A 72,089-nucleotide genomic window follows, 5' to 3' on the forward strand; every position below is an offset into this window, starting at 1 on the left:
AATATTGTGTGTGCATGCCATGACATTGTGTGTACGCAATATTAATGCAATAATACAATAATTATTACGTTTGAACGCAATACTATCGCATCCGTATGCAATACTATAACTGAATAACTGAAGAAAAAAATACCGTGTCAAAATTTTCACCCATCTACTTTGCACGGCACATATAACTTTAAAAGAAATCCATGTTCTTTTCAACCTCAATGTCATCAAGATATAGACTATAATTCACCCCTGTTTGTATCATTATCAATCAACTTACCAATTGTTTATATTGTTTAATGTACGTTTAATGCATTTATGATCCATTGACTGTAAATCAATTTCTTCCAGAATGTGTCGTCCTTGTTTTTTGTTTTTTTTTTTAATTTTCAAGGACAAATATCATACACTCGTTGTTGTAATGTTGTTTTCGTAATGACTAATGCTTGAAAATACGACAAATTACATCTAAACCACATTTTTTCTAGCGTATTTCAATAATCTAAAATGATTTGAAGCCAAACAAAACTCGTTTATAACAGAGGACAGCATGTACAGAGAACTTTAGCGAAGGAGGATATCATAAGGATATAGTATTGTATGGTTAACGTATTTGCCAACAACGTTGCTAAATCCGTTGGACTATGCACAGTCATTGAGATCAACATTATGACTTCATGATGTACCCGGGTAAGCTAATAATGACTGTACGACACATTTTTTGTTGTTCAGTTGTAGCGTCTTTGTCGAAAAATCATTAAGCAGAATGATTACCATGGGGTTATTTCCCCCATCTACCAATTCCGGTGAAATATCCAACTTATTCAACGTCATGTGATCAAGTTTAATCCAATCAGAACATTCTAAATGAAAGGTATAATAATCCATCTTATAACCTCCCTCACCTTTGTTCAACTGACAGTGTTTAACTTTGAAATCAGCGCGCGATATTGCCTTGACGTAGCTAACTCGCCCCTCCGTGTCGCGACTACTAACTAATCCCTCCGCTCTGCGTTAGACATGTAAGAAGGCAATTTAACCCTAAGTTTATTAGACCGCAACATAGTGTAGGCTTGTTTGTTTGTTTGTTTGATTGATTATTTTAACGTCCTATTAACAACCAGGGTCATGTAAGGACGGCCTCCCATGTCTGCAGTGTGTAGTGTATAAGTGCGAGGTGCGTGTTTTGGGAGACTGCCGTATGTATAGTGGAACTGTTGCCCTTTTTATAGTGCTATATCACTGAAGCATGCCGTCAAAGTGTAGGCTGATTATGTAGGTATGCGTAAACCCCGTCTTCCCGACAGAAAGACTGACGCACCTCCCACTATGCACATCATTGGCACAAAGAGCTCAACCTTCTAGACTGCGATCTCCGTCACTGGTAAAGATTAAGGTCTCCTATTAGTGCACTATCTGTGTGATTTTGAGAGGCTGCGGTATTTTCATGTTGTGACTCATTATTATAGTGCACCTCTTGTCCTTTTTATGGTGCTATATCATTCAAGTTTGCTGCCGAAGAAGTCTAGTAAACATACCCCATCGTTGATATTATACAGACAACAGGCAACCCAGTCGTCCCACACTCTTTATGGTGAGAGCTAATCAGAAGCTACCACATTTGTAGAGTGTGGTGTGTCTCAGTCAGGGGGCAGAACCCAGAGCCTTCATCACTGGTACGAATGCTTAACTCAAGGCCAAAAGCGAAGCAGTGTCAAGGGAGACGTTAATTAAAAAACAAGGACATAGTCATCCAGATCCCCCGCCAATGGAGATATCAAAGCTGAAGTAAGTTTGATTGTGGAGACTTATGTGTATGGGAAAAAAAACAGGAAAAAGGAAGTTGAGCTAAAGAAGGATGGAGTATAATTCAAGTAGAGCGGGGCTGCAATTGTTGACTCAGGTATACAGCCTTGACATTTATATTAGACTATATACACAAAGATGGGTGGAGTTTTGCAAAGTAACATTTACCATTTACCATGATATTTTCAGCAATGTTTCCATGGTAACGGAAAAAGTGCAAAAAATGAAAACCTTAAAATAGCAAAAGGCACCACTAGACCATATGAACAATGTGTCTATGAAGTTTCATGGAAATATCTCTGCTGGTTTTAGAGTTGTGCTCCGGAAACGATTCTTACACAAAAATCTGCCATTTTCAGCAATGTTTCCATGGTTACAGAAAAAAAGTACAAAAAGTGAAAACCTTAAAATAGCAAAAGGCACTATTAGACCATAAGACCAATGTGTCTATGAAGTTTCGTGGAAATATCTCTTCTGATTTTAGAGCTATGCTCCGGAAACGAACCTAATATGATATTTTCAGCAATGTTTCCATGGGTACGGAAAAATGCAAAAAATGAAAACCTAAAAATAGTAAAAGGCACTTCTAGGCCATAAGACCAATGTGTGTATGAAGTTTCGTGGAAATATCTCTACTGGTTTTAGAGTTATGCTCCGGAAACCATTCGTACGGACGGACGGACGGACGGACGGAACCCATTTGTATATCCCCCGCCAACTTCGTTGGGCGGGGGATAAAAAGTAAGTTAGGAAGAAGGAAAATATACAATCCTAATTTTAGGAGAATTTTACAAGATATCACATGACATTCAGTAAACCAGTTTTGTAAATAAGGGATTTTAATAAAACTCCAGTCTATCGCAAGATTTTAAGACCTTGCTCTACCTATGTTTCAACACAAAATAAAACATTGATGCAGAGCTATTTTGAGAGACAAAGCTTTCCCGTAAAGATGGAAATCAAGCGAATATTAACGGTTTTCTAGGCAGTAATAGTATGAAATATTACCTCGATAAGTGATCAGGGTTAGATGACCTAAACTGTGTTTTACACTGTTTTATTTAATTAAAAAAAAATTAATTATTGTTTTTAAGAAACTTGGCTTTTGTGTCGCAAAGGCCAATGCATCATAAGAAACAAACTATTTTTGAATGTTTAGAATTTTTATTATTTTTTGTTCTTTATTTTGTTTGGCAGTACATTCATACTTGTGATTCTGTTTTGATAGTCCACCACAAGACATGATGATATCAGAAATACCACCGACATATTAATCTTATTACAAAATATCTCGTATCAGTCATTACAAATCATCTTATAAAACACAATCATCTTAATTCATAACGTTAAATATAAAATGACTTCCACATTGTGTTGTAAATACACAATGGCACTTGTAATGAATGGACGGATGGAAATTAAAAAGTTCACATTTTAAATAATAGTTGCAAACGTTTATCTAAAACTGTTAATATCAACCCCTAATGCCAACTTAAGCACATGTCTCTTCGAAACCTTCAAAGATGGCAAGATTGTCCAGTCTCCTTTGCGTTATAAAGTGTTGAAGCTTTTAAAGTTCTATCTTAATATTGGAAGAAATAAGCGAGCTCCTCCTCCTCCCGGGACGCCTGGTCGTCTCGCTCATCCTCCTTCTTTTTGTGTCTGGGTGGTTCTGATCGGAACACAAGCTTCCTTCCCGTCTAAAACACAAAAACAAATGTTTTAACAAGGTGCATTTCATAGACACGTAAGTAATAACCTGCCATATTTGATATAATAAAGTAATTTCGCGTTTCAATACCAAACGGATTATTCATGGTGATTTTATTTCGCGATTTGGTTTTACTTTTACCCATGATTAGAACAAATCGCGATTTGGTTTTATTTTTACCCATGGTTAGAACAAATTCTCGATATGGTTTTACTTTTACCCATGGTTAGAACAAATTCACGATTTAGATTTATTTTTACCCATGATTAGAACAAATTCGCGATTTGGTTTTACTTTTACCCATGATTAGAACAAATTCACGATTTGGTTTTACTTTTACCCATGATTAGAACAAATTCACGATTTGGTTTTACTTTTACCCATGATTAGAACAAATTCACGATTTGGTTTTACTTTTACCCATGATTAGAACAAATTAGAACAAATTCGCGATTTGGTTTTACTTTTACCCATGATTAGAACAAATTCACGATTTGGTTTTACTTTTACCCATGATTAGAACAAATTCACGATTTGGTTTTACTTTTACCCATGATTAGAACAAATTCACGATTTGGTTTTACTTTTACCCATGATTAGAACAAATTCACGATTTGGTTTTACTTTTACTCATGATTAGAACAAATTCACGATTTGGTTTTACTTTTACCCATGATTAGAACAAATTCGCGATTTGGTTTTACTTTTACCCATGATTTGAACAACTTCGCGATTTGGTTTTATTTTTACCCATGATTAGAACAAATTCACGATTTGGTTTTACCTTTACTCATGATTAGAACAAATTCACTATTTGTTTTTACTTTTACCCATGATTTGAACAACTTCGCGATTTGGTTTTACTTTTACCCATGATTAGAACAAATTCGCGATTTGTTTTTACTTTTACCCATGATTTGAACAAATTCGCGGCTATTTGATTTCCCGTCATCGTATTGTTCGTGAACTACGCGAAATTCAAACTAAGTTGGTATTCCGTCTTTGCATATTACAGAGTTAGCTCCCTTACGGGTCGGTATCGATTGTTACGTCATTATTTTCTGAGCGCAATTCACGTCGTATTCTCCGAAATGTATGACGTTACGTTCACAAACATGTGACGTCACAATCGATACCTACCCGCAAGGGAAGATAACTCCGAAATATTCAAATACAGAATAGAGTTAAAATCTCAAGGCTACAACATAACAAGATCTTATTGTATTCGAATCCTCCTGTTAAATCTCAAGGCTACAACATAACATGATCTTATTATATTCAAAATCATCCTGTTAATCTCAAGGCTACAACACAACATGATCTTATTGTATTCAAATCCTTCTGTTTTAATCTCAAGGCTACAACATAACATGATCTTATTATATTCAAATCCTTCTGTTAAATCTCAAGGCAACAACATAATATTATTAAATGAAAATATTAATGAAAAAGAAAGAAATAACAATATTGTATTCCCTAAATTATTCGGATGGCGACATACATGTATGTAGTAATTTAAGTGTCGTTACATTTGCCACCTTTATACAATTTAAGCGTCGTTACATTTGCCACCTTTATACATAATGTATGTAGTAATTTAAGTGTCGTTACATTTGCCACCTTTATACATGATGTATGTAGTAAAGTATTGTTCATTTTAAACATCTGTAATATAACTAATGTATCATTGCCTTCACGCACCTGTTTCTTTGGTTCTGCCTTGGCCCTCTCCAGCGCCTTTCGGACTCTCTCCTCCTGATGAAGTCTCTGTTGTTCCATCTTCTCTTCTCTCAGCTTCAGTCTCCTTTCCTTCTCCTTGGCCTGTTCGGAAAACAACGTAAATTAAGAGCAAAAAAAAATTAATCAACTTTTGACAACAAAGGAATATTGTAACGCAAGAAAATGGAGCAAACAGAAGTCCGACCATCCAAAGGTATGTCAAGTATGCAGACAATTATTGGTGTTTGATCTAGACCACATTTAAGACATTGCATCTCTGATTTATACTGAACGTTTTAATAGGTAAATTAAGCAATGTCACAACGCAACCAACATCTATATGGAATTAACCTGCGTCCGAGAATTGAAAAATTGAGAATTTAAGCTTGGATTATAACAAGAGGCCCAGAGGGCCTGTATCGCTCACCTGTTTTTTTAGTAATTATCACAAAGACTCTTACAATTAGAAAAATTAGCAAAATTGACTCCAAAAGTTTAATTTTGAATCACAACCATATAATGATGCTATTTGATACCACACAAATATGCTATCCAATACAAAGGTCCAGAGAGGAAGTAATTTATATGAAAATAGTAGCCTAATCGACCATTTGGCCCCGCGTCTATTGCCGTCTAAGGCCCCGGGAGGTCAGCCCTATCATTTGTACAATTTCAAATCCCAGCCCATTGCATTGTGGGTGCTTTCCTTTGCTTAGTTTCAGAAAAGAAGACATTTATATGGAAATAGTCAAATTGACTCCTTTTGGTCCCGCGTATATTACGTCTAAGGCCCCGGGGGGTCAGCCCTATCATTTGCACAATTTCAAATCCCAACCCTATAAGGATGCTACTATTGCATTTAGTGCTATCTCATGCTTAGTTTCAGAGAAGAAGTCCTTTATATGGAAATAGCCAAATTGAGCCCTTTTTGGCCAAGCGTCTATTGCCGTCTAAGGCCCCGGGGGGCCAGCCCTATCATTTGCACAATTTCAAATCCCAACCCTATAAGGATGCTACTATTGCATTAGTGCTATCTCATGCTTAGTTTCAGAGAAGAAGTCCTTTATATGGAAATAGCCAAAATGACCTCTTTTTGGCCCCGCGTCTATTGCCGTCTAAGGCCCCGGAGGTCAGCCCTATCATTTTCACAATTTCAAATCCCAACTCTATAAGGATGCAAACAATTCATTATGTATCAGTATGTATATGGACATACGAACGGACGGATAGAAACAATCCAAAAGTCAAGAACACGCGTGTTCTACCCTTCGTCGAACAAGAGTGTCCGTCTACATAGGGAACGTATCTCAAACCTGACTTTCTAGCCAAGATACGTTACTAGCATCGTCTCTAATTTGACGGATAAAAATTTGTTTAAACACTGCGGCCATATTTCCATTAACAACATAATTTTTTGAAGGCGCGTTCAAATTGCATTAGCAATTTTGTGACCCTTTTCTAAGATATTTTTTCATATCAAAATCCCACCAACGTCTTGACGCAACATTTATTATTTTGAAAAAGCTTTGCACTATGCCAATGAAAATATAACATGCCAATAATATTACGGTGTTCGGTCCTCGGGTATGTGGTCTCGACCTCAATCATGATCACCGGCGCAATGTTCTATGGTATTAATCCCCTATCCTTTGTGTATTATTTAAATGTGAAGAGTCATAGAGATAAAAAAAACTCATTTCATAAGTTTATAATTTGAAAAGTTTTTTTGAGGTTTGTAAAATACTGTATACTCTCATGTTTTGTGGTGCTCAGTAACAAAAATGATAAAACAAAGCAAATGATAGCACACCCTTTCATCCTATTATATCTAGCGCACCTATACTTTCAATAAAATCGGAAAAAGTGTATAAAATCGTAAGATTAATCAACGCATAACAATTACAAACAATCTTATATCTTATATTATTAATGAAAAAGAAAGGAAAAATAATAACAAACATTTCCTATATAATTCTGATGGTGACATCGTGTATTCAAGCCCTACATTATTCGGATGGTGACATCGTGTATTCTAGCCCTACATTATTCGGATGGTGACATCGTGTATTCAAGCCCTACATTATTCGGATGGTGACATCGTGTATTCTAGCCCTACATTATTCGGATGGTGACATCGTGTATTCAAGCCCTACATTATTCGGATGGTGACATCGTGTATTCTAGCCCTGTATTACTCGGATGGTGACATCGTGTATTCAAGCCCTACATTATTCGGATGGTGACATCGTGTATTCAAGCCCTACATTATTCGGATGTTGACATCGTGTATTCAAGCCCTACATTATTCGGATGGTGACATCGTGTATTCTAGCCCTACATTATTCGGATGGTGACATCGTGTATTCAAGCCCTACATTATTCGTATGGTGACATTGTGTATTCAAGCCCTGTATTACTCGGATGGTGACATCGTGTATTCTAGCCCTACATTATTCGGATGGTGACATCGTGTATTCTAGCCCTGTATTACTCGGATGGTGACATCGTGTATTCTAGCCCTACATTATTCGGATGGTGACATCGTGTATTCTAGCCCTGTATTACTCGGATGGTGACATCGTGTATTCAAGCCCTACATTATTCGGATGGTGACATCGTGTATTCAAGCCCTGTATTACTCGGATGGTGACATCGTGTATTCTAGCCCTACATTATTCGGATGGTGACATCGTGTATTCAAGCCCTACATTATTCGGATGGTGACATCGTGTATTCAAGCCCTGTATTACTCGGATGGTGACATCGTGTATTCAAGCCCTACATTATTCGGATGTTGACATCGTGTATTCAAGCCCTGTATTACTCGGATGGTGACATCGTGTATTCAAGCCCTACATTATTCGGATGGTGACATCGTGTATTCAAGCCCTACATTATTCGTATGGTGACATTGTGTATTCTAGCCCTGTATTACTCGGATGGTGACATCGTGTATTTTAGCCCTACATTATTCGGATGGTGACATCGTGTATTCAAGCCCTGTATTACTCGGATGGTGACATCGTGTATTCTAGCCCTACATTATTCGGATGGTGACATCGTGTATTCTAGCCCTACATTATTCGGATGGGGACATCGTGTCTTCTAGTCCTACATGATTCGGATGTTGACATCGTGTATTTTAGCCCTACATTATTCGGATGGTGACATCGTGTATTCAAGCCCTGTATTACTCGGATGGTGACATCGTGTATTCTAGCCCTACATTATTCGGATGGTGACATCGTGTATTCTAGCCCTACATTATTCGGATGGGGACATCGTGTCTTCTAGTCCTACATGATTCGGATGTTGACATCGTGTTTTCAAGCCCTACATTATTTGGATGGTGACATCGTGTATTCTAGCCCTACATTATTCGGATGTTGACATCGTGTTTTCAAGCCCTACATTATTTGGATGTTGACATCGTGTATACAAGCCCTACCTTTTCTGCGGCTTCCACTTTGTCCTGAGGCATTGTTTCGATTTGTTCAAACAATTCCTCGAGTCGATTTTCGATGTTGGTGAGCATCTGTAATGTACTATAAAAACCCAAATCTGGGCTCATTAGTTAGGGACAATATCAAAACACACAGTACCAATACTAAAACATCACCGTTAGATAATGATTTCCGGTATGAATAAAGTGATCTTAATTGTATGAATACATCTAAACCATGTATCTACTTGTACCACATGCAAACATGATAGAATGGTCTAACTGTACATTTGGCAAAGCTTTATACGTGTATTTTGATGTCTTTATGTCATGCAAGAATTATTTGAACTATGTATATATTGCATGCATATATATATACAAAACAATAGAAAAACGAATTTGGTAACAAGAACAAAACACCGACCACCGTTTCTTACTTACCGAAACTATCTATACCATATAGTAACACCATACATCAATACGATATCTCCACACTATCCCAGGAATTATAACCCTGAATCACCTCTTTCAGCACTTTTTGGACTCAAAGTCCTTTTGATACTTTTGATTCTAGTAGCGATTTATAAGGAGAGTTTAAATATATGTTTTACAAATTCCTTCGCCTTATACAGCAAGGTTGAGCGACATTGCCGATACAAAATGCATCCTACCTCCCTCATTACAGTATGCCAAGTATATTTCTGTAAGATATCTAAACCTTGCCCATACACTCTGAGGAACAAATGCTTGAGGTAGTTGTGGAGATATACTGTATAGATTTTTAGTGAACCATACCCAATGCCCAGTCGCATTATCAGGGAAATACCTCTAGGTGAACACAACAGTCGGCTACAGCCCTTTTGTTGTGGTTTCCTTTGGACAGTTAACTACTGACGGCTAATTTGCCTGATAATACGACAGATCGAACGAGACATAACACAATAGTTCAGTGAAGATTCTGTCATGACAGTGAGATAGTTGAAAAACAGTAATGTAACAAAGTTTCGTCCAGCTATGTAAAATATCCGTATCAGCATGAAATACGATGAAACATGAAGGTTTCCTTATCAAAGAGATATTTTTCTATTATGGAGCCTGGCCAAAATAAATATTCGTGTTTCTTTTCCAATTTCTCACAATTTGGATCAATGATTAAGGGAACGAGGGAGATTTTGATTTGACTCTAACCAGCAACCAATTGCAAGGCCATTTTCGTTTCTATGTTAGTTGGACCATAATTGTTCTTTGATGGAATAATAATTGAGCTTCGACAAAGATCTTCCATGGCTGTATCAATTTTTTTTTACATCTGTAGGGATGTATGCTAGAAATACATTTTTACAAACGGCCCAACTACATACAAAAAACGAAAACGGCTCTTGCATCCATTAATCTCAATAGTCTGACAAATATTACGTTTTGTAAATATTTTTCAGTATATATACTCAAGTAAGTTTTTTGAAGTGACCGTAGACTTCATCATGTTTCATCGGGAAGCGTTTAAGCACAACAAGCAGCAAAGCAATCTTAGAAAGCATCATATAATCACTCAAACTTGTGTGTAGATACCATGTTATCGTGTGGGAAAATAAATGTTCTGCATGTACAATAATCTTATACATTGGATATAACTAATGCACTGTTCTCTGCTGGAGTTTCTTTTTCATTTTGCTGGGTAATCAAGTGATATAAATCGCATTTCTATTGTTTGCGCAAATTGAACTACTGTATATTATGTAACACATGTATAAATTTACGCGGATGGATGTCACTACAAGCATTACAACTATTTCTGGCCTTTATCGAGATAATCAAACACGATTTGGAATGTGCTTAAAACGTTTATCTCATAACTAAATGTAGCTGTAGATGAGGTGGGTATAGTCAAAATGCAAATAACGTCGACGCCATTCAGGCATATATACTTTCGTCTATAGTATCTATGAGACTTTGACACATTGACTGTCCTGTGCTTTAACTATGTTTATTTCTTATTATTCATCTCTAGGTTTATAAAGTATTGTTACTTATTTGGTTTAAGCAATTAACTAGATGGGTATATGGATGATAAAATTGAAAAAAAATCTGTAATTGATGATGGAAAGCTTCGTAATGCATTATATGTTGATGATGGAAAGTTTTGTAATAAACACTCTATTGTTTGTTTGATGATGGAAAGCTTTTTGATAAAATAAAAAGCACTATACAGTTTGATGATGGAAAGCTTAGTGATAAATGAAACACACTGCAACTACAAATCAAATATAATTTTATGTCAGATGATTGTGATGGTTTCGTCATAAAAGATGATGAGATATTAACGGCATAAAACTCGAATTGAAAATGAAATTATTTTTTTACCAAAAAGCACAACACATCGATGAAGCATGGTACCATTCCTACAGCAAACATACTAATGAAAGTTTAACAAAGTTTTAATGCACACCATGATGATTATTATCGCTCATTAATATATTTTAGTTTATATTGGGGAAGCCAAATGATATTACAGACATTAGACAATTTTGATTTACACGCGATGAAAGTACAACTGTAACGATGATGTCAGTACTTCAACATCTTATTATAATTTCGTATATGATGCTTTAAATTCTGCTTGGCTGCGTTTGCATATAAATCGCAAGAAAATAATAAGCCATTAGAACCAATCATGCAATATGGTGTTAAAGCAATTAAATAAAGGCATGCTAATTAGAATTAATAAAGCAAGCTTAATTAATCATGCAGAAAATAAAGCAACTGTAGTATTGATAATCCAATACCTGGACAAAACCTGATTATATAATCCATATATGAACTCCAAAACATCCTAAATAGCAAATTCTACCTTGGATATTATCGACGACAGTTTTAGTTTAATAGCTTTTACTTTAAACTTTTAATATCAACCAAAGTAATAATACAACGAATGAAACAGACCTTTTTTCGGACTATAAATTATACGTATGTATTTATCACAATTTCACAAAAAGTTAGCGGCACAACTGGATTATTTCAGTACAATATGCTATCTTGTTGTTGGAGTCTATATATGGAATTCTCAACTAACCAAATGTCATGAAAACATTAAATTCACTAACCTAATGTTTGCCTCATTGTCACCAATACAACTTCTGTACACTTCCTCGACTTTCTTATTAAGAGCCTGTAGCATCTTCTCCTGGTCCTCCGCCTTAAATTCGCCATACGAGAACATTCTGTGGAGTTAAAGACAAGACAACATATTAGATAGCACTAATCATATTGATGATAAGAACAATTGAAATTCAGTAAAATTGTTTGGGGTTTTTTTTAATGTAAAAATAGATAATTAAGAAAATAAAAGAATGTTATTTTTGTATACAACCATATGTAATAAAATTTTCAGATGAACAATATTTCTAATAACACTTTTTGGACTTTTAATTTTGTATAAATGACCGAAGTACAAAATTATTATATTACATACATGTATACTCATAGGGCTACCATCAGGACTAGCATGCTCTCTGATGTGTAGAAGGGAATTTAGAAAGGTATGCTTTATGTAGAGAAAATAGCCCGAATTAAAAGTGTCATAATGCCTATATATGTATATGCTAAAATGATTATCCTGTCAAATGAATATCTGAATAATTTAGTTATATCATTGACCTTAAGTTTTCATTAGGACAATCGTATTCTCTGATCAGTAGAAGTAAACTTTATACGGTTTATTTGATGGGAATAGAAACCTCAAATTCAAAACGATAATGACATAAACAAAAACTTTTTATCTCCTACATAAACTAACTTTAACATGTCGAAATTTAACTGTCAGTTCTTCTCTTCTGTAAAATTATACGTAGCTGACATAATATGTACTTTAGGGTGTCATTTCTTGAAAGGAACTCCTAAAATACATATATCCGATAATTACCTAATTATCGTTGTTATGAAATCATTACATCATTTGTTTTTTAAAAAATGAAATCAATAGTTTTAATGAATATGATTCCTAACAGAACTATTTCCATATGTAGAAAAATATTGTATCATTTCATATGGATTTCCATATAGAATAAAGAAGTAGGACTATAGAACTGTAAGAGATCAGCATGCAAATGTGTCATGTGGAGATCGAGTCACCAAAGCTATACAGAGCTAAGGACACAGTAAGTATATGTGCAAAAGTATTAAAAACAAAGATAAGATCCCAACGCCAAAAAAAACCTGAAAGAAATGAAAACTCAAGTTTGGGTAAAGATTAGGTAGAGGTACATGTTTGGGAGGGTGGGAGTAGGAGCTGGTCGGGATGGGGGAACAAGGGCGATTATACACAGGTAACACAAACTGTCTTGTTTCTCTTTTCTATCATGCTGAAAAGGGAACTTAATTTAATGGCATTTCTAATTAAACTTTCTAGTATTTTGTTGCTAATTTCTTGAAGCTGAAACCCATGAAAACTGTAACATTTAATATTAATTTATTTCCATGAATATTCACGGGATAACGCTGTCAACAATTAGTGTACCTTCTGCTACATACAGATGTACGTATCACCAAAAGTTCAGCAGTGAAATTATAATAAATTATTTCATAACATTTTACAATGTTCTGGTAGAGAAGTGTCAGCTTCAAGTTCTAAGTTCAGTAGTAAGTAAAGAGTTCACGGTACAAACCCCCAATGCTCTACTTCGTCTAACATTGAACTAAAAACAAACACATAAAATACAACATCAGTATCTAGTTGTTACACAACAGTCACACTGTTCAATTGAGGTATTATACATTTATCTGTTTTTATTTCTTCTGAATTTAAAGTATTAACATGGACGAGTGGGGGCACTTGTTCCATTTTACATCATAATCATCAAATGTTGAAATGTAGTACCAGTAGTTTAGGTACTCTACAACTCAATCGTATGATTCTACTTGAAAATTACTACCATATGAAAATCAGTTAAAATAATTCTTGACCTTGTATAATCATTCAACCATATCCAAATGTACGATATATAAGTTTAGCTTATAAGCAAACTTAATTTGGCTATGCTAGTATTAGTATCAGCTGATGGGAATAAATGAAAAAGCATCAGAAACTTCCTTAGTATAAAATACACATTGAAGGGAAGCAAAACAAGAATCAGCTCTTACAGGATGTCAAACCATGTACATAGACTTTTCTTATAATAGTAGAACTAATTTCCAAAAGCGTTTACAAGCTATAATTTTAATAAAAAATGATCACACTAGATTTTGTACAAGATAGAATTATGTTGCAAAGTTTATCAGGTTAGTATGTAAAAAGCTGTTTGTGTCTTTACAGTTTTTTAAAGTCAGGAACAAAACAGTAAATATAATAAATGTATACATTGATTTCCACACTATAGATTAAAACACACAACACCAAGCTTAAAAACAAAATAAGGTTGTTCTATCTACACAATGTTAGTCGGTAAAGATGTATGTGTAACATCAATACAAAGTGGGATTTATACAATTACAAACAAATGTTGGACTTGAAAGTGATACACTAAATAATGGACTTTAATTAGAATTCTTAAAATAATAAATTGATAATAATTTTTAATCCAGTCAAAATCATATGGAAGTGTACTCAGGTTTTATGATCATATTACAATACAGATAATGTAGTCATGTAAAATGCTATTTTAACAAAAGGTAAAAATTAAAACGTTGATGCATTCTTATTTTAGTGACACATTGCTAAAAACAACAAAATATTAAGACAAACACTTACTTGGCTTTAATCTTTAAATCCTCAGCTCGAGCTTCTTCTTTCAATATTTGTGTATTTAGTTTGTCTATTTGATCTTTCAATATCTGTGTTTCTTTCTCCCTGAAATTAATATACATGTACCAAATAAATATACCCTGTACATTTTCTTCTGTAATGCTGCCAACAGTATAGTCATTCAATTTTATGCATTATAAGAGAAAAAAAATATACATATATGTAGTAAAATCAAAAAGTATTATTGAGCAATAAACGATTCATCATTACCAACCTATTGCCTAAACTTATAACAACATTGCTAATACATAAACTTATCAGTTTTCCATGTCAATCAAAATGAACCAGACAACAGATATTATAAGTATGCGTGAACACATTATTTTAAAATATTTTTGGAATGTGTTTGTTATCTGTATGTTATTATCTAAATATCATAATGTTGTCTTATTTTCATCTAAATATCAAAACTTACCCACATTGTAACCTAAACACCATATTATACTCACATTTTTATTTTAGTTTGTTTTATAGTTTGTTTCATTTCTTCTAATGCTTCTTCTGTTTCTTGACTGTTTTGAATTAATGATAAATTTTGTTCTTCTAATTCAGCAAATATATCTAACAATTGATGGGGGTCAGTAAAGTAAAGGTCCAACTCCTGAAATATACAAAGAGCGTTTTCATTTTCAAAATTACTTTGTCTGTTGAAAGGGCCAACTAAAGAGGCAAAATCATATAAAGTTTGTGTAAACAGGACAAATATATCCTCCATTAATTCATGCATGAACTGACAAATTTTATCAATGGAGACATACTTTTTGATACTGTATAGAGCTTTCAATGATTGACAAATGCCATCCATTTCTCTCTTACCAATGAAAGCATAACTATTTTCGAATGTGAATATGAGATTATCATAGAAATCTGATTTTATAGTATGACCAATCTATTTTTATACACTGTAACTTAAATGTCCTTACTTCATCACTGTCTTCATCCGAATCAAGCATTGCTGAAATGACACTGTCTTGATCTGATCTGTAAAACAGGTGTGTGACAACAGTTAGTTTGATATTCTTCTCCATCATTCAGCTGTGCTGATGGGCTAATAACCCAAAGTTTTAATATAACATCAAAACTTAATATTTAAGGTCAATATCTTAGATGCTTCGTTATGTCCATTCATTATTTGGCTTTATGTCAAAACACTGTTTTCCAAAGAGTAAATGTACTTAATGAATATCATACTCTTTTATTCTAAACAAAATTACTACGGTAAATTTTAATTTATATATTTAGTATGAATTTTCAATAAACATTGATATAATATATTGCCGGCAAGTTTAAAAGAATTATGGTGATCGAGTTATTCATTGACTTGTATTGATGAAATATTTCACAATATATACAAAATCCCATCTCTTTCTTTTTGTTATAGCTATAATTTCACATCAAGAAGTAAACCCTTACTTTTTATTAAGCTATTTCACATCCAGAATCACAACTCTCACTTTTTACTAAATCATCTTATACCTAGAAACACAACCCTTACATTTTATTTTACTATTTTACATCCAGAAGTAAAACTCTAACATCTTATTATAATTTTACATTAAGAGGTAAAAGACTTACTTTTTAATTGCTGAGCCTGTTTTTGATGGTACTTTCTTTTTTGATTTGTCTGCTAATGCCCCTCCACTTTTCTTCAAAACTTGCATATTTTTCTCTTGTTCTCGTTGTTTTTCCTCTCTTCTCTTCTGTCTTTTGATGTCTCTTTCTTCTCTTACTTCCTATTAACATTTCATATCATGAAAGTAAATCATATTTTTATGAACTGAGCACTTTCATATGATAATAAAACATGATGTCTTTTTCAATCTCAGTACTGTAGCTCTATAAAGTCAAATCAATTAAGACTATTTTGCTTTGAATTATCATACTTTCTGATCAGTTTAGCATATTAAACAGTATTTAATATACAGGAACTACACACTATAATGATGACATAATTCATTATTTTACCAAATCAATAATAATTTCTACTACATGTATCATTTAACCCTGAACACTTCAGACGACCTACCTGAGGTGTGAGGCTGTCCAGAAACTTGCGATAAAGCTGATACTCTTTCAATGTGTCTTCATATTTTGAGATTTCAGATTTGATGGTCATCATCTGTGTGTTTATCTTTTTCACTTCTGCTACTTTTTCTAGTTTCGCTTTTGTTTCATTTTCAGCCCTGCATAATAACATACATATAATTATAAATCTGTGAAAGTCACAAAACATTCAAAACAATCTAACAATATATAGTAATAACTTGTGTGAATTTAATTTTCTTTTAAATTGCTGTTTGTGGGATAATGTGATAATATTGTTAAAATTTCTCATCTGGTCATGCTTTTAAATTCGTTTCATTTCACCAAACACATGTACCCAGTACATAATTTGAAAAAATATGAGAAAAAAATAATAAACAACCCAGTACATATTTTGAAAAATATGAGAAAAAAATAATGCACAATGTTATGTACATACAGATCAAACAGATCAATCACAGTTATTTTGAAAATTTTAGATATCAGTAATAAATTTCATTGTGGTCAAATGTACTGGGAGCTCAAAATGTTTGGTTATATATTAATTGATTTCATCAAAATGATTCTTAATTTAATTACATCTCTGTATTACATATGTTCCAGAGGTTTATTATTGAATCATACTAAATGTAATTATTTTTATCTTTATGTAAACTGAAAAGTAAATTAAAAACTTGGAAAGCAATACTGACAAAATTACAGCTATAACTATAGTATATTTTCCAGTTGTGTGACTGTTCTATATGGAGTGTAAATGGTACAGTTATTTTAGTAACTGTCACTTACTCTCTTACAGCCTCGGCAGAGTTAGCATCATTTTCTTTGAGAAATTCATCAAACATGGCAGCATCCTCCTCCAGATACTGTTCAGCTAATTCAAGTTTTTTCTCCTCCTTTTGAGCCATCTCCTCCAACTTCTTCATCTCGTCACGCTTCACGCCTAATGAGTACTGTAACATACATACAACTATATATTGTAAAGCATAGCAGATTTAAACAACCTGATGGAATAAATCACATGATGGCATGTATTTAATGTTGATTTGTTAGAAAAATAAAGAATAAATACTATGCATTACCTGTACAAGAAACATTTCCCTTTTCTTAGCAATGTATTCTGCCAGAGATTCCTTCTCCACATGTCGATCTGAAAAAAAAGAGAAATATAATTAATATATAGTGATAATCTACATTATATAAACAGTTTAATAATCCTTGTTCCTTATAAGTCAGCATCTTGTATAGCAGAATATCAGTATAACATCACTTACAAATACAGTAAACAGATTTTCTGAAATGTTCTGTTATGAGTCTCAATGAAACCTGATTTGAGAATAAAAAAATCTTGACTTGGTTTAGAGTTATACTTGTATAGTGTATTGGCTAGTTTTCTTGACTTGGTTTAGAGTTATACATGTATAGTGTATTGGCAGCATGCTAGTTTTCATTTTAAAATTGCCTTGGTGATCAACTGTTGTACCATTGGTTTATATCTGCATATACTCCTATTTAACTGGACACTTCATATAAATGCATTGTCAATAATTAATCCATTAGATAAATACCTCTTGTAACTCTGATAGTGTACTGTGGATCATCTTTCACTGACACGGTTTTGTCCCCATCTTCTCCATCTTTCTCTTCATCAGAGTCAGCGGGTCGAATCATGGAAGCTGTTCGGAAGTTTACTTTTGATGAATATGTTGTTTTCTCATGCACATGTAACCCTCTCTGGCGAAGTCTCTCCTAGGTATCAAAATAGTAATACTTTACAAACTTATCTCCCAATACATATATTATCATTTATAAAGATTAATTATCAATCATTATATTTTGCAGTGAAAATTTTAATATAAAAAAACAACAAATTACAACAAATATTGAAGTTTACAGTAAAGCATGGTTATAGTGAACCCATGGAAACCAATTAACAGAACTTCTTCATAATAAACATAGTTTGTTCTATATATATTACAAACATCTTATAAGAGGAGAATGAAAATTACTGTTATAATCATGAACTCATTGGCAACCACTGTCGTATTACCTGTTTCTTCCTTTGCCTTTCTTTGTCACGTAGCACAAAGATATCACTGTCTGGAGCCATCTTAAAAGGATTCCCCTGTGCACCAGCATCATCCGCTGAAATTATGTTAGACATTTATCTGAGTTAAAACTGGCACAAATTGTAACAATTGCATCCTTCATGGTATAATGAGTCAAATCACTAAATCAACCATTTCAGACTGGATATGATAATAAATATTTATATGCTAATTTACAAGTGCACATGTAAATTTGCATACATAGAAAAATCAAGAATCCAGTATATATATTATATGCATTTTAGAATTATTTTGTTCATCTGTTCCATAGTATGGTATATAAACTGCAAATGTAATGCCACAAATTAATGAAGATAAAGTCCTCTGATATACCTGACATGATGGAACGACTTGATCCAGATTTTGCTGAGTTAGGAAATGTTACACGACCTGACTGTCCTGAAATAGCTTGCCCTGTAATACAGAATTCAGAGTATCAGCAGAATAACAAAATCACATCTGTGTAATGTAATCAGAATATAACTTTTTTCTCTGAAAAATATTACGTGAATAACCTGAAGACGATTACAGAGGAAAAGAATTAAAATACAAAGACAAACTGAAACATGATCCAAAAATATCCGAATTCTGTTGCATACCATAGTTCTCTGACCATTCTGTATCTGCATTATTACCAGAGATTTATGATAATCTAATAATATTACACGTCAATATTGAGAAACTTCTCAATACATGATGTAATGATCCAAAGTGTCTCGTCATGCTATACCTCTAACATTGTTGGAGTACATTATTACAATGCTATGTCATAGATTTCCCTTTGGGTAATGATTGCTATTACAAATGAAATACATATGGGTTAATATTATATAATTAAGCTAGATCCATCCAACGATATTGAACCATGTCGATCAATTACATTTAGCTCAGTCGAGTGTCACTATATTATGAGGGATTTCATTAGATTGTACATGCCCTGTGAGTGTTACAATAGATTAATAGCACATGTACATTACACTTAGCAAGTGAAAATCGACTAAATGCACTCACTTGATTTTTTTCCTGACACATCTGTGTCTGGAGATCCAGGATTGGATCTATTTGGTGAGTCAGCCATGGTCAATAGGAAATTCTGGAAAAAAATGTTAACCGTAACTTAAACTGAAATCAACCCATCAACAAAATAAACTATAGGACAGGACTGACTTATTGTACATACTGCACAATGTACTGATGTACACTATATATTTTGCACGTGTTATACTTTGAGCTGCATACGATGTTTTTTTATATATTACATTCGCATTTATGTTTACAAATGTGAAATATGTCAAATAGTCCATACAATGTACAACATAATACAACAGCACTGACTTCATATACAGCATACATCGTATATAGTAGTCCGCTATAACTAACCATAAATTTCTTATCGATGTCGGCATGAATAAATTGCATGCGATGTCCATGATTTGAAACAGTACCGTTGGTTATATTAAAACTAAACACTTCGAATTAAATAATGTGTATATATTACTGAATACGGTTCTCTATGTCTAACTGACAGACAGAAAACAGGTGAACTTTACCTTGTGTCCAGCTAGCTCCGATTATGTTTACAATTTCCGTGGCAACATCGCCTGGGTCTATAAGACGCTTGAAAATACCTATGTTATTCAAACGCACTGTAGATGATGATTAGCAACGAGAAGACGGTAGATAACTCTAAATTACTTTAGGTAGCAGAAAACAGTAGATTTTTGACTATCTATCAAAATAAGGCGCATACATTAGACATATAGATATAGTCATTTCAGTTTAAAAAAATACCTGTACAAAAGTATTTATATATACATAATTCATCTGCAAAACTTTGCAATTACAATATGATATTTTAATAAAGATTTGGTCATATTCTGCGCTTATTCATGCATGTGAATACCTCGATAAAAACAAAATACCCGTAAAAAATGCAAAATATCATGAATTTTAGCCCAAAATTGCAGAAAATTACACATAATTTTCTTAAACCTGCCTTAAATTAAGCATTTCTATCACAATGGCAAAATAAGCTAATAATTTCATAGGTATGTGGATTTTTCAATAAATTTTGCCTGAACCCGCGCCATGGATTTTCCTTCAAGTAAAGCTAGCATTTCCGGTCAAGACGCACTTCCGGAGAAGCCCAAAATTTTAATCTCTAACCCATTACTGTTTAAAATGTTTGTTTTTTAGATGGAACTTAAATCAAACCATCCATATTGGATGTACCAATTTCAGAATATATTTGATTCTTATTTTTTTATGCATGGTTCAAAACAGGGGCTCCCGCTGTTCTTCTGTGGTCTGCTACCTTAGAAAATGTAAAGGGTACACACCATAGTTTGTGAATACAATTTTATGTTGTGAACTTTCCAAATGAGTCCATTTGATAAGAATGTTTCACACGAATAAAAAAAAACCCAGACTTGATCATTCATATACTTGTTTTTTTTGGGTTTTTTTTTTTTTTAAAGTTTTATGAGAAATGCATGTATATAAAGTGTACTCTTATTTGAGAAAATTTGTAAGCATACATTGATATCTTACGTAAGACATAATCACATCGAAGTTTTATGTTTGTTTGTTGGTATATATCTTACAAAGAAAACAATTGAATGACATATGTATGCATTAAAATTAATTCAGATTTGATAACATATTATTTTCTCTGCATTATTAATGTTTAAAGTCCACTTACTTTTATACATTTGTATATATATATCTGTCTAAGCCAGACATCTATCTGTCATAATGTCTAAGTCTGGTGTCAGGGCCAGAGTATCTCGGGCTAATATCAGTTGTAGTAAAAAAATATATGTATTTATGTATACGGATATGTTTCTTTTTAAAAAATATGATAACATAACGTCACTGTATACACGTATATTTTTACGTCAAATTATGGAACCAGATTATGCATTTTCCCATTAACATAGTACTACGAGTAAAAGTAGCGACAGGTCTTACGAGGACTTTATAAATATGTACTGGTATATGATCGTGGTCACATAAAGCAGACAACTAGTATTATTCTTATTTTATTCAGTATAATGTCATAGACAAAAGTGCCATGCAATGTAACCGTGTGATTCCGTTCTGTGTCCTGATCAGCTTGCTGGTGCTACCTACATGGAAGTTCACAAAGCTGGCGGAGGAATACATTACACCGTAGAACACGCCCAAAAGCTTCCGAGGATGAACTATATGACAAATTGAAACAAAGACTTAATTTATTGATGAAATCCGAGACTAGTTTAGTGGAGTGTAAAAGTGGTTATGGATTAAACAAAGACACGAAAGTAAAGAAGCTGAGAGTGATTGACAGGGCGAGGAAGGACCTTCCTATTGGAATCTCCTCAACATTCTGTGGGCCCACGCAGTACCAAAGTAAGGACAGCCTTTTGACAAGCTTATACACTGTACTTGTAAAATTACTACATTTCACTGATCATGATTTCCAACAAAATGTAAACTGATATCCCAATTTAAAAAAAGTTAGTAATGTATTATAATGTTCACTGAAATGATATGATTAGATTATGGTTTTATTTGAAATCTTCTATCGATTATATTTTATTACAATTATTTTGTTATGCGGTCTGTAAAATGTTCATACTAACATAACCGTGATGTTCACAGGGGAGGAAATTCAGAGGACGCCACAAACGACGTCATTTCTGTCCAGTTGCCATGTATCCAGAATTTGATGGACAGGAAGGAGTTAGCCGTAGATAATAAAGATGTGTTTTGTGAACAGGGTGTCTTTGATATCGCTCCAATCTTGTCGTTTTCTCACTGCTGGCAGACATCGGTTTACAGAAACATACATGTACTACTTTTAATTCAACATAAAACTGACTGCCCTTATCTTAACTAGAACTCATGTCGCGCACGGTATACTGCTTCTTAATCATCTCTGGCAATTGCCTACATATAGAACAGTAAAATGAATCAAATAGAACATGTCACACAATCCATAATTAAGTTATAATAATCATCGAACTCTACATAGCTAGAAATGTTTATCAAAAGCAAACATTAACACTGCGTAGCAAATTAAAACCATGGGCTATTACACTGGTTGTTACTGTAAAAAACCACGTACATGGTACATGTCTCATTCAATAGATCGTGGTCAAGTCCGCACATTACACGCAGGTTAAAACCTTTGTTTCTTTATAGCTAAGTGATAATATAGTGTTCATCACTAACATTAGAGACTTTTTATCCTTAGTAATAGCGTCTATCTCGTTTATGATAGCATCGCAAACACAATGGACGTAGAAGACATTTCTTTGGTAAAGAAATCATCATAAAGTGACGTGACACCTTCCGTGAAGTAAATTTTTTCAGTGTATCGCACGAGAAATATTTTGATCAGCATTTTTTTTTATAGCAAGGACATATATAATAAACATAAACAGATTAAGTCCTTCATAAAATGTTTAACTTTGTATGCATCGAATATTGTTTTCAAAACGACAAGGTGTGCGAAATAGTTTTAAGTCCTGCCAAATGTGTATACGTGTGCATTTGCTTCATGGAACCTGGTGCATTGCAAAGCATTGGAAATATGAAAAATCGTCCACAGACGTTAAAAGACGACATTAGAAATTGCATTCTATTGTGTCAACCGATTAAGGAACCTGTAAGCACTGGCTTAAGAAAGTAAAATTTAGTATTGGGCATGTGGCTGCTTGCTAGCATCAACACTGATCAAAGGACGGTTAACAAAAATGTAGGTCACATGCCTGATGATAAATTAAACAGAGTCAAAATAAAGTCAACTTCTGTCCATTTAAACTGTAAATACATAGTTGTTGATTAGATTAGATGGAGCTAAGAAATGGTTATACATTTTCGTTATTGATAATTTGTCGATATCATTCTAACTAAAGTCCACGTCGTAGCCGTCGGTGGTAAAACAATTCTCGATATGAAGTCATACATGTATGTAGTATATAAATATTGGTAACGCTGAAAATATGGCCTTGCTCGAAAGGTAGACCCCCAAATCTATGACACTGCAGTATGCCAAGGTCACTAGGACTTCACACTGTTCGCATCAACCACACGGGTATTGATTAATTCAAATTACCTAACATGATGGTCAGGAACAATGGGCGACTGAGGCTACATGTTGCCCCCTTCACCATATGTTCATGTAAGGTTGTATCATCGAGCTAACACACCGTATACGTACCTTAACCGACATCTCAAGAAGTCCAGTCATGAGCATGGCCAGTTGACTTATGTGGCATCCTCGTCTACATATTACATGTACTCATCGTACAAATACGTTACATTTTTACAACTGATGCTCCGTCAATAGGGATATGTATTTCAACTGGTTGTTGCACTTTAATTAATTTGATAATGAAGCTTTATATCAAGGATTTTTAAGTGAGATCTCATATACGTCCTTGTTTATATATTAAAATAAAAAAAAAAATTAAAAAAAAAAAAATAATCAAAATACGTGTATTATTGGGAAATGCATGGTTGTGACTGACATGCTTGATTAACACGTTGTACAGCTCCCGTCATCTCCACAACACGGCTGCCTGTCATGACAATAATTATAATTGAGGTGTATTCGTCATCACTTACTGTGTTTTCCCAGCTAGTTTTTACCTCATCCCAATTGCAATCTACCCCCCAGAATACGGTGTACGGTGTACCCAGGCTTTCCAGCATGTATGTACATGTATCTATTGTGATTTTAACGAAAAAGAAACTGAATCACATTTTTTATGCGACTGTGCCTTTTACAATGAAGAACGGCAAAGACTTTTTTAACAGATCTAATAGTATTAATAATGACTTTTTAAAGTATAGTTCTGATGAAGTTTTATTTCTTGATGTCAAACAGTGAAATGCAGTCTATTTTAGCTAGTTCTATATTCAGATTTTTAAAGAAAAGACGTTCAATTTTCTTTTTAGTTTACATGTACATATTATCAAAGCTATAACGTGTACTACATCGAATGTTTATATTTTTAACAGTGTCTTGTAAGTCATTTAGACTGGACATTTTAATTCAAATATATTTTATTGTATGTTTGAAAAATGTGTGACACGTACTCTAATAAAATAAATTATTATTATTATATATCTAATAAGAAATGGTATTTTATGTGTTTTCAAATTCATAAACCTATATGATTTTTAAACGGTAAAGTATATTTTGTTTGTCTTAACAAACTTCCATTGTAACAATTTCTAAAAATCACATGTACAAAAATAATACTGCAGCCCCATTCTCATGAAGCCGTGCAAACACAGAAGGCAACGATTCTGCCCTCTGGCTATATCTATCGATGGTCACCGTGAGGTACCTATATAGGAGATTTCAGAAAAGATGGCGTGACGTCACAGAAAGTTTACATCCGGGTCCTCAAAGGTACAAACACAATATGGCGACTTATAAAAACAATAACAGATACGTACATCACTGCTACAAAATCGATACTGTGACAAAAGTATACACTTTCATACTTGCAAATTCTGGCATTAAAATAGTTTCTTATTGTTTCAGAGGTTACAGACATTTATATTTACATTTTCTTATTGCTAAATATATTTGTGTAGATTTATATATAGTGTTGAGGCCAGCTTGTCGAAGCGGTGCCGGCCGTCACATGTACCCGCTTTTTGTTCACACGTAGAAATCCATGTTGTGAAAAAGTTATGAATAAATAATTGATTCAATGTATCATATTTTCTGTAATACACGGAAAATCTGTTCATGGAACACTATTTAATATAAATATAACGAAATGTGGAACCACCTGGTCAGACTACGGCCGCTCGTGCATGGCTTCTCCGGTAGATCACCTCGGACGACAGCCAATAGTTGGAAATATAATAATATTTATAGACGTAATTTACCAACGTAATAACTCAACAAGTACTTGTAAAAGATATATATTTCGTTATTTTCCTATATATAATCTGGGTTTTAAAATAAATGGTATACACCACTAGGTGTTACACATAAAATGAATGAAGTATGTGTACGTACACGTACAGTATTGCTGCCGATATCTCGAAAAATAAAATAGTGAAATCGATTCAATTTCAATGAGTTTATATTTTTAATTTTTAGTCACCCCTTATTCCATGTGCCGTTATGTGAAATGCCAAATATGAGGTGATATTACTTTTAAGTAATTATTGAATGCATGTTAGATAGACTTACATTGTCGATATATGAAATACCAACATAGCTAGATCGTAATACTATAAATGTGCCGACCAGACACATTGCGCACGGGCTTTTCGAGAATCCCTAAAATACTCGAATGTTTTGTTTTAAAAATATGATAAAAAGAGAAACTATAGAAATGACTCATTTGAATGTTCATAAACTAAATTCCAAAATTTCTAACTGACGAAAAAGTTAACCAGAATAAAAATTAATTTTGAGTGACTCTGCAAAAAAAGTGAGCGATAATTCGGGATCTCTGCAGAACGTGGTACGTTTAATGGCTGCCGTGCGCTTTTGGGAAGATCAACGAAGGGAAATTATAAAGAAATTTTCATAACACCACACAACGAAATACAATTTTAAACCAAGTTACAAAATCTTAGAAAACAGTAAGTCTCGCATATTAAAAATGTCCCTTATATTAAATATTGTTAAACTTGGAAAATATAATATGTTAGTATTACTGTTAAAAATAGTGAAACTTCTGTCAATGTTTATACGTAAGACAAATGTCGATGTCGCCCTGTGATTTTATTAACTCGTGTGCGAGTCGCAAATTTAGAGTAAAAAACAGAGTAAAAATATAAGAATAACCAGTTTTATAATAACAAAATAATATATGTTAAAAATATCTATAAACCCTTTTTTAATTAATAATCAAAACGCAATAGTTCTCGGATTGTCGCACAATATTTATTACAAAAGAATGTAAAACAAACATCCCCAAGCGGCTTGTGTCCCACTATGTTCTTAATGTGGTAGATAATAACAGATTTGAAACCATTGAGCGCCGCGGGATGTTACCTTTGTGTGAACGTTCATCGTCCATCTTTCAGAAATCTCCTATAGCTGGATACTGCCTACCTGGATATGTTTGACAAGTTATAGATTATTGGACCAGCCTCCACACACTTTACACTAACAACAATGAGTGGGACCGTGGCAAAAAGTGGGTAAACCGTAAAAACATTAATTAAAACAAGCATAAATGTAGTGAACAATCACGTTAGCATCACGCCACCAATAAGTGGAGTACGTCACATACTTTAAAGTGGATTTAATTATGCATGGACTTTCTTTTATAGACTTTCAGTTTTTAATAAAGGATACGTAATTAAACTCTTTTTACGTACATTACACTTAGAACTTAAATTAGCAAAAGAAAATAATATATATAAGTGTAAATATATATTTTAATGAAAGACGATCTAGAACAGTATCGCTAGATAACTAATTGATTTGCATCAAATCTTATTTATTTAAAAGCGATGTATTTACCCGGTATATGATTGTATTACTTACATTGTATAGTTTATTATGAAATAAAAAGTGTCTCAAAAGCACAATAAGACTGGTTTATGCTGCAATTCACAGCTGTTTTTGACTGTGAAAATGCTTGTATTTCATGTAAATGATAAATATATTTAATGCAATCTACCTATAATACATTGACTTTTGAAAACGTAATATATTTTAGATAAGAAATGGAACCTACAGATATAAAATCAAATAGACATATACTTAATGAACAAAGATTTATCTTTCAACTTTTGCAATGAAAAGGGGTTTTATTAGATTAATGTAGCAGCGAGGATGTGTTGTAAATGCTCTTTCTTTCAAATACATTTTTCACATTTGACAAATGCATTCATTTTCCAAGACATCATTTTAGTTTAACGTTTTTTTCTTCAAATTTAATGTTTTGTCCTAGCACTTTAATTTATCTAGCCTATCGTTATGCACTTGGCTTGTGTCATATTGCGCATGTCCATGCCGGAAGTGCTGATGCTGCCACTCTGAAATGCTGCTGCTGCTCTGGAAAGTCCGACACCCACGGGTCTCTGATAGAGGGGAAGTGTGCTAACATGGTCATCATCGATGCTCCTAGGTAAAAACTGAGGAGATCGTTACGTTTAGTCCTATTTGGTAGTTAATGAAACAGCGGTATGATAAGTAAATTTATAGTAACTACAATGCAGTATGTTATATAAACCATTTTAATTCCTTATATTCGTGAGTACAATATTTGTTATACTTATAGTCACCTCTGTTCTATTTCCACTAATCATCTTTAAGTTACTATCATTGATCGTTTTTAGCCTACCTTTCCGTTATGTTTGTGTAAGCTACATCTTTCTCTTTGTATTACTTTTCAGATGGGAGCACATTTTATACCAACTTGGTTTCCAAAACGATCTCATTGACTTTGTTGTGTGTGACGGAAACGTCGTGTATGAAAATGATTTCTAATACAACTCGTATAATACTATAATGTAATATTGATTTATCATACAATCGTTTGAATAAAAATTAATAGAAAAACACGTTTTGTTTTGTTTAAGTACAGTTGTAATTGTCAATAATGATAAACAGCGATCGTTCAGACAGCTTGATAAGCATTTTAGTGATTTCTATATGGGTCAAATACAGTTATAATATACTACGATGGTGATTAATATGTTAAAGGCATTATTTAACACTTTCCTCGTGGCGTCTCCGTGAAACAAGGAAATGGAAACATACAATGCTAAGATCCCAAGTAAAGTATCTAATAGGTCTTAATTAAAAAATCTCCATTCCCAGCCTCTGGTAGAAGGTATAAGGAACCTATACTATAGTCGAAATAGGGGTACTTAACAGTTTAAATAATTATCACGATCACAATAAATATCACGAAACAAAAGCAGATATCACTGTGTTGTACAATTTCTCAAAAAGAAGTGTTTATGGATGATGGACTGTGCCAGATGTAATGGCCTGGAGTATGGAAATCAAAAGGTGCCTAGCTTTACTTATAATGCCCATTTAAATAACTGAAATAAATATGTATATACTTCCCATGCACAAGGTAATACAATAGTTTGTACCTATGTACGAACAAAGGACAATAACTCGGGAAAAAACCAACTAATGTCTTTTTGAAAGCGACGTATCATGAGAATTCGGTACTTTTGGCAACCATCGATGGATTAGGGGTATAATATATTATCACATTAATTTAGTTTTTGAGGATGTGGGGTAGTATTTTTATGGCGGTAGTTGTGGTTAATTTTTACTGACACATACATCGAGCAAATTCGCCAAAAGCAGCTGTTAAATCAGCCCGACGTGATGACAACCCCAACACACCTGCCAGCTGTTTATTGTTCGTTAAGTCACCCAGCGTAAGATAATCATGAGGAGCTACCTTCCCTAACCGTAGGTGATGTGTACTTACAATGCATTAAATGTGCTATCTCTTTCACACCTGAATTAAACTTTAGGGCGAGTAAAGAAAATATATAATAACTCTCTTGACCTTTTTTACCTACCTAGAAATATTGTAAATGCATGATTAGAATTTTGTACTTTTAAGTAGAACCACGATGAAGAAATTATTTAATAAATCGGTTAGACCTTTACATACCCAATCTTGAAATAAGGTGTCAATGTATAGACAGATTTGGTTTACCCTCAAGTAAAACTAACAAAATATTCAATCATAGCACATGTCAATTTTCTACGTACATCTGCTCGATATAACATTGTATAAATATCAGATATTGGGTTAAATACCCGTATACCCAATCCTGGCACTGTCGGCAGCGACACACATGACATGGTATATAGATTGATCGAAGAGTATATTCTAGTTCTGGAATCGGTTATTCGTTATTATACGGAAATAATGAATATTTTCGAAATGCGTTATAAATATCTTCTTGTAATGAAAGAGAAAAAAAGATTTGTCTTCTATCATGATGAAGAAGAAACTGTCAGTATTATATAGAGTCCACCTGAATCAATCTGACAATACTATATATATAAAAGATAGGTGTTCAAGCTTACCAACGGGAACGTCAAGGTCGTGTAATCTGTGATAGAATCAATTTAACAATTCAGTAACGTATACAGTATGAAGCTAACAAACCGCTATCCTATAATAGCGTACAATGACGGTTAAAGGTGCATTAATTAAGTCCGTATCAAATTCACACAGAACCTGTCGTCTTGATAAAGACTAAATTATGCAAGACTTCATATAAATTGGTTAGGATCCGTCTTTTCTATCCACCACACTACTGAGGTAAATAGTCTACAGTGTTCCCTTTATAATGGTTACAATAGGCAGAAGTACATTATAATCAACACGTGTGGTAAAGATAATGGGCGATTTAATGAATAAAACATATGTTCGTTCTAGCTATATATTCTTTAATACCACGTGTTAGTTTCAAATTCAGTTTATTGCTGTATAATATTATAGAAATGTTATTGGTAAGTAAAGATGGGTTATATTTTGACACTCTTCTCTTTGAACTCAGAATAACATTTTCAAATCCATTAAGTAATAATAAGGCATCCTTCTAAATATGCTAATGAATAATTAATTCAATACAAAAGATTTCATTAACATTATTATGGAAATAGCGATAGGTCGTATAACCCCTTACTTACTAGTTAAACGACTACCATGTTCAAACATGTATGCGGTACTAAATACAGATGTAAATCCTGTATTATATATTCCCGTATGTTCAGAAAGTTTAGTCTTTACTTCACTACCTAGGTGATGCAATAAATTACAACGGTTAAAAAAGGATCACATTTTCCCATCGAAACATCAAAATAACTTTTTCGTAATTATCTGTACTATCGATTATTTTATTTTTGCAAAATTCAACATTAAAAAGAACCACTTTTATTGACATTTATTTTCAGTTTCTTTCATAATCGTATTTTATAACTTCTTTCAATACCGTATGAGTTCTTCTTCTATTTTTATCAAGTTCCGATGAAGGAAGCAAACGCAATGTATCGATATTTTGTTTCAGAGCATCACTATCGAGCCCAGTAGGTCGAAATGATTAATAGTCATAATGTTTTCAAATTAACTGCATCATTCCTTCAAATAATGATATCAATTGTAGCTTGCATAGGTAGTAGATATGTAGTGGACTGTCGAACATTTCCCAGCATGCATGAAGCTGTAGGAACTAGTCTAGTACTGCAGATAATGCATATGGTTAAACTATATTAATTTCGATCATTTAGCAGATTATTTAATTCTACATATGTACTTTACATATGTAGGTGAGGAAATATCATCGCTTCCTCTAATGGTTTAAGACTATTTACAAGATCAATTACATCAAACATTGATTGGAAATTTCCAACCACACGAACCACACTGCTAACTGTCTGATTGTAAGTAGAAGTTGTAAGCAATGTGAAAAATGTAAGCGAGAAAATAGCCTTTGTGTGCGAGTCTATTAAATGGATTATAATTTTGTTCAATGTGTATTCTGTCCAGATGATCATTGTCGTGCATAACATTATTAGACAATATTGTCTGTAACTTCCGTCGTTATTAACCATCATTACAGAAACTGATTTTTGTCCTTTTAGACTCATTGTTTCTTCATAGAAGTCGATCATTTTAGGACATTTATGAAGTGGTCTATATGATGTGGATGGATATAATCCCAGTCCTAAAGACTTAGAGAAAATATCATAAATGGTTATGTGAAATTGATATGTACACGGATACGGTTTTGAATTGTTCCATTTTTAATCGTGTTTCTTTTTTATCATTCTGGTGTCAAATACCACATAATTTAATGTACTGTGAGGATACAAAATGTTTTATCATGATGTTTTGTTCCACAACTAAATGTAACATTGTGTTACAGATGGGCTTGACTATTGTTAAGACCACTAGACCCGAATAGAAAAACCTACCTAACATTGTCACCATTGTCGAATATCTACAAAATTAATAAGCTCCTTCGCGTTTAATGGCCTCTAGCCTTGCATATTCAGCAGATCTTTTATCTACATCTCGAAACTCGCATAGTGGGAAATATTACGCCCAACCATAAATGCACATCACAATGTTTGTTTATCGGTTACATCTTTCTGGTTTATGCACATGATAAGCCATATTCCAAATGGTATGTAATTATATCCATAGACAGTGCGGTTGAATTCCTTAAATTGTCCTTTATACGTCACTGTCAAAGGTCATAGGAATATCATATACAGACATGTAGATGGTCATAGTTCATAATTCTTCATATCAGCAACTGTTAGCCTTATGAATGGGATTAGAATCCGGGGGAGCTCTATGAATGACAAATGGGTGTTGTTGTAACAATGATGCCATTTGACTGTTTCTGCACTTTAGTGTAGACTGCTTAGTATCAGATCATTCTTAGGCGTAGACAGCATTGTAATGTCATGTTCCAGTAGGATGCATTTTTTATTATCTTTTGTCTCGTCACAACACATGCTAGATAGCTATCTCTGTTAGTGTATCCGATGTATGCTGTAACGTATCAATCAGCATACCATCAGCTTGAATGGAAATTCATTTTTCCAACTTTTTTATGATTAAGTAAAGTTAATGAAATTATTTTCGCTGACACAATAACGATAATTTGCGATGGTTTCTGCCATTTCAGCAGAGCCTTTGTTTTACAGAAATCATTCAAATGTGACAGGAATGTATGATATGTAGATACAGGTGTTGTGCATACGTAAGCTATCCATACCTTTTTTATAAGAAGCAGTAGCTGTTTTGTATGCTCACTGAAACGTAATGTATATTCTTCCCCCTCGTTCATTACATTATCACACATGAGTAAGCTTGTTGACCTGTCTTGTGACCTACATATCTTGGGGCGTATATAAGAGGGAGGCAATAAACTTCGCCACACACCACATACATCTCATCCCCCCTCACATGTACCTCACACCTCCTCACACACACACACCACATGTAACACCTACAATCTGCCATGACAACTGTGATCCACTGTGAACAGTGACAGATGTGAGCTCCTGGATACAGGAGGATTTCACACAAACACCCATGTAAGTAATCTTTTCGTATTTTATTATTTCAATTTTTTGCATTAAGCTTTTAATCACCACGTGGTATTTCGTTTGTTTCCTGTATGATGTCAAAATGTTAGTCCAGGAATTTTGTTTAAACATCCTTCTTTTGATATGATCATTTATGGTTTAAGGTTCCATACTAAAAAATGGAATTTAAAACTTCCTCGTGTATACAAGATCTGGATTACTGTCTTTGACACATTACTTCCCGTAATTTTCTATTCTATAAGGAAGATTTATGAAATATAAACACTCAGCGGTATGAAATTTTGGTCATAATATCTCCATCGGGTTTTGATAGAACAAGGAAATGAAACTATTCGATATGCAATTTTTATGTAAATTTGTATTCTATTAGATGTAAGTATCGACATGTTTGTGAAATAGTATGGCGAAACGAGATATTTCATTATTTGCACAACCACGTACTGGTGTAATTTAAAATCACGAAAAGATTGAATGTTTATCGCTACCAAAGCATGTCGGCTGCTTCAGGGGTGCAATTTATCATCATCTTTCACAGTGACAAATAGAACGAGTTGTAATTGTATGTAAACAATATTTCAATCGCTGCTGGCAATTATCTGTACATAAGTGAACTCGTATTTGTGCTCTAGTTATATTGTGTGAAGTTTTATGGATCGCCTTCATCATCATTCATGCGACACGTCCTTTTATGCTGTTTTTTTAACATAAAATCTCTATTTAAAGATATTTTATAATCTTAAAGAATGTAGTAGAGACTTTATAGATGTAAACTTCAACATACTGAAATTCTGACCTGTTTTTAAACGTTTATGTAAGTACGGATAACTTCAATTTATGAATTTGTGTGATATATTAACGTCACTGCTATTGGTGGTAATACCGTGGGTTGAATATTTGATTGCGTTTCCTTCAGTTTTTTGTTATTTCTATTCATTATGTTACGAATTTTCGCGATTGAATTTACGAAGACGTCGCCTGGTTTAAATTATATTGTCATTTACCGCCAATAAAATTGGTTGAGCTCACGTTGTTTATTTATGACTGATATTTATGTACTTGCAGAGCCTGGGGATGAGGGTACTAACACGAAGAGAAAGGATTGACTGACGAGTAGTCGTTATCAATAACATCTGTTTATAACGATACAACACATCCTACTTGTTATCGCCAACGTCCACTGACGGCACAACATGTCTCTCTCGCCAGAATGTCATGTTCAGGGCTTCAATATGAACATCAAGATTCATACGATGTGGCAGTTGATTAGGAGACATCTGTAGTTGGTTGTTCCAGACATTCCTACAAGTACAGTACAGCTACAGATGTTTACAATAATCATATTCCAGCAACTACTACTTTTGACTTATGGATTTGTCAGAAGCGGGAATACTTCACATATCAACTTGCCATGTTCAGAGCAAGGTAATTGTATTTGATCTGAGAGCAACTTCATCATCAGCATAAAACAACTGTCTTTTTGTGCCAAAGATGAAATCTTGTTCTACTGAAGGTAGTTTTCCAAGGCACTGCCTACACATTATTAATATGTGATTATCTATCTTCAACAATGCACAATGGCTGTAATATGTTTTGGAATATTGTATAAAAACTTCATTGTGATTGATTCTGTAGCTATACAAAGAACTACGATACAGTACAATGCCTATGTTAGCGGGATAACACTATACAATCGACCAACCGTTAGAGCATGGTCGCGTTGTAGTTTTAGTAGTCAGATAAGGTCTTTATGCTTACATTCATAATGAGTATGTTAATTTTAAGTGAAAAACAATAAATTACCCAACAATATGAGTGTAGGATGTGTATATATTTACCAAATTTCCGACATGTATGACACTTTTGATTTACAAAACACGCTTTTTAGTTGAAAACACAAGCAAGAACTTAATAGGTGAACGTGATTATACTACAGAACAGTTTACCATTTGTATAGAGAACGGTGTTCCGACATGCATTTTAAATGTTTCCATTTATATCTCTGGTACTTATCTAATGCCCATGCTAATTGGTGGTGAACCACTCTGTTTCAGTAAATGCCAGAGAGACGAGACAATGATAAAGCATTTCCTTTTAAGAGACATCAGGATAAAATGACACATCAAATTGACTTCAAAACGAGTCTACAGGACAGATGTCTGAAAGGATACGACACGCCATAGAGAGACATTATAGGACGTTCTGCCATATTGGAAATGGCGTTAGAATCAAACAATACGCCATATTGGAAACTACATCCGAATTATTCTGCACGCCTGGAGAAGGGGAAGGTCAATAGAGCAAACTCATTCTTCATATAGTAACATTATAAAGACACTATATTAATGGAAAATAGCACATTGAAATAGACACTACTTTTAATGAATAATAACACATTGAAATAGGCACTACTTTTAATCACTACGCATGCCTGGTTGCACTTATCTGTTTTTGCCTGCATGATTCTATTTTGATTTTGTCTAGTTGTAGTAGTAGTATTAGCAATAGTAGATGTAGAAGTAGTAGTAGCAATATTAGCAGTAGTAGTAGAGTAGATGTAGAAGTAGTAGTAGCAGTAGGAGTTGTATGTGGTGGGTTACCATATCGTGTGTTTAAGTAGGTAGAGACGTAGTTTTAGAGCGTTTGTGGTGGTGGGTTTTGTTTTATTATTACAACAGTAGAAGTAGTAGTAGAAATAGTGGTAGTAGTAGAGTAGTATTAGTATTAATAGTAGTATTGTAGTAGAAGAATTAGTAGTAGAATTTTTGTCTGCTTTTATATACAGTATATTCAAGGATTTGCATGGTTTGGTGTAGTATCGCTATAGCTTCCATTAATATAGTACTAAAAGTAGTGTTTATTTCAATTCAGTTTAAAAAGTACACCCATGTATACTTACACACCTACAATTTATACACTTATTTCACACATACAATACTTTAAGACTCTTTCATAAGTGGATATGAAGGATAGGGATATTATACCCCTATCCTTCATATCCACTTATGCAAGAGTATTTTTCTCTCATACCTCGACGTTTCATTGCAATTTTACTGCTATGATTTCTTACCATTTTGAAATAAATTCGGGGAAAAACGCGACTGTAAGTTAATTCTCCATACATAAAAATATGCGTGATATTTTCCACGCAAATCCCTTTGTGTGTATCTTTTAAAGCAAATCCCGCCTAGTTTCTAAAAAAATGTTATAATTGTACCTAGCAAATAGTGATTCTGTTGATACTGTGACGTCACGAGGCATTATTGCATGGGTAGCCATGCAATACAGCCTCAGGCGACATGAGTGTATTGCCCTGGACCAGCCAGTATTACACGTGTAGGTATGAGAGAAATTAAATGTATGTTTAGTTTCTTGATTCCCGCAACACAATAAAATACCTCGCGGAAATCAAGTTATGTGCAACAATTACACAATTTTGTATGTTAACTTCGGGGAGATGTCATGTTTGACAGTTTTGAAAATTTAAGTTAATATCATAAACACAATATGGTAACACATCAGAGAAATAGTAACTTCTTCTATAAATCTTTATCCAGAATATAAAAGTATAATGTGTAACCCATAATACATCATTTTAATTTAAAGCACTGATTTGATCTTTTTGACATCAATATTTAATGAAGTAATGTATTTATTCCAATTAAGTACAAAATCAGTTTCGTTAACATTATTTCCTGTTGAATACCCACTGGGATCATTACTTAAATTAATACCTCACATTGAGATATTCCGCATTTTTAACATATCACGATGACTACTGTAAACAAACTTCTGCGTGCGATTGATTTTCGCAAATTTCGCGATCAAAGTAAATTCGCGAACGTTTATCTCCGCGAATTGATATCATTGAATAAAAGAAAATCCGCAAAAATAAATCTCTGAGAACTTATTTTGAAATAGAAATCGAGAAATGTTCGCTAAAAACAGTTGGTTTACAGTAAATGTTTTAATGGTTTTTGAATCGATATTGCATGCGTTTGAATTGAAACAGTAGTTTAGAAGTAATAAGTAGAGTGTGTGACGTAGAATAGTTTACTAACAAAACTTAATACAATTTACTAACAATATATTTTTGATGTGTTTAACTATCCACAGCACTGTATTGACAAAGCGGTGACTGTTGGAGCCTGGGTCTATACTTACAATACTTACAATGTACTTACATATCTAATAATTAGTAGTAGCTGTAGTTTAGTAGTAGTAGTAGTAGTAGTTTTAGAAGTTGCAGTTGTAGTAGATTTAGTGTGGTAGTATATTAGTACACTATACAATTGGGCGGTACAGCGATCGAGTACGTGCTGTATTTTGTATTCACTGTGACACACTGGAAAATGCAGAAAATCTACCGAGAAAAGTTATCAATTGATTAAAGAACTTTGTTATTTAGGGAAAGATAAAACTTTATAGCCTATGGTCACATTGGTCCAGTGTGTATGCATCCGGTTGTACAGTGTACTTTAGGTGAGTGATGCATGCGTTTTTATATCTATTATACTCGTCACGAGGCGATGTTCTATTGAACTCTAGCCTAAGACAATTCCACAAGGTCATTATTGGTGATGGTTTTAGTGACTGTGATACTGGTTATATTTGCGGCTAAGCGCGATGTAAAATGTTTCGGCAAACATAACCATTAACATAGTATGTGTGCTTTTATATTTATTATCTATTTATTAAGCGGTAGTTCTAGTCAATAGTTATTTACCTATGTTAATATGCTCAATTAGTTGTTTTTAATATCTAATATATTTGCTTCTGTAGTATTTTTCATTGTACAGTAATTGAAGATCTTTGATTTTAGTTGATTAGTGTCGTAAATTACTCTTGGTCAGTCACCATTCACACCTGGATTTTGTATTTGGAGAAAAGGAAAATTAAGTTTAAATATCATTGATGGAATTGTAGTTCAAAGCCGAACTATTATTTAAATGAACTTTACCTTGTAAATTTGTTCTTTATTTTTTGTCTTAAATACACATTGTTTTCCCAACTCCCATTGGTTTACTTCCTTGATATAAAATGTAGATCGCATTATAACTATATAAAATGCAAAGAATTGAAACCAGCAGATGTGATCTGATCTTGGTGCTCTAGATGTAAATTAAGGCCGTTCCCACGACAGCAGTTTTCACTGTTCACATGCCAGAGGAGTTAACGACCAAAGTCATTTGTCAATTAAAGCAGTTACATTTAGTTACCGTAGCTATATATATGTTGATTTATAGTTCGTAGACTTAATTATGTGTCATGTGTTTAGTATTTACATATCCAAGCTAGTTAGGTGTTATAAGTTTAAAATACATATCCAAGTTAGACTATTTAATTATGTTGGTTATTGCTTTGTAGAACAAATAAAAAGCTTTAGAGTCTCTCGTTTTGTTTGTTATATGTCCTATTTGTAAGATAAGATAGTGCATGAACACTGTTACCAATACAAGAGTTGTAGTTACATGGGAGTTAGGAAATACTCGAGGTGAATGTATAGCACTAGACAGATTTCAACAAGTTTGACATAGGGCGTATTCTGCATTGGAAAATCCCAAAATGTTTGTTATTATCTAAATTTATAGTGGGGCCTTTATTTCAATTTTACTTATCAAGACACACACAGAGATAAGTATCTGTTAGGAAACAATTATAGTTTGGAATTGTATAACTTACCCTAACCACAATCCAACAACTCTCACTAAATATTGGTATCCGTGAGACGTTGACGTTCAAAGCAATTTAAAATACTATTTAAAACTAAAAATTCAATAAAATTTTAACAATTAATTAAGGAATTTAAAAAAAAATCAAAGATATCATATTGACCTTAATGGCAATAGATAATAAATTTTACGATAAAAGCTAATGTAACTCGCCAAATCATTAAACCAGGAAACTAATTAAGAGTAATTAAATAGGTCACAATACAGGCCGAAATGTATTGTATACATAAGTTGGATATAATAATAAAGTTGGAAAAGGGAAAGATAATTCGGTTTTCTGAAAGGCACAAATAATAGAACAAGCATGGTGATTCCAATGATTTATTGTGTATGTGTGTGTGTTTAGATGATTCTGATGTAAAGCACCACAAACCTGTATACAAAACGGTCATTAAATGTAAAGATGAAGTAACCAAATTAATACCGAGATATTCAAGAATGACAGATGCATACATATTTACAGGACAAATATTGAACTGAGTACACGGCTGTTTAAAGTCAAATACTACAAGTATATAGGAAACACATTATTTAATATTGGCTCCAAACGTATAAGACAAAACGACGGAAAAGACAGGCACACAACGTAAACACCTATGGTATACATTCAGCATCCATTCTACTCTGAACACTCCCACATAATAGTTTATAAATTATAGTCACTTTTTTCTGTAAACGTTACATATGAATTAACTACGGTAATGAAACAGTGTAAATGAACATGTATTAGCACCGGCATCATAACATTAATATAAACCACTGGAGATAAACAGCATGCATCATCGTACTACACAATGAAAATAAATGTAACTTAGCTACTAAAATAATGTACACATGAACGTATGTATTATGAGCAATATGCTTTTTCGATGTTAATTGCAAATTGTTCATTGCAAAAAGCGTTGGACCCCGAACATGTAAAATGCTTGAGATCGCTATATGATAACCTCGACTGTGAAATACAAAGCATCATAGCTGCTGTTATTAAGAAAAGAGTTATCAAATGATAAATAATGTACTTTTATGTTACCCAATAAAGCGCTGCCATACATATGTATTTCAGAATCCAAATAGAACATAAATCACATTTATACAATAATTTTGACATCATACGGTACGTTCAGTCCTCAATGCTAGCATGTTTTCGTTCAGATCAGAATGTTTTTTGTGAATGTATTTATTTGACACACTCCGTCAAACATGTTAAAATCTGCTTGGCTTGCTATTGTGTTATGCATTGGTATCCTAAATATATAACATTCGTCACACACCGTTCCCATTTACATCGTCCACTGTGTCTACGTACTCGATATCATCACAGTTCATCAGACATATCCGATTGGAGTAGTCAGGAGTTCTCTCCCCTGATTTTGCGTTATCTAGGCTACCTTTACCACCTGTGATCTGGAAGTCCGATGTAACAGATATCAAGTCCTCCTCTAGATTACTACTTCCACTTTCTTGTGAACTTTCCTCTGCATACGTCCCAGAATCTTCCTGACCGGAAGAACTAGACCGAGAACACTCATCGGATTTCGAATCGCTGTCATCTGAGATATGTATCAATGGTTCGTTGTCAGGAGAGAGGTTTTCTTGTTGGCAAGGAATAACATTTTCATTGTCATTTAATCTATCCTGTTCAGGTGCAGCTATACATACCATTTCGGTTTGGCACTCCTCTGGATTTTCTTTATTATCATTATCACAAGGACGTTCGATACACACCACTGTTACCCTGTTCAATGACCTGACAGAATACGGCGACCCTTGGAGGTCTGTCTGGGGGAGAGTGGACACCACATCGTAAGCTGGGGGAGGTTCCTCACTAACCTCCTTCCTTACAACATCCTCATAGGTGGGCGGGGCATACAGTTCAGTAACGCCCAAAGTGTCGATATTGTTTCCCAGTTCCCATTCCCCATTGGCTTTCCGCTTGGCAAACATTTGGACGCTCTGTTGTCGAATATAACTGAAAACGAAAGAGGAAAATTTCAAGCAAAGCAAATTTTACACAAAAACGCACACTATAGCAAACGGTTTAAAAATAGCATTACTGTCGTCTAAAATACCAAAATCTTGATCTAGGTTATATGTATTTCAGTAAAAATTATTTTGATAACTCTATTTAAAAAAATGTATAATTTCGTGGGGAAATATACTGGACCGTTATATATCTTATCTAGATCACTATCACAAGGTTACAGAAAAACACTTTCAAAATTACTTGACCAACGATTGATACTTAAACGGGAACAAGCATTTTATACTATCACACGTTGCTCCTATCTATACAGTGAGTGACCACAGTCAGACCTACCTCCTTCTGTTGTATTTCTTAAGGACACAGAAGACAACGACGATGACAAGTAGGAACACAGTGATGGCCACTCCGGCAGCTACAACAGCTGTGATGGTCGCTTCTGTCAGGGTAGAAAGAAGTATTCTTAGAATAAACACAGGAGTTCATTAATCATGTCTATTAATCTTTCGGGGAGAGCCCAATACGGTGATATATTACACACAAACTGACATACCATCACATTAATCATTATTTTGAATGTTGCAAATTAAGTATGTTGAGGAGAAATTCAATAAATGGGTTAACTCTCTTTTCTTATAGATTCGTTTTCAAGTCATTATTTTCAAGTTTTATGAAAATAAAACAATAAGGTAAACACTAAAACATATAGTACATTGATAGTATTATTGACACTAACCTGCCCCTTTCCAGTCCATGTCCACCAATAGGTGACAGATGTTCTCGTCAGTAAGTTCCCCGTCCCCTTTATTGATAGTATTATTGACACTAACCTGCCCCTTTCCAGTCCGTGTCCACCAATAGGTGACAGATGTTCTCATCAGTAAGGTCCCCGTCCCCTTTGTTGATAGTATTATTGACACTTACCTGCCCCTTTCCAGTCCGTGTCCACCAATAGGTGACAGATGTTCTCGTCAGTAAGTTCCCCGTCCCCTTTATTGATAGTATTATTGACACTAACCTGCCCCTTTCCAGTCCGTGTCCACCAATAGGTGACAGATGTTCTCGTCAGTAAGTTCCCCGTCCCCTTTATTGATAGTATTATTGACACTAACCTGCCCCTTTCCAGTCCGTGTCCACCAATAGGTAACAGGTGTTCTCGTCAGTAAGTTCCCCATCCCTTTATTAATAGTATTATTGATACTAACCTGCCCCTTTCCAGTCCGTGTCCACCAATAGGTGACAGGTGTTCTCGTCAGTAAGGTCCCCGTCCCCTTTATTGATAGTATTATTGATACTAACCTGCCCCTTTCCAGTCCGTGTCCACCAATAGATGACAGGTGTTCTCGTCAGTAAGGTCCCCGTCCCCTTTGTTGATAGTATTATTGACACTAACCTGCCCCTTTCCAGTCCATGTCCACCAATAGGTGACAGGTGTTCTCGTCAGTAAGTTCCCCGTCCCCTTTATTGATAGTATTATTGACACTAACCTGCCCCTTTCCAGTCCGTGTCCACCAATAGGTGACAGATGTTCTCGTCAGTAAGGTCCCCGTCCCCTTTGTTGATAGTATTATTGACACTAACCTGCCCCTTTCCAGTCCGTGTCCACCAATAGATGACAGTTGTTCTCGTCAGTAAGGTCTCCGTCCCCTTTATTGATAGTATTATTGACACTAACCTTCCCCTTTCCAGTCCGTGTCCACAGGTGTTCTCGTCAGTAAGGTCCCCGTCCTCTTTATTGATAGTATTATTGACACTAACCTGCCCCTTTCCAGTCCGTGTCCACCAATAGGTGACAGGTGTTCTCGTCAGTAAGGTCACCATCCCCACAGTTGTACTCGGTATCACACATCACAGACAGTGGTACACAGATCTGGGTCCGTCCACACAGATGGTGTAGCCGGTCACAGTCCTCGCTTTGTACGTCTGCACAGGAAGATAGGAAAAACCTCTTTTATTTTCATGTTCAGACATAGTAGTATTTTGTAGGTAGCAATTTGCAAATATCGCATTTGAAAAGAATTATGTACTAAATATATGTTATATAATGTATGAGTATATTTACTGGCTGGTCTATTGACATGAAAACCTCAACCTGTCTATAAAGGCAACCTGTCCATAGTGACCGTTTTTCTGTCTTCAATTAAGTTGTCGTTATATACAGGTTTGATTGTATATCATATGAGAATGTAGTTATATATATGACAGATGGTATAAATAGATATTGTCCCTTTAGTTTATCTGTATGTTCTATATGTGTTCATTGTTTATGTTTGTGTGTACGTCCGTGACCGTCCTTAACATGTTATTTTATTTGTTCTTCTTGTGTCTTGACAAAGGGGCAGATCGCCTCGAAAATTCGACAATCTTTTGTCCACACTGTTATAATTACTTCTTTGCGCTATATTTACTACTTTAAGTAATTCGTATCCTACAAACATATGTCTATAAAGATCCAGTGTTATATGGAAAATAACTGTTGATATTACTTCCTTGACCCATATGACATATGGTATAACATAATATGCACAGTTTCGTCAAAGTTTCCAAACATTCGACTTGGCACTTCCATATGAACTATATGTATGGATTTAAATGCGATCATAGCTTACTAAATAGAAAGTCTTATATTGTGAAGTACGTTTCGGATATAAAACAGTTTAAACAATTGCAATGTACCTTTAAATGAGGTAATGAGTACCCTAAACCCGCTGTAGATCAGATTAGGCTTGCCCATGTAGTCTAGGCGGAGTTTGTTGAGGGAGGACTTATAGTCCATGACACCCGGACTGGTATCCTTGTAGTAGGAATCGTACACCCCAAACAGACCCATCACAGGGCTCACTTGTTTTACCCCACCACCCGGCCGGAAGTCATAGATGTGCAATCTGAAATCGAGTATTAAAATAGAATAAATAGCAGATCTAAATAGCATACCAATAGATCTTCTAATCAGGAAAACACAAATAACAAAATTGAAGAACAATTGTGATGTTTTAGACGGTTTAGGAGGCAATCTTTTAACTAATAAATACATTAGGAGGCGACAAAATTATAAAATTACGAAAGATAAGAAGGCGACAAAATTTTAAACTAACAAAAGATAAGAGGGCAACAAAATCTAAACTAAAGAAGCATAAGAAGGCGACAAAATCTAAACTAACTATAGGCTAACGTCAACAATGTTTATCAACCGTAAGAGTTGTGTCCCTTTTAATGTAAAATTTTTATGCTTCGGAAGTAACTGGGACCAATGGGACAATTCCATGAAACAAAATAAATTTCATGGACAAAATCAGAACATTAATGCTGAGCGAGACCACAGTGTTACACCAATCTGACACCGCAACATTGATTAAAGATGTTCTACTGCCGTCAGAGTATAAATATCATTTGGATGATAGTAATGCTCAAATGAATGTATATATATGTGTGTCTAAATAACACGAATATATGTATAAAATAGTTTGTTTTGTTTTCATTTTCTGCGCAATCAGTGCCTCACTCCATATAGGGGATATTGCCATGGATATTTAGGAATACAATTCATTCATTTATATACTTGTACTCTAAAGTAAAATACCAAATGTTGGTAATAGCGTAAAGTAAGTAACTTTTGGTACCCATGAAAAATACTTATTCGCCTACGTAATCTTGTTTTAAGAGATGAAATTATCATTCTTAATAGCAACTTTGTTGTTGGACACATTTCCTGAGAGTGAACACATAGTAGTCATTTGAAACAGTGTCAAGACAACTATACACGGAATATGTATTGCTTAAAGATACTATGCTAAAAAGTATTTCGGTATGTAACAATCTCTGGTATCATGTAGCTGTACATGTTTTCCAAGTAAGTTATCGTGTGGTATGTAGAGTTGAATAGTTTTTATAATTACACATAAAAACTCGGATTGACTAGGTTTCCATAGTCAGATACTGAACTCAGTGAGGTTTCTTCCACTCAAATGAAAAGTTTTAATAATAACATATCTTAAATTATATGTGACGTAGTTTTCATATCTATTGATAAAGAAGAGTTTTTAAATATTTCATTTACCACCGAAAATTACGAAAATTTTGAGAATTACAATACTATAATGCATGTTTTAATTTTATAAGAACAAATAAGATCTAGAAATGATCTTGGCAGTATAATGCCAAAAACATATTTACAGCTATAGTGCAATTTATTGAAGCAAATTTGTGGTCTGCTATTTCATTTAATATTTTAACAGTGATATTAGTAATTAGAAAGTATGCTCCTTACGTACATACAAACAGGAATGTTACAGTCCATCAATTCTGTGTTGTAGCAAATGTTTATAAAGACAACATTGATTACCTGTTCATATGAATGATTTTCACAACTTAATTCATCACACCTGGTGGGTTTTAAATATATTACTGTTGGGAAAATAACATGTCAAAATTGTTGCCCTGTTATGGCACATAAAACTTTTTACGAATACACTTTAGTTACCTTTTACATGATGCTTTATTCAGCGTTTACATTACCTATCCGGGGTGAGATTGTCCTTGGAAATGTCGATAGATAGGAAGTGAAGGAGAAGACGCCGGGAGGGGTCTGTGACGATGTCTACAGCACAATGTAGGAACTTGTCTGACCGCTCCTCCAGTATCTCCTCTGTCAACTCCACAATCACACTGTCGTTAACATAGATCGGCAGGTTGACGCGGGATAGTGCTGTCATCGACTTGATGCTTGTCATACATAGGACGCTTCCTAGGAACCAAACATAACAGATATATTAATATAAAAAAGTCACATCACTGTAAAGCTTTCTTATTATAAATATTATATAATAATGTGTAAAACACATTTTGCTTTAACACATCACAACTTATAAAGATACTTCAAAATTCACCCTTACCCGAGCAACAAATACTGACACAATTCATTCTAATACTAGTAGGTGATATTATCGTCAAAGTTGTTTGTTGACATGAAATCTGGATCTTCGATAAAAATGAATAGACATGGGGACTATCTTTATTGTTAAATCAGGTTTATATTCCTACTCATTATATCTTAAACCTAAATACAAAATATAGAGCTATCTGAGAGTATGAGTGTGGCGTGTTGTGTTTGCGAGCCTGGATAGAAAATGACGTTATAATGACGTCACAATGAAAACCTACCCACAAGGGAGGTAACTCTGTAATATGCAAAGACAGAATTAGGAGGTAGGTGTAATCCATCAATGTTCTCATACCAAGATTTATAGCGTTAGATCTTCAAACGATTGTCTATTGTTGATTAAAGAAAAACATAGTGTGAACCTTTGTTGATAGAATGACTTTTATTGGTGGATTGAATCAGTGACGAACCTAGCAGTAAGTAAATCTAAACAGATAGTGAAACTGAATATCGGAGAAAATAATATAAATATTCCAATAAAGAAAGTCAAGATGAATCCATTATATAGAGTGTTAAATCAAACGTTATTCTATGACACTACCGGCACTATGGGGCTCTCGTGAATGATCCTTTTAAACGGATTCGATTCCATTTTACATATGTATTGATACGTCGACAATGGGACTACATCCTCATAAAAGTCAAGTGGAAAATGAAACTGATCAGACGAAAGATAACACGATTTAGATGAGGTATCGGTCTATCATTTCATAAACACAACATACTACATACGTCTGGGGCTTCTAGATGGATATATAAGGACAAAGTATGGTTAGGTTGATTTAAGGTTATATAGCATGATTAGTTGTGGAAAGTCAAAAATAAAGTTTGGTTACATGCAGTTTGTTAAAATGCAATGACCAGTAGCGGTAAGTAAAAGATAAAGTATGGTTAGTTTGATAAAGTACAATGGCCATTGAGAAAAGTCAGAGGTAAAGAAGAAGTTGTGTTGTCGAATCAAAATGAACCATAACAGAAAGTTCGGGATAACAATGATAACAATATCAGTATTGAAGGACAAAATAAACCAGAGGAGGAAACATCAGGGCAAACTATCGTTAGTTGGAAAACAAAGCATAGCATGGTTAGTCTACCTAAGACAGCATGGTATAGTTGTTGTACTAAGTTTAAATTTCCGTACTTGTACCAATAGGGTAATTTGATTAGGCAGGGGAATTTAATATTTCTAATGATTTTGTTTTTTTAACATTGTCACGTTTAGCAAATTTTAGAAAATTAAACAAATATATTGTGTTCTCCGAGATCTCTATGGCAGTTTTCACCAAGTCCATTCGGATGTTTGAATGTCAGGACTACCAGACTAGTATATGCCTGGTTTATAATGATTATGTACGACAGTGCCTATGAAGACAGTGAGTAATTCAGACTAAATAAAACCTAATGAGAAGCCTTGGCTTTTACTGCGATCCAATTACTTTTTAATTGCGTACTAGTCCAACATAAACTCCTTGGAGAAATATATTAGAGATTGACCTGATCTTGACTTACTATTGACTACCTGTTATGTAAATGATGTAGTACATATTTATTATAAATTACGAATCTAATCTTATCAGTAAATATCCTTGGTGTAATGAAAGTTCTCGACTAGATTTATTGGTACACGTTATTTATACAAATGCGACACTAGACATTTAGTAAACTTAAAAAATGAAGAAATATTGAATATTTTCGTGTCATTAGTTGGTTGTAAATTAATTTTCCTGATATATCAATATATATGATAATAATTACAGCTGATCACATGCACATCTGCGTTTGCCTGATGGAAAAACAACTTATCAAACATGAAGTTATTTAGATGAGATTCATCAATATATATCGATGAGTAAGAATGTCTATATATGTGTATATAGATAGACTTATCAAACCTGATTGCACACTTTTTCAATTTTCAAAATGAAAGAGGTCTTTTCTGTCGATGTAAATGTACACCTTGGAGTTAGTGAGGCTTGAAGGAGCGCCCAGTACTTTTAAATGAAATGTGATTTCCTAAAGGATATTTCAATTTCCAAACCATGAACTAACCAGTGTTGATGACAGTCAAATGACTTGTAATATAGAATATATTTCATTACAACAATACGTGTAAGGGCATGTACCAGCTAATGTTTCAGGATGTGAGAAGTTGTATTAGAGTTTTGTGGTATCTGAATACTTTCACAAACATAAAATCGAACAACCCGTGTCATATGCTTATATAGAACCAGTCAACACTCAACAGCACATCGATCAAATAACATTTCTTATTATACAGAATATATGGTATAGCTATATTTGGAGGAATACCAGCTGTTTCATCTTAGACGATCTTAAATTTGTATTACCACCATGATTATGATTACTTCTTTGTGGCCATATTTTACCATCAGAAGAATTTTATATTCTACAGACATACGTTTGTAAGGACACCGTGGTACCCGAAACATATAGTTGATATTATTCAATCAGTTCGCCACATGTTTCTTTTTATCGTGTATTCGAATGTCAAACAAAATGAAAGTCTAATCAACATGACAGCATGAAAGGACCTGTTAATATATGTATCATTTCATATCTCACACGTATAATACATTGCTAGATTATGTTTATTGTAAGTACCCATTCGCATAAAGATCAAACGAGCAGGGGCACGTTTATACAATCTAAGAAATGGTTAAATAGGTTCGGGAGTTAAAGCAATGGAACAGATTACAAAAATTGTAACGCATTAACAAAAATTACATTTCATAAAGACTTTTTAATAATTTGTAATAATTTTCTTTCTTTTTATGAATACACACAAATTTTTATCAATTTTATATACCAGGGGCCGAATGCATGAGAAAGCGCAGTAGATTAACTCATCAAAAGTTGACACCGTACGATAAACAAATTAACAGTTAGATATGTTAACAATGCTGTCTCCAATCCTTCAAATTCCATCGGTATTGACAGTTGTATCGATACTAAATAAATTATATCCAGCTTGGTATCACTTACAATAGTAGGTTTACTTAAACGTTTGTGGTATACAAAAGGGTTTTATACTTGTTATCGAGGGAGTGTGTGTGTCGCTCTCCCAGGATATACTGATATGCTTCTCGAGTCAATATCAAACCTAAATATCGACAGAGGCCAAGTTTATTGTTCGGTCGTAAAAGAAAGAATTATGCAGGATGTCGATGTCGATGTCATGTTCGATGAAGATCATCAAACGTAAACTGCGTCTCAGAATTAAAAGGTATCGGTACCTTACATCCGATTCTGTAGTCGCGTGGAATCAGTTGTCATGGTGATCGATTCAACTATTAAGCATTGTTTTGAACACCGGAAGTACGCTAATCGACATTTTATTTTCTAAACGGAAGTTCACTCCATTTCTGGCTGTTAAAGCCACACAATGTACTTTAAATAGTAGACAGTAAACTGCGGTCTGATTGGTCATTATACGGGGAAATTGTTACTCGACCCTATTTATCCTGTTCGCTCCGCAGCTGATTAATGCGTTGACTAGTAAAATGTAAGATTTTATTTTACCTCTTTGCTAACAAGCGTAGTTATTCTATTTCAGCTAAACGCAATTTTATAAACTTATTCTATGTCTACAATTAGTTTTATTCCGAAAGATGAAAGGGCAAAAGCTCACAAAATTTCTTTCCTCGATGTATCTTCGTAAGACCTTTTCATTGTGAGTTTCCTTGTGGTTCACTTGAAAACACAAGTAAACCCGTACACATTTATAAATATAATTCTCTAGAACAAACCAGAAGCTTATATACTCTTTGATCGTGTCACTATTGACTGATAGACCATTTAATACTTAGTCAGAATATATGCGGTAGAACGCGAATTGCTCGAGGACTTAAAACTCATGTCATTGAGCTAAAAGCGTCTGATCTATCGACAAAAATAATTATATTACATGAAATATAGAACATCTTAGAGTTAAGATATAAAAAATCAAAAATGTTTATACGGACAAAAGATAAAAGGACATACATGGGTTATGATAAAGCATGACGTTGTGATGTTTAAACATGTTATCTGGGACACCTGCTAATTTAAGCTTTTCTTACATTTCTAGATAATTATAGACTCCGGTTTAAAGTTCTAATCTTATAAATACTCTCTGCTTTCCTTTTCTTGGAGTTGTTTACTTTTAATATAGTTGACAATAGAAGTTTGACCAACAGGATATAGCGATGATTGTACAGTAAAAGACAAAGCATTGTTAGTTTTGAGTCATATATAATACGTAGGTGTAAAATACAATAAACCGACCTGGCGGATCACCACCTGCTTTCACCAGGCGAAATAGACATTAACTTATTAAATCAGATTTCACTATACCCACTAACAAAGGTTAAGGACAACTCAAAAAGCATTACAGGATCTAATATATAATCAATCAAATTAAATAACAGAATTAAATTTAAAGTCTTCCTTTCGGTAATAAATGGTGGAACATATGTTTAATGAAATTGTAAATAAATAGTGTGAATGAAAAACATGCACTAAGATGCCTAAATCAAAGTTATCTCGATGAAATAACATGGCGTTATACTACCAGACAAGTGTCACCTCTAACTACATATTTGATATTTTAACATCGTTACCTATTCCCACTAAATGTATGGTTTTAATGTAAGGGTAATTATTTCAGTGACAAGGAATGCTACACGCCATACATACAGCCATTTTAACACGCACGAGGGTCAGATCAGATTCATAACCAATAAAATCAATAACGATCCCGGCTACTATATATATGATTTGTAATCATGATTTAGTCAGGCTTCTGTCAGTCTTTGGCTGCTCTTTTACGCTAGAAAACAAGAGGCCCCGTGGGCCTGTATCGCTCACCTGGTATGTAATGCCAAGTAATGTTCTATTACATAAAGGGACCAGTGAGGTTGTCACAGAGGATAAAGTTCCTCTATGACAATGACCCCATGGATTCTTTAACATCTAAATGATAGCGCTTCAAATACTGTGGACCAAAACCGGACAAAACGTACAAACAAATTTATATAAGCTTATCGTATCAAATAAAAGAAGAATATAAATGAAAACACCGTCATCTCTAAAACTACTTACATTTACTGCAGTTTAATTTCAAATTACATGTTAAGATTCTATAACACGCGACACCAACTAGATTGTCAAATGTTTGATCACGACACAGGACTAGTCTTCTTATTACTTACCCATTATATTTCGTACACGTTTTCTCATTTCACATTCACATTTCTTAGTGTTTAAAGCGAAAATACGCTTGTTGAAAGAGATTTGAGTTGGCTATACGTTTTACTAAAAAAATCCACCTGCATCGAGTTCACATCCATAGGAAACAATGCTGTGTTGCGTGTTATATTTCCATGATTTTGGTATAAAATACAAACAAAAATATCAAAGATGCCTTTTATGGTATAAGCTGATGTCGAACGGACGAGATAGCTGGTATGTATAAGTTTGGCCGGGATCCATGTATGTCAGGTGATGGTACTATTATAGTAACTATCTACTGAGGAGGTCTGGCTAGACGTAACTGGAATGATCAATCTGACTGCAAGACTTGACAATGGAGGTGTGAGGTGTCAAATACATTCCAACGAAACATATCAAAAGCTTATCTATACTTACTGAAATGTCATCGACTTTATTTTAGGTAACCATAGCGATGTAATAGCAGACCATTACTTCAAACACATAATATGCGAAACAAGAACTTAGAACACAACAGAGAAGTGTACAAAGAATCGTAAACAAATGTTTTTGAAAAGTAAGAGTTCTTTCCTTCATCAGCGACAGACGATGTTCAAGTGTCAGTCAACTGTAACATAAGAACACCCTACACTAGTCAAAACTTATCAATCAATAGACTTAAATAAGAAATCGTAAACCTCTTTGGGACCTTGATCAGACTTATAACTTTTGAATGTGCGCGCTTGGAGACACCTGAGAACTCTTAAGTCGCGAAAACTAGCAGAATTTCTGCAATATTACGTCGGAATGGAATTCTCTTAGATTTTAATCCACTGGGGAGGAGTGATCTACCAAGATATCTAGTTCTCTTTAAATACTCTAAGATCTCTTCAGATGTGTTTACAATTGTTAATATCAATCGTTCTCGATAGGTGGCGATACCAGTCGGGGATTGTTGCGTCAATGCTTAACTGATTAAATCCTCTTAAGGAAGAAACCAGACACTGTTTACACAATATTAGGGTACCCGACTTTTAACTTCTCAACAATACCGAGGGGAATAGGTCTCTCTAATCTTTTGACATGTGAAAATATTGACAGAAAATCTTAAACGACAGGTCCCAGTGTTATTACGGATGTTAGAGTTGTGTGTGGACAATATGGTTATAGTGCGGTATCCGCCGTACACAAATTAATTCTGAGACAGGGTTCAACCCCATCCAAGCCACTATTGTGTGTTTACGTTAAAGGGGCGTAGAGACATCTACAAACTGATTTTTAGCCCTCAGAATATGAAGGGCATGAATATTCATACAGCTTGAACGATTCAATGCCTTGATTGATGAATAATTGGTAAATGTTCGGTGTGAGTATATGTATATAGATTGAATTTTTTATGCTCAATGCACATTTAAGATTTGTATTTCTAAACAGTACACAATGTGAACGTATTTTAAGTGTTTGCATGCTAGTCCAAATATTGACAATCACAGCAAGTAATAATGCAATAAAAAGGAATATTAATTGAAACATTTGTATCAAAGTTGGAAACTTGTTGCTATTCAAAATAAATGTATTTTATTTCATAAAATATCTTTTAAGCAAGTACATCAGATTTAGTTAAACACCAACTCATGCTTATCTCATGGTTTCTTTTCAATAGTTTAAACTCTTTTCATATACTTGTCGTAATATTTATATATTTTTACAATAAAACAAGTCTCTACTTGGTATTCACTTGAATATGTTCAGTAAAATTAAAAAAGAAAGTAGCTAGATTAATATAAGATCACCAAGTATCCACTAGTCTTCATCCTCGATACTCCAGGGCTTCCGATCCCTTACGAAGTGTAGAGATCGTAAGGGATCGGAAGCCCTGGAGTATCGATAACTTGTAGAGATCGTAAGGGATCGGAAGCCCTGGAGTATCGAGGATGACTAGTCGTAAGATTAGTCGAAACTTTATACATACGCTGCTCATACAGGAGAAACATTCAAGTGTTATAACAGAGAAATACACTCTCTGATCCTGACTCGTTATGTACATCATGGATGGAAACTAAAGACATAATCGTCATTCGAAAATACCCGTTGAAAGACAAAAGGAGCAGTTGATCCAAGTTAACATTATTATTTGCAGTTACACTTGATTACTGTACAAACAGACAAGGTGTGTGAACGTTATATAAAAACATAAAGACTTTTTAAGCTTTTATATGGATGAAACATAGAAATATAAAGATCTGTGGCAAAGGCTGAAGTGCGAAATGCAATGCTCAAATCATTTTCAGTCGATCATAGTTCGAGGAGGAAGGCGAGGTGTAAAAACGTAACCGCTGAAATGTCAAAGGTTTGAGAAGCATGTTTTGGCGTTTTTCGTTAGTGGTATTTTAGGAAACGATCATGGCCCTGCAGGTAGGGCGTAAGAATTGTACCTGCTGACCCTATTGCATAATCGTAAAAGGCGACTAAATTTAGGATATTATCTTTTCTCTTCTTCCTAACTGACTTTATCTTTCTTAATGCCTCCCTTGGCACCGCCTCAGTTTTGGCCTTGAGTTGTTCGCCTTCAGTGTTCGCCCCTGTGATGAAGGCTCTGGTTTCTGGCCGAGACACACCAAAGTCTATCAAAATGGTAGTTTCTGCTCCTGCTTAACGCTCAGCATACAGGAAGTGGGGCGACTGGTTCGCCCGTTGTCAGTGTAATGTGACCGGGTGGGGTGTGTTGCTTGGTGTCTTCGACGGCATGCGTCAGTTATATAGCACTATAAAAAGGGCAACAGTTCCACTATACAAGAAGTCACAACATGAATATGCCACAGTCTCCCAAAAAACGCACATCGCACAACATACACGCAGCACACCGCATACATGGGAGGTCGTCCTTACATGACCATAGCTGTTAATAGGACATACATTAATCAAACAAACAAAGGTAACGATGAGGAACTAGATTGGACCTAAATCACTACTTCATGACATCATCTGGGTCTCTCATTCAGTCGGAGCGTATGAATCATATCTTTGGGTAGATTATATATTATAGTAATCCTCTGTATAACAAAAGACCTGTTGGATTAACCAAATCTGACCGAAGTCATGGAGGTATGTGGATTAGCCTGTTACAAGTCGTAGGGGTGTTGTTGCGTCACACTGAATAGATTTCAGGAGGTAGGACAGAGGTGAGGTGCCGCTGTTGTGTATTTCTAATTCTTAACGATATACAGCGGAGTTAGCTACCAACGCACTACAGCAATGCCTCTATATACATAGGCAATGTCAATACTTACTCTAACAAATACACACGATTAGATTATCCGTTTATAGGGGTTGTTAATCACGATAATCCAGCCACGACAGTGTACCTCGACGGTTCCCGTGGCTTATCGGACACTTCAAACCGCTGTCCCAAAGTTCGTCTGATATCTTATAAACATTTTTTACAAACATAATCAAACTAAAACTAACATTGAAATAGCTTTAGAAATCTCACAAAAACTGAGTTTAAGGGATGATATCGATTCCATAATATAGGCATTATTTGATGAGTATGTTATACTTTCATGTAGAGAGTTTCTAATTGTTGTGTTTATTTTCACACCTCTTTGATTCTTCTTTTGTCACTCCATGCCTATATCCGGTCTGCTGCCACGCCACGCTCCCCTTCATTCTCCGGGTACGACCGTCCGTATCGACCAGCGATATTTACACGCGCTATTAGCTGCTGTTGTCGCCTTTTACATCGTTAAGTACGTGAATGAGTTTTGATGTAACAAGTTTATAGATTACCAATAATCGTTCTCACACCCGTCTTAATTGTATGTACATTGTCAGACACACTCAGTCGATTGTAGCTATTAATATCTTCATTATCATTCCATTGACAATGATGTTGATTTTCTTGTAACATCCTGAATAGTGGAACGGGGCCAGAAATGTTTTCTTAAGCGACATTACGTTTCGAAGATTATAGAAACAGCAATTTTTTTTTTTTTTTGCAGGAACATTAGAACTTTGGTTTTTTGAGAAAATTTACGGAGCGACAATTTCTTTTTGTGAACATTGACGGAGTGGAAATGGTTTTTCACACACTCTAGGAAGCGTCATTTTCTTTCCATGATGAGGAGAAGCAAGTGTCAAGTTGTGTAGCTTGTGTAAGCCATTAGCTTGGGAAGTTGTAATACTTTCTTTGAAATCCAAATAAGTGATTTCCGAATAATGTGGAATATTAGTTTCCATGTTGCCGTTACTACTATTTGTTTCGATTATGTTTATCACTATCGAATGGCATCTGACGGCACTTTGATTTGTTATCCAACTTATCGATGTCGCCAAGCCTACCTACATTTGTCATGCAATAATTGATGCATTTCGAGTATTTCCTGATTTACAAACAAACATTCACAGATTTCTAATGCAAACGTGATCTGACTGATCTCTCTAGCCGAGGGCTTTAGACTTGTACCTGCTGTCCCTATTGCATGATCGTAAAAGGCGACTCAATTTAGGATATTTTCTTTTCCCTTTTTCCTAACTAACTTTCTTCTTCCTAACGTCTCTCTTGGCATCGCCTCACTTTTAGCCTTTACTTGAGCGCTAGCCCCCTTGGTGGTCGACTGATGGTTCTGTCCCCTGGCCGAGACATCTCAAAGTCTTTAACAGTTGTACATGTAGTTTCTCCTCCTGTTTAGCGCTCAGCATACAAGAGTAAGACGACTGGTTCGCCCGGTGTCAGTATAATGTGACCGGGTGGAGAGTGTTGCTTGCTGTCGTCGGCAGCATGCTTCAGTGATATACATTTGTAGTGCTATATAAAGGCCAAGAGTTCCACTTTACAAGAGGACAAAACACGCACTATCCACACACTACACATCGCATACATGGGAGGCTTACATGATCATGCCTGTAATAGGATGTTTATTAATCAAACAAACAATACATACTCCCCCACCGGACAAGAACTCGTCTTTGAGTTCGGTTTCTTGAAGCGATGATTGTGGAACTTTGCTGAGCAGTGTTCCAATTGGCGCCAATGTAAGATGGCATCATCCGCTAAGGATCGTACTCCGGACCTCTGGCTTACTAGTCTTACACTCAACTGATAGTTTTCTCTAGCCGAGAGACATATTTTGCGGATAGCATTCAATACGGTTACATTACCCTCATATTTTTATTGAACACTCTTTGCAACTTTATATCTAAATAAGGAACAACTCATCTGATTCATTGGTGCGTTTGATGTACTCGCATAAAACCTCTTATACACGCTTTCTCCATTAATACCTCCCTCAAAGCGTTTCCGTGACGTGTTCTCCAGCACAACATGGAGTCATTGCAATAACATTTAATGACAAAACGACACAGTCCATGTCTGCAGTCATTTGATTCACATTTAAAATCATAGTAAGATATTACAATATAGATTAAAGAGTACATACATGTCCGAGTGCAATACCTCTTTTCTTCACAAATTACATTGCTGTATTTTATGTTTATTATTTAAGCTGTGCGTGATTTCCTCGTAAAACTATGTTGGAGTTATTGTCTTTTCATGTATCCTTTGGTTCATTTATATAATAAATTTTAAGAAAAAAATGAGAGATTTAAGTCAAACGTTTTACACCGTTCGGTACAGCTCGCTGTAGTTTCCCATTGCTGTAGCAATCCATTTAATTATCAAACCTCGCGCGATGTACCAGAGAAGTATTTTTATTCATTTTTATAATCAGTACATTTATCTGCCTTTAATTTTCTGATGTGTCCATACCGTCTCACGCTCATAAAACACCATCAACATCGATGCTACCTTCATTTACATGCTAACAAGCCTAACATCGAATTTGCAGTTTGTGACACATGTAATAAATTTTGTGGTACTGTGTGATTTTATTTTTTTATTCTTAGTTTTTTTTTACCCCAAAATGAAATATGTTTTATGAATAAAACAGTCGTGATTAGTTTCCGTTTTACTGGTGCATACGGAACACATGTCTTAATGCTGAGATACAGAATAATCATACGATTTCAAGCTAGAAAAAAAGGTTAAAATTAACTGGTTCGAGAAGAGAACATTATCCATAATGGTATAATCTGGATATCGGTATACCTCTACATGTACTTTGGTTTGTTTTTATTTTGAAGAAATTCAAATCATACCTTTACAATCCGCCTCTAATGTAATATATATTTTATACATTAATTATGATCATATTACATGTGATGTCTATTTTATAGGCTGGATACGTCACCACAACTCTACTTTAATATACAATATACAACCACATTTTCTATGTACAAACCAAACTATATTTAGCACCAAAGATTGTACTTACACACATTTTATGACTATCTTTAAAATATTTTTGATGGAACAAAAGCATAAATGTTGTTTCATCATATTGATGTGTAGTACACGTAGGTTTTGTCATTATCTACTCCTAGACCTTTTTAAACCACAATTGGTCACGTACCACTGCACGTCATTTTATGTTGTCTTTCGTCAAGTTCTTCAGATACACATCTCCTCTGACCCGTTAGTTTATAAACTATGAATAATTAATCGGTATCCACGACCCCATTGTCCTGAATAGTTTTGTAGACACAATATCCGAGCATACATTAAAATACCCCATTGTTTTGTACTCAACACATCCTAAACACAGATTATATCACGTGCTAAATGTCTGACCCGGTCTATTGTTTTATTATTAAACCTAAAATCTAGGTTTCATAAAACTGATTTAAAATGATGCTTTGAAGCTTGTAGCGTTGAATTATCACATTGGCAGACTATGAAGATTTGGTAACGAACTTTGGAAAATATAATTTTGGATAACAACACACTATTACTTGTTAAGTGAAAATTCAGTATATCACTATATGTATTCCAGGTGTGATTTGTAACATCCTCAGATGAAACAAAAGTAAATATATGTATTATTCTGTTATGCTAAAAGATGCTCCACCGCCGACAGAGCATAAATGATATTCACCATTTTAACAATAATTATATGTCTTATTAACACAAACAATAACATAAAATAATCAATTTTGCCCTTGGTGCATTGGTAATCAGTACTTCATTCCATGTAGGATATAGTGCCACAGAATTTTTTCGGGATGCAATTAATTATTTTTTGTATTTTTAACTTTAAATAAAATAAGAAGCTCGTTCTTTTCAATGGTGGTAATGGTGTAAAGTAAGTAACTTATGTAACTGAAGAGAAATACTAAATCGTCTGCTCCTGTTTTTGATAGTGAACAAATACCATTTGTCAGCGGTGGAGCATCTTTAAGGTAATGTGTTTATTTTCCGGGTATAGTATTAGTGGTTCCTCCTGTCTATTTAGTCGGATTATATATAACCTTTATTTTGCCTTACCACGCCGGTCGTATAGGGAGTATTTTTCTTCCTTTTTGCTTTTTTGGGAGGGGAGGGGGGCTACATGACTCACTTTATAACTCACAGGTACAAGCACGATTATTTTCATCATCCGACATGTTTCTGTTTAAAACTACAGATAAGGTACCTATAGCTTATATTTCTCTCTCATCAATAGGTACACAGCGAAATCGTATTCTCCGGCACGTTTTCATCATCTACAGTATCATAAATCATCCGGAATTTCACTGTATAAAAACTTCATCAAAAATTATGACACAAAACTGAACTGGATTTGTACTTGGTATCGTAAACATTATTTGATGACTTTTAACAATTAAAGATATTGTTAATGAAAATTACAGATAAGTTTATTCCAGTTAATATTCCTCTATCATTGCAACTATAGTACAGATATCTTATTCCAGACACGACTACTCAATGATTTACCCAGTATGGTACGTTTGTAGGACTTTACATCTGAAAAAAAAATGAACTATTGATGTATGAAAAATAACTATGTTAGAGTTCTTCAGATAACAACACAAACAAGGATAATATTATATCTACTCACCTATGGACGAAAAAAGCAGTGCCGCTTCTATTGTCACGCCTGACAACATCCTTGTCCGTTAAAGTTGAAATCACAACTTGTTTATCAATCGTTAATTTCTTACAAAGTTATCACTTCCATGTTTACTGTACGGCACTCCAGGTTCGAACTGAACCAACTTTATAGGGAATCAATGCAAATCACGACAGCCGCATTGTGAAATGTGTCGACGGCTTTGATTGGCTGGGAGATATTGTCAAAAGAGATAATAAGCACGCGATTTCAGAATCACACTGTGTCGATTTCAACAGTACTTATATGGCCCATAAATGAACCATGATGGACATATAATGATATTTTCTTTTTGGATTTAAATATTCTCATTCATGAAGCCAAACGAAGGTTCATATAAAAGGCCGCCAGTAGTAATGTTTCTCTGTGCTAATCTATTTAACGGTTATGGATAATCACAGAATGGCGAACTATTCGTCAGCATAGTCACTTTTCGGCATTACAAAATCATTACAATTTCATATTGGATTATTATTGTAATTCCCTTTAAGACTCTTACTATCTTTATCTTATCATTGTTCCATGAAATGTCATTTTCAAAAGACAGAATGTGATTTTAAAAGAGAAAAGCTTTTAATTTAAGCGGATTATTTGATTGGTTAAGCTGATCAGTCTTTGGGTAGATGGGCACACTTAAGTACTTTATATACAGGTAAAGTTTCTTTTACACCTACAGAACATAACGTCAGTTTAAATAGAATTTTAATTCCGGTCTAATAATTAATTTCTTTTATAGCTAAGATAAATAACATGACAATTACGTTATGTAGAATGTACCGTTAAGTAGCTTTTAAGTCTTTTATAAATACGATTGTGGAAAACTTTGCTAAATCATAACGCTCTATCTATTTCATTTCCTGTTTTTTTGTTTTCTTCTTCTTTCTTTCTTCTTCTTCTTTAAAAATATTTGCTTCTTATAGACAATCGACACCCAATGGTTGCTATCGCTGTCGTAATATCTACCCCTTGCATATATCATAGCAAAATTGAAGTCCAGGAGTGGGTGGATATTAGAACGAATAATCATACCTTGCCTCCAATCCGTTCCCGGCAGACGACCATCTGTCAGAAATCTTCCGTCCGTCGTTCAGAGCTACGTCATTGCTAGTAGCATTCTCATGATGTTTCAATTTTTTGTATTGTAGTGGAAAAAACCACATAATCGCATGAACGTGAAAGAATGTCGACTTGTTATACTTTATGTATGCTTTGTTTAATACTCGGTCAAATTCACCCTCGTCCCTGTTTAGAATAATACAATCAATCAATCAATATTTTATTTTAGTATCACGCATCGTAAAACTATACAGCCATTGATAAAATAAATGTACAAGCAATGTTTGATACCCAGCCGATATCGGCTTATGAGACACTTATGAAAATGGTCATGAAGTTAATAATCCTCATTGTTATACATATTAAAACTATGTTAAAAATCACATGTGAAGCACAAAAGTAAAATTTCATCACGGTATCAATTTAAAACAATTCTTTATATTCTTAAAATTAGCCTTCTTCGTTTCATCATTTGATAAATTGTTTTAGATAATACAAATTGTAGAAAATAATAGAAAAAGTCTGATATCGCTATAAACAGCAGTCACAGAGAAAATGAGGTTCATCTTCTCCTTTATCTGGACAAAACGGACATTTACGCTGCTCCACTGGCAAGTGCGTATATCGCCCAGTTTCTAATAGTAAAGGGAGACAACCGAGTCTAAGCTTGGCGAGGAGGCTCCGATAGTGACGTGGTATACAAGATATGATGTTCCGTGGTCCTGTCCTTTTTGTGTATTCTGTATGATCACAATTTACTACCGGTGTTTTTCTCTCCATAATTTGCTGAACCAAACGGTTTCGTCATTCCTGTTAATAGCGGTAGATATTTTTTGCAATTTGCATTTTACCGATGTTTGGTTATCGACTATATTTAATACGTTGAGGTTTTTGTCCTAGATAACGGACTCCCGCTTCTCAAGAATTTCCTCTCCTGAAAGACCATATATACACCCTTTGTAGAAGTCGACCCATATCAACAGTACGTAACCTACAGTAAAGTCAACTTCCATGTGTTGTTTTGCTTGACATGATTTTCATCCAAAATCTCCAAGAACTCCAACATTTGAAGTGTATTTATTTACATATAAAATAATTGGTTGTAATAAGGACTCAAACAGTCTGGTATATACAGTGTATGGCATTCCTCCACAAGCGATAGATTTACTTATTACAACTCCAAGTGCCCGGCTGGCTGATTTAGCTAATTCCTGTATCGCGAAGTTCCATGTAAGATGTTGATCAAACCAGATTCCCAAATATTTATACTTATCTTTGATGTCAATTGGAGTTTTTTCCAAAGTGGTATTCGTTAAAGGTGCAGAAGAATGCAGAAGTGAACTACGTTCGATTTACTGTTGTTCACAGATAGTTTCCATTTATTAGGCGTTGGAGTTGACGCGACTAATACAATATTGCCTAGAAAAGATACTGCATAGAAAAGAGAAGAGATGTTAAAATCATCCACAATGATTCCACTATCGATATCACGAAATTCTTTGATCAAGACATTAATATACACAGAGAAAAGTAACGGTGAAGCCAAACAGCCCTGTTTTAATCCCCTTCCTACGCTGAACCAGTCGGTGAGATGATCATTTACTTTACTACAGCATTTGACTTCATCATAAAGAGACTTTATCGCCTTAATAAACAAGTACCCGTTTACTCCGAAACGTTTAAGTTTTATCAACAGGTGTAATGTATATTTGATATAGGACCAAAGGGGCATAACTCGAATAGTATTATGTGCTTACTTGGGCATGAGTGCCCATGTGCGCCCAGAGTGTTGGTTTAGTGATTATCTTGATGATTGTGTGCCCAATTTCGCATTAAAGGGTGCCCAAAATGTGTCGATAGGGTGCCCAAAATGTGTCAACAGGGTGCCCAAACTCCTGTCAATTAGGAGTTTGTTAGGGATGTTTTCTGTTCTCGTGAGAACCTTAAAATGATGAGTGGTATAAAAGAGATTGCGTATGAGAGGATGAGCGAGTCTGACGAGAGCCCGAGTCTGGGTGATAGGCTGGATGTGATACCTCTGTATTCTGTACATGTATATATTCTGCTTGGATTTTAATACACTTTTGGAACTTTACAACTGTGTTGTTTCTTTACTCAAGTGGTAACCCAACACAAGACGACCCGATAGATGTATTTATCTTTTATGTGACGTGACGGACGACAGCCATCATACTGTAGGAACTCAGTGATTTGAGAGGAAACACAAGTTACATGGAGTCTGATCAACTTCATGTATTTAATTTATCAATGTGGTAATTATCATCTTGTTTCCTGTCAGGTCGCTAGTTCCGGATACCACAGTTTGTATTGGCATTGTTAAAGTATTATTACGATCGGCAACTATCAAACACGTACATACGTACGGAATATAACAAAACGGAAATCGTCGCACTGGCATTGATTGGAACGTTTCCGATTATATGATCTTGACATCCTCTATTCCTCCGAAATCCGTTCTGTTCGCCTTCAATTAAATTATTTGATTCTAGCCATTTAGACAGACGAGTATTCAGTACATCACAGTATATTTTATATGGGGTTGAAAGTAACGTGATCCCACGGTATGAGAGAGGTATTCGGGGGTTTGTTGATATCGGTTTAATTATAGGATTAACCATGCCCCTTTTCCAATCATCCGGTACAATTCCATTGATAAAACAAGCGTAATATCGAATAACATTCTCGTGCTTGCGTCGCTTTTCAGAGCTGCACATGGAATGCCGTCGACTCCCGCGGCCTTGTTTTGTTTTGCGCGCGAGACTGCATCAGCAACTTCCTTATAGGTGATAGGCTGATTAAGGCTGCTCGTGTCGCGTTTTATTGAATAGTTGTCATATGACTAAATTTATTGATCCCTTGACTTCAGAAAATATTAGCATTGTTAAAAAAAGCTATCTTTGTTCACAGAGCTAATGAAGTTAGAAATTCAATATTATTTGATAATTGATATATTTGATGTATGCATCCTTTCGCTGATTTCTATTTGATTTATATATATAAAATGTACATCCTTTTTCCAGAAAAGTCTGTTTGCCATTGTCATGTCTGTATTTGTTTTGCACAAAGGCTTTTAAGCCTATTTGCTAAATGAAATAAAGATATAATTTGTGATGTAGATTCGTCCGTGGAGACTCCGTCACTGATGTCATTATACAAATCGCAGTAATTCATTTTCCACCTATTTAAAACACTTGGAATATCATCACGTATATTACCGTTGTCGTCCACAACCTCCATAGGAATTATATGCTTCCATTCATTTTGTATACCAAATTTGTCAATTTCCCGCCAAAAATCACGTGAATTATTGCTTTCAAGTTTCCCTGCCATAAATTGTTGTTTCTTTAGTTGATATAATTACGTTTATATTTGCGAAGTAGCTTGTCAAAAATTTTCCTTTCCCTGCAGTATGCATCCTTGAGCGCGCGCTTTTGGTTTCCAATTCCAGTAAATCCTAGCCATACTTTTTCTTTTTCACAATCATTGTCCCACTGTTTCTGTAGCTCCTCGTTCCAGAAGGGTTTACAAAATGATTTCTTTGATTTTTTGTGATTGATCGATGGATTTACTTTCATAGAGGCGCGTTCCATTTCAGTGTATAAAAAATCCGTGAAGTTTTTTTTGATACCTTGTTGACATTTCGTTGGTCCGAGATTGATTTTTTAATATTAGAGATCGTTTTTTTTCACAGCCTGGATACTTGCTTCGTCTATTAAGAAGATGGCTATATTTTTCACATTGTATTTATTCGGTATCCGGTACCACAGTCCTAGAGACAACACACGCGGGTAATTTATATACACGTACACATTCCAAAATAGAGTGATCCGGGAAACAGTTTGGTGCTCCATGTAACTGCGGAACGACCTCACTCATAGTAACTACTTTAAATTCTATAAACCGACCTTATTGTTCGTACGGTACTAATATATAATCGACGACCGACTTCCCTTTCTGTGATATACATGTGAAATTTGTTTTCATTCTTCTTGAATCTTCCATTTAAAACGCAAAAATTTGTAATAGTACACAAATCTATGAAATAGCCACCAAAACTGTTTTTACAATTATCTACGATGTCTCTGATAGGCACACTATCGACTCCTTCTATGTAATCCGATTCATCCCCACATCTCGCGTTAAAATCCCCTCCGATGCAGACAGAACCATTTTTCTGATAAAGATATATTTGACCATGTAGAGTATTAAAATAGTTCGCAGGATCAATATGTTTAAATGACTGTACAGGTGGGATGTAACATACACATACCAATAGTTTATCTCTAGTTTGTTTATTGCAAAAAGTTACCCACAGTATACCTTCTGTAGATTCGTCTGTTATTTCGATGGTATAAAATTGAGACAATATTTCCTTGTATAGGATGCCGATGCCGCCTGATCCACGTTTGGCATTGTGATGAAGATTTTGTCTATTTTGTCCTATAAAAATACATCGCTCAACGTATATCTTTTTTTCGAATATTTTAATTTTTTCAACAAAAATATTTATTCAGTATAAACATTTCCCATCCGCATATATTGGGCTCTCATTCAATTTCCATATGTGTTATCTTTTAGATCAAATTTACTTCACTCTTTTCTCTTACCTAATTACAGATGTATTAAGAATATGCGATTGCATACATTTCAATCATTCCTCGCATCCGCTCAAAAAAGTGTATACAATGAAGTAATTTCAATGTATCAAGGGAGACAACTCTTAGAGATGCTCCACCGCTGACATTTCCCTATCAAAAACAGGAGCAGATCATCATTGAAAAGTTTGAGCTCCTAATTTTACTTCAAATTAATTAAATATATAAAATACAAATAATTGCATGCCGAAAAAATCCTAGGCACTATATATCCTATTACCTGTTACCTGTCGTCGAGGTCTTTAAATATGCCGTAGGCATCTCTGACCCATTTGAATATTGTTCATATTGTTTGGCGGTTGTGTTCTCATAGCAGGTATGGTTGAACTTCTCTTGCTTGAATTTCCAATGGCTGTTTAGTCTTGACTTAAACTGGTTTAAAGTTTCTGATGATATGACATTTTTAGGTAGAGAGTTCCATTGATTTACTACTCTTTGTGAGAAACTATTTTTCATGGTGTTAATTTGGAATGTCCCTTGACAAGTTTTTTTACTATGACCTCTTGTTTGAGTATGCGTTCGGGGAAGTAATTTATTTTTATCACATTGTCTATGTCGTTCAGAATTTTGTATACTTCCACCATATCACTCCTGAGACGTCTGTATTCTAGGATTGGTAGTCCTAAATCTAGTAGCCGTTCTGGGTAAGATTTGTTTCGATATTTTTGATGAGTTTTGTTGCACGCCTCTGTACTTTTTCAAGTGTGATTTTATCTTTGTTTTGTATTTGTTGTCCAAGCGGTAGATGCATATTCCAGATGTGATCTCACCATGGCTTTATAAAGGTTACAGTTCTACGATCTTTCAACACTCCTAGAATTTGGTTTGCTTTTTTAGCTGATGCTTCGATATGTCTTGTGAATTTCAGTTGTTGGTCAATAGTAACGCCTAGATCTTTTCTTCAGTGACTTGCTGGATTGATGAATTATCCATGATATAGTCCCCAGGAATTTGATTATTTGTTCCTAAACGTAGGTGTTTACACTTTTTTGGGGTTAAATTTCAGCTGCCAGTCGTTGGACCATGTCATTAGATTGTTTATGTCACTTTGTAGCTTTTGGTGATCGTTTACATTATTGACAACAGAGAAAAGTTTTGTGTCATCAGCAAAAAGTCTAACAGCGTTTTTCAACAGCCTCTGGTAGGTCATTGATGTATACTAGGAATAGGGTGGGGCCTATCACACTGCCCTGAGGGATTCCACTTGTTACCGAAGACCAGTCAGAATTTCCGCTATTTAATACCACTCGTTGATTTCTGTCAGTTAGAAAGTCTTCAATCCATTTTAGTAGATTTCCTGTGATTCTGTATCCTGATAATTTTTGAGTAGTCTCTGATGAGGTACAGTATCGAAAGCTTTTTGGAAATCTAGGTAGACGATGTCAATATCATTTTTGTTGTCTAGTTCTCCTGTCCAATTATCTACCATTTCTATTAGTTGGGTTGCACATGAATTTCCTTTTCGGAAGCCATTTTGGTATTCGCTAAAGAGGTTATTAGTTTCCATGTGGTTTACGATGGCATCTCTCACAAGGTTTTCCATGATTTTTTTATGTTATTGAAGTGAGGCTAATGGGACGGTAATTTTCAGCTAGATTTTTTGGTCCTTTCTTGTGGATGGCAGTGACGTTAGCCTCTTTCCAAACTTTAGGTACCTATGCATCATCGATGGATTTTTGAAATATAATTGACAGTGGCTTGGATTAAGTGTCAGCTGTTTCTTTTAATAGTCTTGGATGGATGTTGTCAGGTCCCTGTGTTTTCGTTGGATTGGTATTATTTAGAAGTTTTTTGACTAGTTCTTCTGTGATATTCAGGGTAAGAGAGGTTATTTTCAATGTCCTTCGCTGGAACCTCAGGGATGAATGACAGGTTTTCCTTAGTAAAAACACTTGTGAAAAATCTATTTAGTTCTGCTGCCTTTTCTTGATTGTTAGTTATGGATCCTCCTGTTGGTGTTGATAGGTTCCCGATCTTGTCTTTTAGTTTCGTTTTGGATTGTACATAGTTCCAGAATGCCTTGGGATTTTGCTTGATGTTTTCAGCCAGCTCCTGCTCAAACACTTTCTTTGCTTTCCTTACTTCTACGCTTGATGTATGTTTCGCTCTTTGATAGTTTTCAAAGTTTGCATTGTTTTTACAGTACTGAATTTTTTCCATGGTTTCTTTTTTGATCTAATGACTGTCATTGCTTCTACAGTCACCCATGGTGTTCTGTATGTTCTTTGGACTGTTTACATTCTGGTACGTTTTCTTCTATTTCTTTATCTAGGATTTCAGTAAACAGACCCCATGCATCACATATGGATTTATTGCTAAGGAGCAGATTCCAGTCAATAGCATTGATGTTTTCTTTGATTTTGATATAGTTCCCCTTTTTGTAGTTTTTGTTCATGGTTGGTTTACTTTCGCTGTTGGTAACGTACATGGTCGCTATTTCCCAAGGGGCTTGACGTTTTGACTTCACTTATGAGATTTTCTTCATTTGATAAGACAAGATCTAATATAGATGGTCTATCATTGTTTCTCATCCTCGTGAATTCCCTTACATGTTGGAACAGGTAGTTGTCTTGTACGATTTCTATGAATTTGGATGCCAGATGGGTTTGACCAGTGCTGGTAGTTGTGTTCTCCCAATCAATCTCTTTTAGGTTAAAGTCTCCCACGATAGCCCTGAATGTGTAATGGTGGTTATTTAGATGTTGTAATTCCAGGATTGCTTCTGATTCTTCTATACAATTTTCGTGGCTTGGACTTCTGTACACACACTGAAGAATTAGCCAGTCGGAATTGTTAATTTTTAGTTCTATCGCAATTTGCTCCAGACCAATGTCCCGTGATGTTTTAATAATTGTAGAGGCGTATAATTCAGACTTAGTGTATATACATATGCCACGTCCTTGATAGTGTTCGATTGGTTTCATGTGTAGATTGAAGCCTGGTAGTTGGTATTCAGACAGCTGTATTTGAGAATTAGTCCTATTTTTGGGGAGTACTTCAGTTATTGCGATTATGTCATAACTATCAGTAATTGTATTTTCCAGTTCATCCATCATATTTAGTAGACCATCAGCGTTTGTATATAGTACTTTCAGGGGTTTAGTTTGATCTCCATTTGACACATTTAAAACAGTCCTATTTACGCCTAGGTTAAAATGGGTAAAATTGTTTATGGGTAATGATTCAGCACATGTGAGGTGTCTGTTGCATCTAGCCTCTGAGTTTGTCCTTGGATGGCACTTATATCAGTTAGACGTTCTTCCAATGGGGCCACAGAGCAATCTCTATTGCCTACACTGGAAGTGTCTATGCTCGTGGAGTTATGATAGTTGTCGGGGTATGTCCAAGTTGAGTTTTCGTCTGCTGAGATTGGGCTACCTATTAGCGATGATGCATTTTGATAATGTGCGTTTTCTGTTGTAGGTACAGAAATCGTGGAGTTTTATCTGTTTTCTGGTGGTTGAGTTTGTTTTCTTACAGGTTGATGTTTTTTCTCTTCTCTCCTTTTCTTATTTTCAAGTCTTTGCCTAAGAGTTAGGTCTTTAACTATGATGACTTTTTTGTTTAACGGTACACGTTGAACTGATAGTTCTTGCTTTTTGTAGGAGTTCGTATCGTCCTCTTTTGTTGTCTAATATGGCTTTCACCGGTCGTGTCCTTTGCGGGTTTTGTTCACCAAGCCTTATTGCTGTTTCTATTCCTACTGCAACTTCCAATTCTTCAAAAATCATTTTTAAGGCTTTAATATCATCTTTTCTTCTTAGTTCCCCTGTAGTTTTGTTTGATTCGGGAAGGTTGAAGGCGACTACGTTGAGTGAACGCTGTTTTTGATCGTCTATTTTTTTAACTTTCTCCATGACTTGTTGAGACAGATTGTCTGGATACTGATTTTTCACTTCTTTTTGAACCTCTAATTTGATGTCTTTTTTAACCTCAGTTTGTATTTGTTTTTTAACTAGTGACATCTCTTCTTTGATCTGTGTCATTTCTATTTGGTTCATTTGGTTCTGCAGGGAATCAAAACTGGTGGTAGTATTGGTGTCTAGCCTGTCTAGCGTAATTTTCATAATATGCAGATTTGGGAAGGTGGTTTTACAATGATGACAAGTCCACATGAAAGCAGCTGCACATTCTTCATTTTTCATCAATTTGAAAAAGGCTTCCGAGATGTGTGCACAGTTTAGGCAAAAGTTCATCTCACAGATTGGGCAGCTCGTATAAGGGGTTGATTCAGTTAAATCCTTGTCATAGTTTGTGCAGGTCTCACTGCCACGCCTTGGTCTCTTATCAATGCAGCCATAGTTAATTCACAGTGGTTACTCGCAGAGTCTATCCAACAAACGTTTGATTTTAGTAGCCCAAAGATCAATCAGGATTTGGCCTGGGTGGATACCATCTTTATATAAAGACCAGTCTTTTTTTATATTTGATTTTCTTGTTCTTCTTTTTTGACACTTTATTATATCCTGTGAAAACCTTGGTCCTTGTGTTTCACCATTGATGTTCTTAATTTCCACGTTCAGGGTGTCGATAGCTTGATTAAGGCACAGGTTAGATACATGTATGTCATTTACTTCTGAATAGTGACTTGTTGTTTTATTCCAGATGTTGACATTGAGATAAGGAACATCCAAATAGATTATTACAGCGAAATGATTCATGGAATGAAGTACTGATTGCGCATGCACCAAAGGCAAAATAAATTATTTTATATTATTTTATATACTTGATTAAACACCAATTATTGTTCAAATGATGAATGTCATTTATGCTCTGTCGGCGGTGGAGCATCTTTAAATAAAATAGTCAGAAGGGAGACTTTCATTCCGTTTCATTCTAATATTGTAGGGAAAAAACCAACAACACATTTACGCATAAGGGACACCATATTCACCTATTTTTTTTAAATTTTTTTTTTAACTTGCTCCACTCTCTGTCTCTTTTATACAGATATATTCAACATTCACACATAATAAATACTTATTGTTACAGTAAAATAATATACTTCATAGTAGTTGTTTTTCGACATTTGGATTTTTTGTGTAATTAAATAATAATAATGATAATAACTATAGAAGGACACATAAAATCATTCTCTGAAGGACATTTTGGGAAATATATATTCCAAATGTACAAGACATAGAAAGGGAAAACCTTTCATAGATTAGAAATTATAATCCTACTTTGAAAAGAAAAAAAAATTCACAGCATGATATATTGAAAAAGAATTCGGTGCATTGGCAACTGTATGAAGAAAAATGAAGGCTTGTCTGCAAAAAAATCAGTGGTCCGCAATCATTTCGGGTTCGAATATTATCTTTCAGTATCTTACTTCCTGTATATCGTACGGAAAACGGAAGTGACGTTTTTCTGGAAAATCCCTTTCCCGAGGCTGGTGTCTGAGAATACAACAATGCATATTTACGTCAAAGTTCTGAAAGGAAACGAAATAGAAGTAGCAGTAAGTATTCATACATGAACATTATCATATCAAAATTTACATTCCAAATAAAACAAAACAACAAAATTTCGCCGAGAACATGTAGGCCTACCATGGCACAGTACTGAGCCTCTAACAGATTTAACAGTAAGGCTTACTGTACATATTATGTAGCCTATTTCAGTAGTCAGTAGAGCCTTTAGAAAGTAGGTGAACTTTCTACTCATGACAGCATAAGATTGCACTTTCTGATGTTATTCTATTTAGATCAGTTGTAAGTCTTACTATTTCTTACAAATAGAGTTTATTTTTTAAAATAAAATAAAGAATTTTGTGAATCCTATGCTAGCTACTTGTGAATGTAGCACGGGAGTCAGCCGAGACCAGGGTTTTAACTTAGAACTTCCGAACAATAGCAAGAGTGCTACCTTTTCGCCAGCAGTCGACACAATCCAGAACTGTTAATTAACTCATCATTTGAAACACAACCCAGGTTTAAGTATCCCTTTACCTGAAATACTCTGGACACCAGACTTAGACATTATGACATTATAACAGATAGATATCAGTTGGTTTAGGGCCAGAGCGCACTACTACATGAAAAGATGGAATTGGCCAACACTGTTTGGTATCAGTCATATCCTATTCAGAATGCTAACAAAATATTACCACCAAGAATCTCGCCACTTACCTTGGTCTTTTCAACAAATAAATAATTTATCTACTCTGTCTCGTAGCCATCCATTTTATCATGCATGCTCTATTGTGTCAACACAGTGGTTTCTTTTTTGCAACTTTATATATCCCTCTTCATCATCGCCATTTTCTCATAGTATGCAAATCACTTCTAATCTTAACAGATTGCTATATTTGGGTAGATAAATTATTCATTTGTATTGGTATTGGTCACAGCACTAAATAGAAGAGCGGCAAAAATGCACAGCCAATTGATCTACCTGATGGCTCCATCGCTGGCGATCAACCTGATCCACATCTTTAAATACAATACCTACAAATTACAGAATAATTTATTTATGTTCTGCTTCAAAAAATCATGCAAGACATAACTTTTGATTACCATCTAAGAGCTGAGTTAGCTAGCATTATGTCAGCAGTAGTACATCACCAAGTTGAGTTTTATATATATGCCGGGGAGGGGGTTGCAGGAGCATATATATAGCGAGAGGAAACGTAAGCAGTGGATTTAGCTATAGACTCTTCCTGACAGACATATGCCTATTCGTGGATGACTTTATAGTAAGATAAAATCTTAACCATTGTGAGGTGCTATTGAAATTTTTTCTATTAAATTTACCTGATTTGACAATCTTTATTTAGCATTCAAAGTTAATTACTGGAAACCTATTCTGTCTTTTAGTGTTACAGGGTTATCTTCATTATATTGTGATGTCATTATTTGTGAGTAAAAGTTACGATGTTTTCTCTTTAAAAAACAAAATGTTAATTAATACACTCATAAAAACATGTTTGTCATATATATTAACAATCTCTATACCTACCAGCAAGGGCAGATAAGTTGCATATTACAAACTCTTTATATTATGCAAATATATAATAATCTATTCATATAATAACATATACCGTGATATGGACTCAGATAAATAATGTGACAACAGTTTGACAATTTTGGTTTGATGAAGAGAATATTATCTTACTTACAATCTTCTGCTTATTGCAGGTATCTCCAAGCCATACCATAGAAGATGTCAAAGGGATATTGGAAATGCAGTTTTGTATGCCAGCTGCTCAACAGAAACTTGTTTACAAAGGGAAAACACTTATAGGTAATACTAGATATCTTGTTTATACCTCTAGGTAGGTAATAGAATATGGGTTCTTGTTTCTTTAGTTTCTTTTAAAATTAAGTAATTGTTTCTTATAGATAATACAAGGTCTCTAGTTGACTTGTTACTTTTAGGTACTACAACACCTTTGTTTCTTATTGGTAAATAAAAGATTTTTATTTTTATTTTACATAGATAATAAAAGATATAGTTCTGATATATAATATAGTCTTATCTGGTAAGATCTGAGACATTGTCTATTAATTATATATCAATGATTGAAATTTTAACTAATCTCAGCTTAATTTCTGATATCATAACATTTAATTCAATGAAAATTTTGGAATAGCAAAGAAGTGTGCTTAGATAAATCACAGGTTTTCGTTTCAAATTAAGTATGTATATATTATATTAGAAATAAAAACCTCTGAATAAATAGAATAGCTCTTACTTTTAAATCATTAAAATGACAACCTATTATTATTTCAGATGGAAAGAGACTGTCAGACTACCACATATCTGATGGAGATAAGTTGTTTTTATTCCAAAAGAAGGGTG

At 34.5% G+C, this 72,089-nt stretch overlaps 3 protein-coding genes and 1 long non-coding RNA gene across 6 annotated transcripts in view; 2 read left to right on the forward strand and 2 right to left on the reverse strand.

The window, feature by feature from the left end:
• Positions 1 to 2,938: 2,938 nt before the first annotated feature.
• On the reverse strand, positions 2,939 to 20,296 carry LOC138305153 (cilia- and flagella-associated protein 100-like). Of its 3 annotated transcripts, none has more exons than XM_069245567.1 (16): positions 19,992 to 20,045; positions 19,623 to 19,704; positions 18,945 to 19,025; positions 18,554 to 18,648; positions 18,072 to 18,252; positions 17,586 to 17,653; positions 17,293 to 17,456; positions 16,490 to 16,646; positions 16,039 to 16,196; positions 15,387 to 15,444; positions 14,913 to 15,064; positions 14,410 to 14,508; positions 11,768 to 11,884; positions 8,673 to 8,769; positions 5,207 to 5,326; positions 2,939 to 3,494 (listed from the first exon to the last, which is right to left on the reverse strand). In XM_069245567.1, exons 1-16 carry the CDS (start codon positions 20,028 to 20,030, stop codon positions 3,378 to 3,380), a joined length of 1,785 nt encoding a protein of 594 aa, XP_069101668.1. In that variant the 5' UTR covers positions 20,031 to 20,045; the 3' UTR covers positions 2,939 to 3,377. The 3 variants fall into 3 exon arrangements, with proteins under 3 accessions (XP_069101668.1, XP_069101669.1, XP_069101667.1); XM_069245568.1 differs by lacking the exons at positions 2,939 to 3,494; positions 19,992 to 20,045 and adding exons at positions 4,972 to 5,043; positions 20,162 to 20,296 and having other exon boundaries at positions 5,126 to 5,326; XM_069245566.1 differs by lacking the exon at positions 2,939 to 3,494 and adding an exon at positions 4,972 to 5,043 and having other exon boundaries at positions 5,126 to 5,326.
• A 7,130-nt stretch (positions 20,297 to 27,426) lies between these two features.
• On the forward strand, positions 27,427 to 38,078 carry LOC138305156 (uncharacterized). Its single transcript, XR_011205665.1, has 4 exons — positions 27,427 to 27,712; positions 27,981 to 32,679; positions 33,754 to 34,113; positions 34,743 to 38,078. It is a non-coding gene; the product is annotated as an uncharacterized lncRNA (long non-coding RNA).
• A 649-nt stretch (positions 38,079 to 38,727) lies between these two features.
• Positions 38,728 to 58,685, reverse strand: LOC138305155 (uncharacterized). Its single transcript, XM_069245569.1, has 6 exons — positions 58,504 to 58,685; positions 44,917 to 45,145; positions 43,078 to 43,286; positions 42,160 to 42,324; positions 40,738 to 40,840; positions 38,728 to 40,389 (listed from the first exon to the last, which is right to left on the reverse strand). The coding sequence occupies exons 1-6, from the start codon at positions 58,550 to 58,552 to the stop codon at positions 39,684 to 39,686; spliced, it is 1,461 nt and encodes a 486-aa protein (XP_069101670.1). The 5' UTR covers positions 58,553 to 58,685; the 3' UTR covers positions 38,728 to 39,683.
• Positions 58,686 to 69,614: 10,929 nt separating this feature from the next.
• The window catches only part of LOC138305157 (ubiquitin-like protein 4A), a 3,648-nt gene continuing 1,173 nt past the window's right edge, over positions 69,615 to 72,089 (forward strand). Inside the window, exons 1-3 of the mRNA XM_069245571.1 lie at positions 69,615 to 69,747; positions 71,426 to 71,531; positions 72,021 to 72,089. The exon at positions 72,021 to 72,089 is cut by the window's right edge and continues 158 nt beyond it. Of these exons, the coding sequence (XP_069101672.1) occupies positions 69,700 to 69,747; positions 71,426 to 71,531; positions 72,021 to 72,089 (223 nt within the window). The 5' untranslated portion in view covers positions 69,615 to 69,699. The remainder of the gene's footprint in view (positions 69,748 to 71,425; positions 71,532 to 72,020) is intronic.

Source organism: Argopecten irradians, chromosome 12, assembly GCF_041381155.1.
Source record: "Argopecten irradians isolate NY chromosome 12, Ai_NY, whole genome shotgun sequence".
Taxonomy (NCBI): domain Eukaryota; kingdom Metazoa; phylum Mollusca; class Bivalvia; order Pectinida; family Pectinidae; genus Argopecten; species Argopecten irradians.

What these genes read in the sequence shown, in the direction of transcription:
- LOC138305153 (XM_069245566.1), bottom strand. Translation starts at nt 20,030, where the DNA reads ATGCAATTTATTCATGCCGACATCGATAAGAAATTTATG. An exon ending in TGTGTCAGGAAAAAAATCAA is followed by an intron (nt 19,026 to 19,622) that starts GTGAGTGCATTT and finishes TCTGTATTACAG; the next exon opens with GGCAAGCTATTTCAGGACAG. An exon ending in AAGTGGAAGCCGCAGAAAAG is followed by an intron (nt 5,327 to 8,672) that starts GTAGGGCTTGTA and finishes TTTTCCGAACAG; the next exon opens with GCCAAGGAGAAGGAAAGGAG.
- LOC138305155 (XM_069245569.1), bottom strand. Translation starts at nt 58,552, where the DNA reads ATGTTGTCAGGCGTGACAATAGAAGCGGCACTGCTTTTTTCGTCCATA. An exon ending in ACTGCTTTTTTCGTCCATAG is followed by an intron (nt 45,146 to 58,503) that starts GTGAGTAGATAT and finishes TTTGGTTCCTAG; the next exon opens with GAAGCGTCCTATGTATGACA. An exon ending in AAGAAATACAACAGAAGGAG is followed by an intron (nt 40,390 to 40,737) that starts GTAGGTCTGACT and finishes TTTCGTTTTCAG; the next exon opens with TTATATTCGACAACAGAGCG.